The sequence below is a fragment of the Melospiza melodia genome, chromosome 6 (genome assembly GCF_035770615.1).
Source record: "Melospiza melodia melodia isolate bMelMel2 chromosome 6, bMelMel2.pri, whole genome shotgun sequence".
NCBI lineage: Eukaryota > Metazoa > Chordata > Aves > Passeriformes > Passerellidae > Melospiza > Melospiza melodia.
The window spans coordinates 77,216,506-77,286,542 of NC_086199.1; the positions used below are offsets into that span (position 1 = coordinate 77,216,506).

Below are 70,037 nucleotides of genomic sequence, written 5' to 3' on the forward strand. Positions count from 1 at the left end.
ACTACAGCTCCCGGCAGGCCGTGCTGCCGGCGCGGCGTGTGACGCAACGGCTGACGCGGCACATGAGTGGCTGGCGTGCCAGGCGGTCGCGCGGGGCTGTGCGCGGGCAGCTGCCGGCGCCTCTCCCGCGCGGGACAGCGACGCTGGAGGGGCGCAGCCTCCGTCTGGCCGCCCGCCCGGTGCTGAGCAGCGCGGAAGGAGCGTCCGCCCGGTTCCTCGGCCTCCCTCAGCGGTGCCGGGGGCGGAGGGCGAGGCGGTGCTTTGCTGCCGCGGGCCGGGAGCTGCGGGAGCCGCCCCGGGCGAGCGGCGCCGGGCGCTCCCGCGGTCCCGGTGGGGCGGCCGCCCTCGGGCTGGCGGAGGCGCCGGAGGAGCCCCCGAGCTGTAGCCGTCTCCCTCGGGCTGCTGCCGGTGCTGCGGGCGGAGGCGGCTCCGCCCGTGTTGGGCGCTGCGAGCAGGGAGCGCTGCGGTATCGCCGGCATGACGGGGCTGCTGCCTGCGTTAGTGCTCGTGGCTCTTTGTGCCGTGACAGCGGATGGAGCGGCGCTGGGCGGTAAAGCCAGAGATGGCCGGGAGAATGCCCAGCGCAGGGAGCGGCCGGGCTGTGTGCTTCGGATGGCACAGGTGCGAGCTGCAAAGCCACCCCCCCTTCCGCCCCTGCCCTCCCGAGCTCCGGGGAAAATGCTTTCCAGCATTGTCGAGCTTCTGAGAGACAAAACTTGTGATTTGACACTAGCATCCAGAAAAGGTTTCTGTCTAGATTAGCAAATGCCTAAATTGTTCTTGGTTACATCCCATGACCGGTTTTAGGCAGCGACTTTATAATGCTTTTAGGATTTTCTTGTACACTGGTGAGAAAATAGGCGGGTCTGATAGTGGTTTCACTTTTTTTCTACTTCACGTTCCATAAGATTCTTTTATCCAAGCGATTGTTTTAAAATTCTACTGTAGGTGTTTATGGTTCACTTTTGTTTTCTTTGCAGCACCCGTGACTTTTTTTTTCCTCTAAATCGGGAGTAAATATAGCTGAGTTCAGTAATGGTGAGTGTTTCACCTTCTCTTTAATTCCTATGCTGATCTGAATAAGAAAAAAAAACAAAAGCAAGAGAAAAAAAAGGATGGTTTATTATTTTTTACGCTGTTATGTTTGTTTCCTCAGTATTTGCTGCAGCTCTGCTTACCCAAGCTTTGGGTTCCTTCTGTCCCACTGGGAGTTGCCCAATTTGGTTGCATCTGGTGAAATTCACCCTGAGACCTTGCAGAACCAGCTCCAACTACGTGCGAGCCATTTGCAGTTCTCTCCAGACGCCTGGAGAATGGGCGACGTTTCTGAGGATCCGGCGAGCGTGCTTCTGTCAAAACTCAGTCTGTGAAATTCCTGGGGAAAACCCTTCTGTGTTCTGAAGGGTTCAAACTCTGGCGAGGATCCAGTTATCAGGTGCTCACCTGGATGGTTCCAGCTGCCAAAGGTAACACTTGTACTCTTGCCCTGTAGTTTACATCTATTGTATTTTTGTTATTTTGCAGGATTTTTTGTCTTTGCAAAATATTGTGCATTTCACTCTTTGGAACCTCTCAGATGGTTCTTTGGTGCAGCACCACCCCAGGGGACACTTGGCTGCTGTCCTGAAGGGGTTGGTCGCTAGAATTGTGAATCCTGGAGAGTTTATAAGTCTTCTGTCCCCAGGGAGGTGTCACGCTTTGTTTACTTTTGTTCTGTTGGTTAGGCGCTGCTTCTCGTTGCAAGTACGAATTTCAAACTGCCCTGTTCTTATTTTAACTGTTTTCCTGGTTCTCTCCGCCCGGCAGGGAAAGACTCTCGTATCCTTGTCGTCGGGCTCGGTGCTGTCCAAAAAGATACAGAGACTAAAAAAATCATAAGAAGCAAAATATGACTGCAGGGAAAAGAAGCTGGAGAGAACAGAAGGTGATGTTGTTATCCTTACCCTGTATTAGAGACATCCGCTGTGCTTTGATGCTGGCAGCTGCCAGGGGCTTGTTGGCTCTTTGTAGGCAGGTGTAGGTGTTCACTTGTAGTTTTTTTCTCTGTTCAAGTCAATTCAAACTTTGCTAAGCTTATATTTGCAGATTACTCTCTAGCACAGTCCAGCATGACATTTTTGAATGTTGTAAAAATACCATGTTACTTGGAAATTGCTAATGAAGAGAAGCTTTAGGGGAAAATAAGATGTCAGGGTTGGGAGATGTGAGAAGAATTGTGTGGGGATGTTAGACTGAAGTAAAGCACTCTTGAAGCTGGACTGGCACGCTGGCAGGTCCCCTATTAAACAGTAGTGCTGAGATTAGCCTGGGGGTTGCCCATTGTTTCTGTAGAAATCAATGTTTCCTGGTCTTCAGAGGTAAGCTGCTTTGAAAAGCTGGAAGGTGCAGCATGCTGACAATCCCCGTGCTTTGGATTAAAAGTAGATTTCAGAAGGGACCTAAGCTTTTGTCTTTTCCTAGAAGTCGATGTAATCCTATCGAGGAGTTTTTAGTTCTGTGTTGCCATGTCATCCATCAGAGCCCTGTTGTACTAATCATCATACAAGTACAAAACAAAAAATCAGACCCTGTCCCAAGCACTTAGAGCCCAGAACACGATTTCCTCGGGCTGCCATTTGTGTGCCATCGGTACTCACCACGAATTGAGCCCTCTGGCTCTGAGAGAGCCCCCGGATGCTGACGGAAGGGAGCTGGTCACAGACCCTGGAGGTGCCTGTCCCCCAGGGAGGGAGAGGACGAGGCAGTGTGGCCTGCAGGGAGGGTCTCGTCCCCAGAGAGCAGCCGGCGACTCCATGCCTGCCCGGGGCTGCGGGTGCCCCCTCGGGGTGGACGCCTGCCCTCAGGTTTCCCTCTGGGCACCCGGGGAGGGAACCAGGTCCATCCGTGTGGCAGCTGCAGGGCCTGCAGGCTCTGGGCCCTGGAGCCGAGTGAGCCTGAGCTGCTGCATGCTTGCTGTGAGCTTTGGGGTGAGCGTGCATCACTGCAGGCCTGGGATGGATTGAAATGCGCTGAGGAAAGCACAGGGAGTGAGGGAGGGAGGGAAGGAAATGCTCTGTTAACATGTGCCAATTCTTCTGTCAGACTCATCACGGCGGGACAGTGTGAAGACTGAAAGTGTAAGAAGATGTGGAGGGAAAGAGAGAATCTGACAGGAGCATCGGACGCACGAGTGCACGAATTTTGCTTTTTTGCTTGGATGTAAACTCAGGCGTTGAAAGGAATTTGGGAGTGAGAAGGGACATTTCAGAAGGAGAAGAAGCAAAAGAAGTTGTTGTTGTTGTTACAGTCCTGGCAAAATCTTTTGTTCTAGCTAATAAAAGAAGTTAGTTTAAAAAACAAAAAGGAAAAAATGTAGTGTTTTTTTTTTCCTTCACTATGATATGCATTGGTGGTATATGGTGTGTTGTTTTATTTCTTGGTATTATTAACTCTGTGTAAATTGTTTTTTGAGTGAAGCTGACTTTCTGGATGGGTTGGTTTGTATTTGAGGCAGGATTAATTTCAGTAGGGTTCTTTCATAGATTTCTGATGGGTATTACTGGGATTTTGGTTTTGTTTACTGTATGTATAAACCTAGAGCTTTGGTAGGGCCAGCTGGGCTGCTGGAGTTTTGGGTGTGAATTTATTAGATGGCTTTTGTTAAATGCAGTTTTTAATTTTTGAAATGTTTTTCAGTGTAGTGGTTTTAAGGTGGTTTTTAAGAATTCATTGTATTGTTTTATCTTGTTTGTAGTTGGTGTATGATAAGGGATGTGGTGTGACCTTTTGGACATTATGGTTTTGGTGTTCCTAAGTTCTGATTTCTTTCTGGTTGGATAGTTTTTTTTATTTTTATTTTTTGGGACAGGAGCATTTATATGGTGGGTTTTTATAGGCAATATGTTTTTTAATTTAGGTAGTGATATTTTTTAATATTTTAATAGTTTAGGTTTTTTATTTTCATGGTTTTAATTATTTTTTTAATTTTTTCAAATAACTTTGATAGATCATAGGTTATTATTTGTGCATTAGCATAAAGGTAGAGCTTTGGGGACTTTTTTTAGTAATGTTTAGGGTCAGTTGTGCAGTTTTGAGTCTAGTGAGTTGGTTTGATTTAATTTTTATTGGGTGTTTGTTTTTATTAGCAGTTGTGTCATTTTCAAGGTGTGTTTGAGTTTTTTGGGGTTTTTGAGATACTGGTTTAGGAGGAAGTTTATGATGAGCATGTGCGGAGGTTTTGGGCTACTTTATAGTGGGATTTAAAATTTATTTACAGTTAGGTTTATTTGAGTTTTTATTAGGGTTCAATGACGTTGTGGGATGTTTGTTCCATTAGTAACAGAAATAGGTTTTGTTTTGCTGTGCTGCGATGGGATGGGCGTGTGCTGCGTGCCGGTGCTGACAAAGGTACAGTATTGTTGTGGCTCTGGTGTGTCGGGTTAATGAACTGACATGGGTTAATATAGAGATGAAAATAGAAATAAATATAAATTTAAAAGTAAATATAAAATTAGAGTGGTAAACATAAATATAGATAACAGATACATACATAAAACTATAATACATGGTATATAATTGTAACATGTTATCATATAGATAAATGATAGTCTATTATATATAGATATATATACACCAAGATATATAACTATAGATTGTAAATATAAAAATATTTAAATAGAGTTAAAGTAAATTGGGGGGTTTTATTAGGGTATAGGCTGGGGTTTTTAAAAGATAGAAATAAAATATAAATTCAGATATACAAATATATATAGAAATACAAATATCTATACATATTTAATTTAAACAAATATAAGTAAAAAATAAATATATAATACAGAAAATATATATCTATGATTATATTAGAAGGTATTCTCTCTAATATATATAATATCTATGAATAGAATAAATAAAAATATCCATATAAATATCATTATAATTTTGAAAAATAAATTCCTAAATTTTAAATCTGGTTCAAATAAAGGGGTGTCCTTGGTTTTTATTTGGTTAGAGGCAGGAGTTTTATTTTAAATAATATAAGTAATATAGAAATGTGGATCTTAAGATAGAAATATATAATGAATATATAAAGAGAAATTGCTAAACTATGCCTATAAATTTAAATATAAAGATATGTAAGTAATATGAAGAGTTGTAGTATAGAATATAAATAACATTATATGGCAATATAAATTATAAATGGGAATATAAATATAAAAATATGTAAATATAGTTTAAGAGAAAGGGAATGTTTTGGCTTTTATTTAAGTAGAGGCAGGGTTTTTATTTTGAATATTATAAGTGTTCCAGAAGTAAAAATCTTGACGCAGAAATATTTAATCAATATAAAAAACATGAATAAAAATATATGAAAAATATAAATACCTACTCGCATCGGATGTAATATAGAATATAAATTTATTTATAAATTGACATTGGTAAAGATAAATGCATAAGTAAGCAATAGACATTAAAATACATTAATTATATATTATATATATTATATATATATATATAATATATTAATATACAATAATTTATTATATTACATTATATATACATTATATATTATATATATAAATATATATATTATATAAATTAATATACATTATAAATATGAATATAAAAATTGAACATGAGGATAAAATCTATTTAAATATTGTTTAAAACAAAGGTTGGGCTTTTTTATTCTTGTGTTAGAGGCAGGGTTTTTATTTTAAATAATATGAATGTAGATATTATTGTTATATATTTCTAAATATTGAGATATACAATCAAGATATAAATATATAACCGCAAAATATAAATAAATACAAATAATAGGAAGAGATGTAATGAAGAATACAAATAACAGTATACATAAGTATACATTTTAAATGTAAATGTGAATATGAACCTGAAAAATAGAATTTAAAAAATATTTAAGTAGAGTTTTGAAGAAAGGGGTTCTTTTTGGCTTTAATGTGGATGGAGGCAAAGGTTTTATTTTAAATAATCCAAGTGTTACAGAAGTAAAAATCGTAACAGAAATACATACTTACTATGTAAAAATATTTATAAAAATATACAAATAAAGTTTTAGGGATATATGCAATATGGAATAGAAATGTATTTATAAAAAGAAATGTATAAATGGACAGTGTACATCAATATACATTGTAAATAGAAATGTGAATATTAATATGAAAAAATATTTTAAAAAATATTTAATTATTTTTTTAATTTTTTTTTTTTTTGTGTTTTGTTTGGTTTTGTTTTGTCTTTTATCCTATTAGATTAGAGGCAGAAGTTTTTTTTCCCTCTTCCCGGTTGTTTTGGGGCATTTATTTCAGAGCAGTTTTCGGCAGGGGTCGCCCCTGTTCTTTTTTGCCGCCTTCGCTGCCGCAGCCCCGAGGCGCGCTGCGCCCCCGGCTGGGGCGGGCGGCAGTGCTGCCGCCTTGTGGGCAGACGCGGTACTGCAGGCGTGCAGCGAGAGGCGGCCAGCTTGGGAGTGGCGCGTGGGCGATGTCGCGGAGTTTTGGTTGACCTTCTCAACAGGGCGGCAAAAAGGGCGGGGAAGTGGAGGACCGGGTGGGTGTTTAACTGCACTGCCTGCACGGAATACCGACGTCATGGCGGCCCCGACGGATTTTTCTGTGGCGTTTCATGTGTACCCGAGACATGCTGTGGGCTCAGCGGCGCCGCGGGCGGGCGTATTTTGGCGGGTTTGTGAGAGGCATCTGGGTAAACGCCTCGCTGTGCCGGGGTCCTCTCACGTCGGCTTTCCCGCCCTGAGGGAGCCGAGCCGGGCCGAATAGTTCCGAAGAGCCGAAGAGCCGAGTGTGGCCGGAAACAGCCGAGTTTCCCCGAAGACCGAGTGTGGCCGAAAAGAGCCGAGTTTCCCCGAAGAGCCCAGTGTGGCCGCAAACAGCCGACTGGAACCGAAGAGCCCAGTGCGGCCGGAAACAGCCCAGTTTACACCAAGAGCCGATGATAGCCGACTGCAACCGATAGCCGACTGTAGCCGACTTGAGCCGCATTTAGACAATGTGCCGAATACGACCGAGTTTAGCCGAACTGAAACGAGTTTAGACCAAGAGCCGAAGCAAGCCGAATTCAGCCGAGTTTCATTCAACAGAACCGAACGACGCCGCAGCGCTCTGCATGCAGTGCGCCTGTGCAGACGGCAGGGGGCGCTGTGCCTGCAGTGCGCCGGTGCAGACGGCAGGGATTGCTGTGCCTGCAGTGCGCCGGTGCACACGGCAGGGGGCGCTGTATAAAGTATAAAATATCAACTATCGATAAGAAGGGATAAAAGCTCTCTGTCAAGTGCAGCTGTAGAAAATTTCAGGCTCCCAGGGAATAAATCGTTTTCTTTAAATCATTTTCGTTTTGGAGTTTTTTTTACTCCCAGGTAGCCTGAAAGTTACTACTGCTGCTTTTTTATTCTAAAGCTAGAAAGGAAAACCAAGATTAGAAATGCAGGGAAAGAAAGAAAGAAAGTAAGTAAGAAAAAGAAAAAAAGGAAATAAGGAAAGGAAATGAAAGGAAGAAAGAAGGAAGGACAGGAAGGAAGGGAGGAAAGAAGGAAGACAGACAAAAAAACCCCAAAAACCAGGAGGGCAAGGAGAAACCTGGGGAAAAAAAATAAAAAGAAAAGAAAAAAGAAACCAACAAAAAACAAAGCCACAGAAAAAAACCTCGGGATGGGCGAGAAACACCCCCCCTCCCTGAAAAATCCAAGCTGGGCAAGAAACATCCCAGAAATACCACAAAAAAAAAAAAAAAAAACAGGGGAAAAAAAAAAAAAACCTGAAAAAAAAACCAAGGGGGGCAAGGAAAAACCAGAAAAAACACCAAGATGGGCAAGAAGAAACGAAGAAAAAAACCCAAGAAGTGCCAGAAAAAAAAATCAAGACACAAGGCAAGAAAGAGAGGCAATAAAGTCCACAAAAAATTCAAGAAAAAACCCAAGACATGCTAGAAAAAGGTACGAAAATGGTTCTGCCAGGTGCGATCAAGGTGAGCGGGGTCAGATTCAGGTCCAGGAGATGAACAAGTCAGATTAGTTTGGGGCACTGCTGTGCAATGCAGCTGTGACAGGATTTATGTTTAAATATAGTTTAAATAAATTGGGGATTGTTTGGCTTTTATTGGGGTATAGGCTGGAGATTTCATAAAAAATATAAAACTAGAAATCCAAATATATCATCTATATGTCGATATCAATAAATATTTAATATATATAAATATCAGTAAAAGAAATCTATTGTGTCAAAAGAATATACCTATTATTATATAAAAAGGTATTCTCTCCAATATACATAATATCTATAAATATAACAAATGAAAATTACAAATATAGATGTGAATAGAATTATGACAAACAAAATTATTTTAAAAATTTTAAATGTGTTTTAAATAAAGGGGTGTCTTTGCTTTTTATTTCGTTAGAGGCAGGGGTTTTAATTCTAAATAATATAAGTACTATAGAAATGTAAATCGACATACAGAAATATATAATAAATATATAGAGATACAAAGATATAATGCCAAACTATGAATAGAAATCTATGTAAGTAACATGAAGAGATGCAATATATAATACAATTTTTATTATACAGTAATTTAAATTCTAAATATAAATGCGAATATAATTGTGAAAAATATATGATGGGGGCTCGGAGCAGCCCAGGTGTGAGTGTGAGGATGATGAGGGCTCAGATCAGCACCAGGTGTGAGCTGTGAGGATGATGGGGGCTCGGAGCAGCCCAGGTGTGAGTGTGAGGATGATGAGGGGCCGGCTCCTGCCGGGGCGAGGCTGTTTTAGGGGGAGGCTTTGCCTCAGCTCCCTTTTGCATGGAGCTGCTGAGTGGAGGGGTTTATGGGGCGCTCCCGGCGCTGTCTCATGGAAGGACTGCGGGAGCTTCCCACAGGGTCGGGGAGAACGCCTGGATCTGTGCTTGGGTACGTGGAGCATCGCTTAAAGGAGGTGCCGAGGGACGAATCTTTGTGCCCGGGAGCAGCAGCCGAACAGGTGAGCCCGTGTGGGTTTGGAGCGGGGAATTTTCTCCTTCCCCCTTGCAATTTCATCTTGCCAGTCCCTCCCCGGGTCCCCAGGAACAAAAATGGAGCTTGTGAGGACAAAAGGGATTAAGGAGAAGGAAGCAGCTCCTCTTCTTTTATTGTCTGCGTTTGACCTGAGGGGATCCCTCTTGACTTGTGGTTTTAAGGGTGTTGATTGCAGGAAAAGCTGCCTTTTCCAGGCTGTTAGGGGTATCCCGGGGGTGACAGGGAATCCCTGCGTTCTATTCTAAGGGGAATGGGAAAAGTATTCTTGTGGTATTATGGGTTTGATTTGAAGGCAGCCACCCCATTTGCACCACCCTCGGGTTTAAATGGAGGGGGCAGCCCTGGTGTCCCTCCTTTTGAAGGGTTTGCATGGAGGTCGAAATCGCCCTTTCTCATCAGTCAAAGGCTTTCATTTGGGGAGGGCCCCTTCTTTTCTGCTCTCCTAGGGGGTGAAATTGGAGGGGAGAAGGCATTTCTTTGCCCTTTTTGAAGTGAGGTGCGCCCCGTCTGCGGTTTCGGGGCTGGCTTGCGGGAAGCCGCAGCTCCGGCAGCGTTTGCAGGGCTGCAATGGGGCTGTGCCGCTGCATTGGAGGGCGCTGCCCGTGCCCGCGGCCCGGCCCGGAACGTTCCCGCTTGGGAGCGCTGCTGGCACGGCCCGGGCAGCTGCCGGGGCGCACGGGGGATTCGGCGCGGCCGGGCCGGCCGAGGGCGGCAGTGGCGGAGCCGCGCCGGTGCGAGCCGTGCGGAGCCGAGCGGAGCCGGGCCGGGCCGGCCAAGGGCGGCAGAGGCGGCGCGGGCGCTGCTGCGCCGGCCCGGGCGGTGCCGGCCGCTCCGTCCGCTCCGGGCGCGGGGCTCGGGCGCCGCCGGTAGCCCCGGGCCCGGTGCCGGCCCCGCCGGGCAGGGGCAGCGGGCGGGGCTCCCCGGGACGGCGCCGGCCCCGCGTGCCGGAGCAGCCGCCACAGGAGCCGCTTTCCTGCCGGGAGCCGCGCTCCGTCCGGGGCCGGCAGCGAGCGCGGGGTTCGGCCGCTCAAAGTTCGGCGGTGCCGTGGCTCGGAGGCGCTTTGGAGGCGTTGATGGCATCGCTGGGTTCGGTTTGCAGCGGCTGTCCGCTAAGGGATATGGGGTTCTTCCTGAGTGGGCACGGTTCTCGGTGCCGGTAGGGATGATAAAGGTTCGTTTCGGATTGGGTTTTGTAGTCGGATTTTTTTTTTCCCCGGGGTGTTATGTTTAGAAGGGTGCGCAATGGATTTTACGGGTCGTAGCGTGAAGCAGCGGTTCGGATTTTAATTCTGTTGCGGTGGCTTTTATTAGCGTGAGTGTGTAGTGTTTGTTTTGGGCGGCTTGGGGTAGCGTTGTGTCGTTCATAGCAGCGGGTTTTTAATCTCGATAATTGCATGTGTGTTTATCGTCTTCCAGGGCTTTTATTTGTTTGGTTTGTTTGATTGTAGTGTATGTTTTATGGTTACGGGTAATTTGGGGGACATTGTTTATGGTTACGTTTGTTTTTAGTCTTTGTGTTTGTTTCTAGGTGGTATTTTTATTTTGATAGCTTGAGGCACTATGGGTTTATTCAGTTGGGAATTATTTTTTTGTTGCAGATTTAAGTTTATCTGTTTTTTGGTATTATTCTCGTTGTTGGTTTCTTTATTTTCTTTTTTTTTTTGTTATTGTTGTTGTTGTCTTTTAATGTATTTGAGTATTGTTTATCAGGGTTTTTTTTGGGAACATGGGTATTTATATGGTGGGTTTTTAAAGTATTTATTAATTTTGGGTAGTTAATTTCTTAGTTTTTAGTGGTTGAGATGTTTTTCCATTTTGTTAATTAGTTCAGGTTTTAAAGTTATTTTTACAGAGGATTGTTTATTCTTTGAGTTAGTGTAGAGGTAGAATTTTGTTTTTTTTTTTTTTTTTGTTTGTTTTTAGTAACGTCGTTCAGGGTGAGTGGCACTGGCTTGAGTTTAGTAGATTGGTTTGACATTTTTTTAGTACTTTTTGTAATTTGCTGTGTTTGTTTCTATAGGATTTTCTTTTATTTTGGTTCCATTTTTCTGTCGTGATGAGAATTGTTATTGAAAAGAGTGTTCTTTGTTTTTTCGCTGACACTTGTTTGGGTGTTGGAGGTATCTTGATGTTTTTGGAAGATATTGGGGGGAATTTGATGCTGTTTGTTCTGTCATTTCATTTAGGAATTGGATTTTAAATATGCAATTATGACCCTAACTATATTGTAACGAAAGAAATAGATGTGTAGCAATGGGAATGAGCCAATTTTATTTTTATATATTCGGTCAATTTTTAAAATTTAACATGTAACATAAGTCATTATATGTTACAATAAGTTACTCTAATTTTAATAGAGTATTGTGTATGTTTATAGATATATGAATAGAGAATATAAATGTAAATACAACCCAAAAAAATACAAATATATAAATGTATTGCAACTATATGGAGATCTATAAAAAATTAATAATAAATTGTAAATGTAAAATAACATAAATTGATACAATATATAATACACGTAATACTGCATATATTTTATGAAAAATATTAGAGGAAATGGATATAAAATAGATATAAATACGGATGTGATATACCTATCTATTTATATCTATCATTTGTTGTATATTATGATAAATATAAATATAAAAAAAAATTAGGTAGTTTAAAATAATGGATGGTTTTGGTTTTTTTTTGCCAAAGCAGGGGTTTTAGTGTAAAAATTACAAATACAAATAATATAAAGGTAGAAATATAAGTATAGAAATATATCATAAACACATTAAAGATTTATATAAAATTTAGAAATATAAGGAAAAATAAGTTGTAGCAGTAGATATGGTAAATAATTTAAAAAACAATTCCCGTATATTTTTTGAATAAGGTGCATATTATATATAGTTATTAATATAATGCATCAATATAAACTATAAATATATATAAAATATCAACAATCTATAAGAAGGAATAAAAGCTCTTTGTCACGTGCAGCAGTAGAAAATTTCAGGCTCCCAGGGAATAAATCGTTTTCTTTAAATCATTTTCGTTTTGGATTTTTTTTTTTTTACTCCCGGGTAGCCTGAAAGTTTCTACTGCTGCTTTTTTATTCTAAAGGTGGAAAGGTAAACCAAGATTAGAAATACAAGAAAGGCGAAGGGAAGGAAAGGGAAAGGAAAGGAATGGAAGCAGGAGAGGAAGAGGGAAGGGAAGTGGTGAAAAACAGAGTGAAAAAAGTAAAAAGAGTTGGAGGGAAAAAGAGAGGGCATCCGGGAGGAGCGGTGCTGCCTCAGGTGCTTCCCCGCCCTGGGGCGAAGGACCCGTTTGATGCCCAGGAGGGACTGCAGCTGCCGGTGGCGGGGGACGGAGCCGTGGCTGCCAGCCCGAGACTACAACTCCCGGCAGGCCCTGCTGCTGGCGCGGCGTGTGACGCAACGGCCGACGCGGCACACGAGTGGCTGGCGTGCCAGGCGGCGGCGCGGGGCTGTGCGCGGGCAGCTGCCGGCGCCTCTCCCGCGCGGGACGGCGACGCTGGAGGGGCGCAGCCTCCGTCTGGCCGCCCGCCCGGTGCTGAGCAGCGCGGAATGAGCGTCCGCCCGGTTCCTCGGCCTCCCTCAGCGGTGCCGGGGGCGGGGGCGCTGCCGCCCGCCGATGGCGGAGGGCGAGGCGGTGCTTTGCTGCCGCGGGCCGGGAGCTGCGGGAGCCGCCCCGGGCGAGCGGCGCCGGGCGCTCCCGCGGTCCCGGTGGGGCGGCCGCCCTCGGGCTGGCGGAGGCGCCGGAGGAGCCCCCGAGCTGCAGCCGTCTCCCTCGGGCTGCTGCCGGTGCTGCGGGCGGAGGCGGCTCCGCCCGTGTTGGGCGCTGCGAGCAGGGAGCGCTGCGGTATCGCCGGCATGACGGGGCTGCTGCCTGCGTTAGTGCTCGTGGCTCTTTGTGCCGTGACAGCGGATGGAGCGGCGCTGGGCGGTAAAGCCAGAGATGGCCGGGAGAATGCCCAGCGCAGGGAGCAGGCGGGCTGTATGCTTCGGATGGCACAGGTGCGAGCTGCAAAGTCACCCCCCCTTCCGCCCCTGCCCTCCCGAGCCCCGGGGAAAATGCTTTCCAGCATTGTCGAGCTTCTGAGAGACAAAACTTGTGATTTGACACTAGCATCCAGAAAAGGTTTCTGTCTCGATTAGCAAATGCCTAAATTGTTCTTGGTTACATCCCATGACCGGTTTTAGGCAGTGACTTCATACTGCTTTTAGGATTTTCTTGTACACTGGTGAGAAAATAGGCAGGTCTGATAGTGGTTTCACTTTTTTTCTACTTCACGTTCCATAAGATTCTTTTATCCAAGCGATTGTTTTAAAATTCTACTGTAAGCGTTTGTGGTTCACTTTTTTTTTCTTTGCAGCACCCGGGCCTTTTTTTTTTTTCTCTAAATCGGGAGTAAATATAGCTGAGTAAAATTTCCTTGGTTATCTTCCTTCTTTTTAAACTTAATTGTTTTTATTAATAATTCTATTTGAATATGCAGAAAAAGTGGGTATGTCCTGTAATCTATGCCAGCTTTTTCTCGTTTACAGGGTACTCACAAAATATGTCTCCCTTAGTGTCCCACAGAAACATTCTGGGTGAAATCTGAATTAAGGTATGTGTTTTCAAATAAGTAATCAGTTTAGATATTTGCCTGTGTACCTTTTCCTGTAATTCAGAGCTTGTGTTCTGTGGGTTTTATGATAAACCTGTAAAACATGTAAGAATGGTTTTGCAAGTCTGAATCGTTGAAGGCAGCAATAAGTGGATTTAAAGCCTGTTCTTGAGCAGACAAAGGGGAAAAGTGTGACTCTGATGCTGAACTTGTCATTTTTCATTTGACTTGCCTTTAATTATTGAAGAAGAGAGAGAACTAGGAAAAGAAATAGAATTGATTATTGAGCACTCCTAAAAAGCTCACCATGATTCTGTGTAGAGCCAAAGTGAAGGATGATGGAACAGAGCTCTGTGCATTAGAAGGAAATAAACCTGATGTCCACACAGAGTCTTACTAATTTCTGTTTTTAAAATGCAAAATAAGTTTAGGAAGTGTTGGAAGTTAGTATTTTGGGAAAGAAATGGCAGTTCCACAAAACATTCCATTCCATTTAAGAGAGGCCCTTGGACTGATTCATGTTGTAACTGCTGTCACTGCAATCAGTTGGTGGTTCAGCCTTGAAACGTGCACTTGGCCTTCTATAAAGCACTGTTTTGTTTGCCTTTCAGTGCTATGAGTCTTGATAAATTGGAGAAGTGCCCAAGAGAAATTCATCATCCTGAGATACAAAAGGTAGGAAGTGACTTTTTTTGGTTTGGTTCTTTTTCTTTATTGTTTTCCGGAAATAGAAGTAATTAAGTATAGATACTACTGGTTTGTTTCTTCCAGTAGCTGATAATACTAATACCAACAATAATAATAATAAGAGTAAAGTAATACTACTTCAACTGTCTTTATTTATCCATTGGACTGGCCATTTTAAATCTAAACTTCTAAACACAAATCAAACCATCATCCTTGTAGAATCTTTAATAGGAGTGGGCTAAAGATCCTGGTTTTGCTTACAGGATTTATTGGTTCATGAAGAGCAAGAGGTAAGTACAAGCCTAACTACCCTCTAGCTCACAGACCTGCCCGGTGAATAGAGCTTTGTTTTTTTGATGGGCTTGTGATGACTTTGAAATCAATTGCTCATTCATTACAGTAAAAAAAAAAAAATTGTTTTGAACATGACAGCAAAAATAACTTTAAGCACAACTTAATAATAATAGATCACCAATTTTAGTTAATAATTTTATGCTGTACTCTTGGGTGAGGGAAGACTCGGACACTCAATATGAGATCAGCAAGCTATGTTTATTGCAGAGAGTATCAGACACTTATATAGCACATAATAAGCTTATGAATATTCTGTAAGCCAAGCGATCTATTGGTTAAACTATACCATCAACTCTTCCTCATTCCTTTGGGCCTACATTCCCTATTTCCCACGTCTCTCTGTCTACTTGTTATCCTACCCAGCTAGGCCCAGGCACACGCTATCTTGCAGGTGCAAAACTCAAAAATACCTGTGTTCGGTACTTTCCCAGCTCCTGGTCGACTAACGAGCGAATGTCTGCGTGACCTCTGTCATGGAGCCATTTCTCCACACTATACTATCAAAGTTTAAAGGTAAATTATTATATATTAGGAGATGGTATAAAGTGTATGTTGTAATGTGTAGGATATATACAAAGATACATACTTGAAAGTCCGTAGAGGAAACAAATTTTTATGCCTTCTGTTTGACTGTTTGTCATATATTTGGTTTTATTTCCCAGGGATCAGTGAATTTTAACTCTGGAGTCCTCTATGCTAAGGATGCTCAGCTTACAGATGATGAAATGTTCAGTAATGGTGAGTTTTTCACCTTCTCCTTCATTGTTTTGCTCATCTGAATAAAAAAAAAAAGGCAAGATTAAAGAAAAAGCAATAGTTTTATTATTTTTACCCTGTTATGTCTGTTTCCTCAGTATTTGCTGGAGCTGTGCTTACCCAAGGTTTGGGTAAAACAAGCTTTGGGTTCCTTCTGTCTCACTGGGAGTTGCCCAATTCAGTTGCATCTGGTGAAATTCACCCTGAGACCTTATAGAACCAGCTCCAACTACGTGAGAGCCATTTGCAGTTCTCTCCAGACGCCTGGAGAATGGGCGACGTTTCTGAGGATCCGGCGAGCGTGCTTCTGTCAAAACTCAGTTTGTGAAATTTCTGGGGAAAACCCTTCTGTGTCCTGAAGGGTTCAAACTCTGGTGAGGATCCAGTTATCAGGTGCTCACCTGGATGGTTCCAGCTGCCAAAGGTAACACTTGTACTCTTGCCCTGTAGTTTACATCTATTGTATTTTTGTTATTTTGCAGGATTTTTTGTCTTTGCAAAATATTGTGCATTTCACTCTTTGGAACCTCTCAGATGGTTCTTTGGTGCAGCACCACCCCAGGGGACACTTGGCTGCTGTCCTGAAGGGGTTGGTCGCTAGAATTGTAAATCCTGGAGAGTTTGTAAGTCTTCTGTCCCCAGGGAGGTATCATGCTTTGTTTACTTTTGTTCTGTTGGTTAGGCGCTGCCTCTCGTTGCAAGTATGAATTTCAAACTGCCCTGTTCTTATTTTAACTTTTTTCCTGGTTCTCTCCGTCCGGCAGGGAAAGACTCTCGTATCCTTGTCGTCGGGCTCGGTGCTGTCCAAGAAGATACAGAGACTAAAAAAATCATAAGAAGCAAAATATGACTGCAGGGAAAAGAAGCTGGAGAGAACAGAAGGTGATATTGTTATCCTTACCCTGTATTAGAGACATCCGCTGTGCTTTGATGCTGGCAGCTGCCAGGGGCTTGTTAGCTCTTTGTAGGCAGGTGTAGGTGTTCACTTGTAGTTTTTATCTCTGTTCAAGTCAATTCAAACTTTGCTAAGCTTACATTTGAAAATTACTCTCTAGAACAGTCCAGCATGACATGCTGGATGTCGTCTCCCAGAGGGACCCAAAACTGCCATAAATTTCACAGGGAGGGATGGGTGTAGAATACTAAAATCGTTCAAGGTTTTCATTTTTATAGGTATTGGCAAAGAAAATGAATTTATCTCTAAATTCATTTGGAAAGAAACCCTCTCTCTATCCACTTGTTTGTATACAGGAATGTAGGAAACTCTGACTAGAGATGGGTAATAGCTTTGAAAATAAAGACATAAGTTTTATCTAGGAATGAACCAATCAAGTGCCCTGAAAGCATGAGAACAGCTGCAGGGGCTGAAGGGAACAGAAAGGGTTCTATCTCATGAACAGAGGTACCTTTTCCTTACAGGTGCTTGTGCTGTAGTTTGGGTTCTGCTTCCTAACATTTCTAGTGTGACGGTTTACCATAGAGACAATCTGCCAGGAGGTAGCGCTTTGGGGGGTATGGCAGTCCTGGGTGTGTATTCTGAACTCCTTCAGAATGTTAGGTTTGGAGTATTTCTTATCTCAGGAAAACAGCAGTCTTTTGCATCTGCATATCAGCTGTTGAAATTTTGGGTTCAATTTCTTGAATCACAAATGTCATAGGATTCCTCCCAGATGGCAGCTGTCATGAAGTATGGCTCTTCTTGGTCTTGGGTTTCAGGGGCTGTTTCCAAAGTGACCTACAGACATTGGAATGAAATCATTATTTACTGTGTAAAAGAATCACTCTCCAAAGCATCAGCCAAGGTCTAAATGTGCCATTCTGCCTTTTAAAAGTACCAACATCACAGGATTTTTCTCAGATTAAAGCTTCCATGGAGTCGGATCACTCAAGCCTGGCCCTTGAGAATTGTGGGCCTCCTGTGAACTGGTCTTGCCAGAAGGGCTTGCTGAGTTTTCCATTGTGTGGAAAAGAGATCCCATTTGCAGCCTGAAGCCTCATGTTTCCTGTAGGATTTCTACTCCTAGAATTGCACACTTTGAAGGATTTCTTATAGCAGAAGTTTTTTGGGAACTAGGACTCTGGTTGGATTTGGGTCTCTGGACTCTCAGGTGAAGTGACCTTGAGACACTAGGGCATGCAGATTTCCTTGCTGTTGAAAAGAGCTATTGTTCGCACCCAGGAGCCATGGTCTGAATGGGGGTGTCACCTCTTAAATTTGCAAATGTCACAGGATTTCTTCTAAATGAATGGTGCTAAGAACATAAGGTCTGGCTGGCTTTCGACTTAGAGGTGCCTCCTCTAAATTGGTCTTCAGACGCTAGGTTGGAAAGTGTTCCTACATATGCCAAATAGCCCTTGCTATGCAATTAATAAGCTTCAAATTACCATGGAGTTGCTGCCCCTGCAAAGATTTTGGCAGAGCCTGGTTGTGGTGCCCCACTCCACTCCACCACCCTTAGCAGGTCCTTATGGTTGCATGGGGAATCATCGTGGAGCATGCCAACCCAGCTCCATCCTGGGAACAGCACCTGTATTTTACCCTAAAATTTCTGTCCCATTATAGCTCCTGTTAGGATACAAATGTAACTTCTCGGTTTCCACTGATTTTACCCCCAGTCATCTTTCCATACAGACATTGCTCCACTCCCCAGAGGATTATTGTGAGCAGATGTGAGTTCTGCTGTCCCTTTGGACTGACAAAGACAGAGGTTTTGTCCCAAGTTGCTTTTGAACCTGTCCTGCACCTGTTACGAGTCCTCAGTCTCCTGCAATTTTGTGGGTCAGTCACATGTAAAACAGCACAGCTGGCTGGCATGCTTTGCTCATGAGGGGAGACAAGAGAAGAATCCCTCTGCTCACACCAGACCTGCAGCTGCCAAACCTCACCAAAGCACCTGAGGAGCCCCCAGGGACTGATGGTACAGAAGGGAGGTGATGGAGGACAGCACAGCAGGCAGCCTGCCCTCCATCTGGGTGTGAAGAAGGCAGGGCTGGGAACTGTAAGCAACATCCCAGCAGGTCTGGCTGATGGTGCCACCCTGAGGGCTTCCCCTGCCTTTGGGCAGTCCCAGCTGCTGCAGCTCACTTGACAGACTCATTGTCTATACTGTGCTTGGCTGCACTGGAGATGATGAAGCCGAGGACAGCAATGGTTGCCTTCACATCCCCTGACTGCAGATGGGAAGGAGGGCGAGCTCTGTCACCTTGGGAAGGCGTCTGCAGAGTCACTGCTGCCCGTCTCTGGAGCGTGGCTCCATTGGGGGACCGTGGTAAGGACAGCAGTGCTCACTTAACTGTGCACCTGAGGACAGCTTCAGGATCTTGTCATACTGTGGGAGAGCAGAGCTTCACAGTAAACACCAGCTAACACACTGACTGCCAGTGTTAACACTAACAGTTCTTACCTAAATATTAATACTAGTAACACTTACTATGCGTATTATTAATCCTAGTAGAGGCTGGTAGCGTTCTTTAGGCTGAGGCTTGCATGAAGAATACAAAATTAATTAACGTTGCTGATTATGCTATTGTGTTGAAATACTTGGCCTCCACTGCGGTAGCCCCACGCTTACCTCGATGGCCTGCCCCAGCAGGTCCCAAAACACCTGGATGCAGATCAGCTTAAGCTTCACTGATGTGATAAACAGAGTTCACTCTTTATAATTTTTAAAATTTTAATAAAGGATAAAAGGACAAAATAATCCAGCACTGGGATGCTTTTAGCACACAGCCAAAGAGCACAGAGGTAGCTTAAAAACATGTTCACTATATACTGTTACATTGCTGAGGTTACAGGCATATTCATTAACTTACACATTATTCAAACATTCCTTTGACTTTTTGATGTTCCAGGAACTCTCTTGTTTGGTTTTAACCTCTGACTTGTCTGCAGAACGTTCTGTAAATTAGGTCTACATATTTTATTTCTTCCTGTAGTTTTATCCTGTTGCTTCACACTCCCTGATAACACTGGTAAGAGTCGATAAATCCTTCCTGGATGCTTAAGCTCTTTTTGTGTCACTATTATCTTATCACTTGGTAGGGGCAGTCTGCAGTTATAAGAAGCAGAATAATTGCTTTACACCATTTTCTGAGTTAGTTACATAGAAGTATTTTAGTTTCTATTTTAACATTTTGCTAAAGCCTACCATATATTTATCATGCTACTATTCATATGAAATATACAGTGCATACATAAACTGGCATATTACACTATACAAAGCAGTTCAAAGTAAGAATAAGTTTTACCACATCAAAATACTTGTAATGCAAAAAGCTAATCTATGAATGTGAAAGCCAGTATTGTTTTATCATCTATAACATCCGACGACGAGGGTGAGCAGCGGGCCCGCAGCAGGCGGAGGGCGGGCAGGGGGACGCGGGCACTTAACTTTGGCCAGGGTGCTGATCTCGGCCAGTCGGGGCAGGCCAAGTCCCCGCAGAAGCGCTGCACGCCCTCCCCGCTCCCGAGCCCTCTCCTCACCAAATCGCCGCCGCTCCCTAGTCCGCCCTGCTGTCGCAAAGACGACCCGGAACCCCTCCCGGGCTACACTCCTCTCCGCCTCCTGCCCCGAGTGCCGTTGGGGCGCTCCGGTAGGGGCTCTGCGGGGGTCCTTTCGCCGGGACCTGGGCACGAGAGAAGGCCGGAGAAGGGGACGGGGGTTGCCGCCGCCGCCGCCGCCGCCGCCGCCGCCGCCTGCGAGCCCTTCGGGCAGCCCGAGCTCCGCCCCACGCTCCCACGGGCCGCAGCCTGACGGCTCCTAAGCGTGCCAATCACGGCCCGCCTTTCTCCGTCCGCCCTGTCCAATCACAGCCGCCCTTTCAAACCGGAGGCGGTCCCGCCAATCTCAGCCCGCTCAGTCGCGGCTCGCCGCCTCAGACTGGCCCCGCTCGCCCGTACGCCTGAGGCGCCGCTCCCGCCACCGCCGCTTTGGGAGCCGGCGGAGCAGCGTCCCCGCTGCCGCTGCCTCGGCAGGCGCTGTTGCGGACGGGAAGGGCGGCCGGGAGCTTCCAGTTCAGGTCCTGGTCGAGATCAGGTTCTGGTCCAGGGAAGCGGGCAGGCGGCGGGGAGCGGGCGGACGCGGCCACAGCAATGGCGGCGGCGGGAGCAGCGCTTGAGGGGACCGCGGGGAGTCGCGGATCCGAGCGCGGCGGGAATGGGCGGGCTGGGATTGGTGGAGCCGGCAGGCGCTGCTTCGGGTTGTGATTGGCTGGCTGTCCGCCCGTGGGGCATAAATAGCGGGCGTTGGGGCAGCAGCGGCGTCAGTTCGGCGGTGAAGCTGGGAGCGACGGGAGCTGCGGATGCGCGGTCCGAGGAGCGGCGCTGCGCCAGGACGGGACCCCCGCGGCAGCTGATCCAGGGAGCGCCGGTGAGCACGGGCGCGACGCCTGCGGCAGTATCTGGGGCCGGCCGTGTCCAGTTCTTTCTGCCGCGCCCTGCGTGGCTCGGGTAGCCGGCGGCTGGTGTGGGGCCTGGAGTGGCGCGGTGGGGGGGGGGGCGCCGCCTGCTGTCACTGGGGGCTGGGAAGTAGCTGCTTTGCGGTTTCTGGATTTAAAGAAATGTTCAGAATACGAGGAATAAAGCTTGCTTTTTGTATTTTTATTACTTTATTTTCTTTTTACTTGTAATGTTTTTTTTCTTAATTGTGTTATTTTAGTATTGCCCGTTTTAATACATCTTTTTGGTTTGATTTGTTTTCTTTACTAGCTATCTCATGTTAATTCGGTAAGGGTTGTGGGACTGGGGCTGAAACACCAGTTGTGAGAGCAGTGGGGACATGAAACCCCAGGGTGTGGAATAATGATTTTGGCATGAGTCAGGCCCAAAACAATGTGGAGGGGTGGAAATGCTGAGGCTAGATAAATGCCATGGGAGGAAGGCATGGAGCTGCAGCACAGGGCCTGCAGGTTATGCCTGGGGGTTCCCAGCCCCTGCCCTATGGTACCAACGAGGGGCTGAGGGTGTGGGGACTCAGAGGGTTCTAGGGCTCAAGAACCAGCCCAAGAGTGCCTTTTGGGATGGGGGGGCAGGAGTCCAGTGGCTGTTCCCAGCCCCCAGAGCTGCCTGAGGGGAGGTGAGGGGGCCTTTGTGCAGGTGCTGGGCTGAGAGCCAGGGTGAGGGGGAGGGTGGATGTTGAGCTTCAGGCTTCCAGTGTCCCCAGAGTTGGGATGCCACTTAGGGTTGCCACTTAGGGCTGGGTGGGTGGATGGGACAGCTTCTAGAGATACTGAAATTGTAATGATGGCAGTAACTGATTTGTGGCCTTATCAACAGCCCCAAGGTGCAGTGAGAAGCATGAGCAGCTTTTAGCTGCAGCCAGTAGGAAGCTGAGGAGCTGGAGCTGAGGCAGCAGAGCTGGAGGAGACAGAAATATGGTAGGGTTTGATGTAAAACCTCTGTGGGGCTGGGATAGGGATTGTGGAGTGGGGAGGTGAACTGCATGGTTGGAATTGAAATTGCTGTGAGGGCTGTGATCTGAGCTCAAGAACTAGAGCTAAAACAAAGATCCTGTCCTGAGAAGCACAAGTAGTATCGTGTGGCACTACTGTGAAGATGTTGAGCAGGAAGTGCAAGAGAAGAGCTGGCAGTTAAATAAAGCTTGTGGGACTGGAGTTGAAATCACTGGGGACGGGGTGGGGACTGCAGTGCTGCAGAAACAGTCATTGCTACAAGGGATACACACTGTGGATCTCAGGACTAAACGTGGAATGGGATACAGAGCTGGAAGAAGAGAGCTGGCAGTAAAATAAAGCTTGTGGGTCAAGAACTGAAAGGGCTGGAATCACTGGGTCTGGTCTTATCATTGTGGGACTGGGATCGGGTCTGCACACAACACGGGAACTATAGGGCTGGCACAAAGAAGATAAAATAAAGCTTGTGGGTCAAGAGCTGAAATCACTGGGCCTGGTCTTAATCACTGTGGGACTGGCATTGCAGCTTAACACATGACAGCAACCTTAGGGCTGGTAAAGGCAGTGTATTGTTCTTGCGCCGAGGTCACTGTAGGCCTGTGACATGGAGGCAGGGGCTGGGTATTGCCGCTAATAGTAGAACAGGATGTGTGGAGTGGGGAAAGGGGGCGGCAAGCTCGCGCCTGAAAACCCCGTCGATGCTAGAATATTGCCTGCGCCTGTGATGGCACCTCTTGGGGTGCGGCTGAAATCTCCGTGGGGCTGGGAAGTGGACCGCGGGGCTGGCAATTTGAATGAAAATGGCAAAGGCACTAGACCTGTGAACGGGGCCGTGGGCATCCAGGACGACTTATGCAGGGGTGTGCAAAGTGACTGGGGACTGCTCGGTGGGAGCTAAAATCACTGCAGGGCTAGCATATGGATGGTGGGGTGGGCTTCCAGAGGCTCGTGCCAGAGCTGAATTGTTGCCCAGCTGGAGCCAAGAGCCAGATGCTGCCATTTGAAGCTGGAGAAACACAGAGCTGGAGCTGGAAGAAGAGAGCTGGCAGTAAAATAAAGCTTGTGGGTCAAGAGCTGAAATCACTGGGCCTGGTCTTAATCACTGTGGGACTGGCATTGCAGCTTAACACATGACAGCAACCTTAGGACTGGTAAAGGCAGTGTATTGTTCTTGCGCCGAGGTCACTGTAGGCCTGTGACGTGGAGGCAGGGGCTGGGTATTGCCGCTAATAGTAGAACAGGATGTGTGGAGTGGGGAAAGGGGGCGGCAAGCTCGCGCCTGAAAACCCCGTCGATGCTAGAATATTGCCTGCGCCTGTGATGGCACCTCTTGGGGTGCGGCTGAAATCTCCGTGGGGCTGGGAAGTGGACCGCGGGGCTGGCAATTTGAATGAAAATGGCAAAGGCACTAGACCTGTGAACGGGGCCGTGGGCATCCAGGACGACTTATGCAGGGGTGTGCAAAGTGACTGGGGACTGCTCGGTGGGAGCTAAAATCACTGCAGGGCTAGCATATGGATGGTGGGGTGGGCTTCCAGAGGCTCGTGCCAGAGCTGAATTGTTGCCCAGCTGGAGCCAAGAGCCAGATGCTGCCATTTGAAGCTGGAGAAACACAGAGCTGGAGCTGGAAGAAGAGAGCTGGCAGTAAAATAAAGCTTGTGGGTCAAGAGCTGAAATCACTGGGCCTGGTCTTAATCACTGTGGGACTGGCATTGCAGCTTAACACATGACAGCAACCTTAGGGCTGGTAAAGGCAGTGTATTGTTCTTGCGCCGAGGTCACTGTAGGCCTGTGACGTGGAGGCAGGGGCTGGGTATTGCCGCTAATAGTAGAACAGGATGTGTGGAGTGGGGAAAGGGGGCGGCAAGCTCGCGCCTGAAAACCCCGTCGATGCTAGAATATTGCCTGCGCCTGTGATGGCACCTCTTGGGGTGCGGCTGAAATCTCCGTGGGGCTGGGAAGTGGACCGCGGGGCTGGCAATTTGAATGAAAATGGCAAAGGCACTAGACCTGTGAACGGGGCCGTGGGCATCCAGGACGACTTATGCAGGGGTGTGCAAAGTGGCTGGGGACTGCTCGGTGGGAGCTAAAATCACTGCAGGGCTAGCATATGGATGGTGGGGTGGGCTTCCAGAGGCTCGTGCCAGAGCTGAATTGTTGCCCAGCTGGAGCCAAGAGCCAGATGCTGCCATTTGAAGCTGGAGAAACACAGAGCTGGAGCTGGAAGAAGAGAGCTGGCAGTAAAATAAAGCTTGTGGGTCAAGAGCTGAAATCACTGGGCCTGGTCTTAATCACTGTGGGACTGGCATTGCAGCTTAACACATGACAGCAACCTTAGGGCTGGTAAAGGCAGTGTATTGTTCTTGCGCCGAGGTCACTGTAGGCCTGTGACATGGAGGCAGGGGCTGGGTATTGCCGCTAATAGTAGAACAGGATGTGTGGAGTGGGGAAAGGGGGCGGCAAGCTCGCGCCTGAAAACCCCGTCGATGCTAGAATATTGCCTGCGCCTGTGATGGCACCTCTTGGGGTGCGGCTGAAATCTCCGTGGGGCTGGGAAGTGGACCGCGGGGCTGGCAATTTGAATGAAAATGGCAAAGGCACTAGACCTGTGAACGGGGCCGTGGGCATCCAGGACGACTTATGCAGGGGTGTGCAAAGTGACTGGGGACTGCTCGGTGGGAGCTAAAATCACTGCAGGGCTAGCATATGGATGGTGGGGTGGGCTTCCAGAGGCTCGTGCCAGAGCTGAATTGTTGCCCAGCTGGAGCCAAGAGCCAGATGCTGCCATTTGAAGCTGGAGAAACACAGAGCTGGAGCTGGAAGAAGAGAGCTGGCAGTAAAATAAAGCTTGTGGGTCAAGAGCTGAAATCACTGGGCCTGGTCTTAATCACTGTGGGACTGGCATTGCAGCTTAACACATGACAGCAACCTTAGGGCTGGTAAAGGCAGTGTATTGTTCTTGCGCCGAGGTCACTGTAGGCCTGTGACATGGATGCAGGGGCTGGGTATTGCCGCTAATAGTAGAACAGGATGTGTGGAGTGGGGAAAGGGGGCGGCAAGCTCGCGCCTGAAAACCCCGTCGATGCTAGAATATTGCCTGCGCCTGTGATGGCACCTCTTGGGGTGCGGCTGAAATCTCCGTGGGGCTGGGAAGTGGACCGCGGGGCTGGCAATTTGAATGAAAATGGCAAAGGCACTAGACCTGTGAACGGGGCCGTGGGCATCCAGGACGACTTATGCAGGGGTGTGCAAAGTGACTGGGGACTGCTCGGTGGGAGCTAAAATCACTGCAGGGCTAGCATATGGATGGTGGGGTGGGCTTCCAGAGGCTCGTGCCAGAGCTGAATTGTTGCCCAGCTGGAGCCAAGAGCCAGATGCTGCCATTTGAAGCTGGAGAAACACAGAGCTGGAGCTGGAAGAGGAGAGCTGGCAGTAAAATAAAGCTTGTGGGTCAAGAGCTGAAATCACTGGGCCTGGTCTTAATCACTGTGGGACTGGCATTGCAGCTTAACACATGACAGCAACCTTAGGGCTGGTAAAGGCAGTGTATTGTTCTTGCGCCGAGGTCACTGTAGGCCTGTGACATGGATGCAGGGGCTGGGTATTGCCGCTAATAGTAGAACAGGATGTGTGGAGTAAGGAAAGGGGGCGGCAAGCTCGCGCCTGAAAACCCCGTCGATGCTAGAATATTGCCTGCGCCTGTGATGGCACCTCTTGGGGTGCGGCTGAAATCTCCGTGGGGCTGGGAAGTGGACCGCGGGGCTGGCAATTTGAATGAAAATGGCAAAGGCACTAGACCTGTGAACGGGGCCGTGGGCATCCAGGACGACTTATGCAGGGGTGTGCAAAGTGACTGGGGACTGCTCGGTGGGAGCTAAAATCACTGCAGGGCTAGCATATGGATGGTGGGGTGGGCTTCCAGAGGCTCGTGCCAGAGCTGAATTGTTGCCCAGCTGGAGCCAAGAGCCAGATGCTGCCATTTGAAGCTGGAGAAACACAGAGCTGGAGCTGGAAGAGGAGAGCTGGCAGTAAAATAAAGCTTGTGGGTCAAGAGCTGAAATCACTGGGCCTGGTCTTAATCACTGTGGGACTGGCATTGCAGCTTAACACATGACAGCAACCTTAGGGCTGGTAAAGGCAGTGTATTGTTCTTGCGCCGAGGTCACTGTAGGCCTGTGACATGGATGCAGGGGCTGGGTATTGCCGCTAATAGTAGAACAGGATGTGTGGAGTAAGGAAAGGGGGCGGCAAGCTCGCGCCTGAAAACCCCGTCGATGCTAGAATATTGCCTGCGCCTGTGATGGCACCTCTTGGGGTGCGGCTGAAATCTCCGTGGGGCTGGGAAGTGGACCGCGGGGCTGGCAATTTGAATGAAAATGGCAAAGGCATTTGATGGGGTTGTCAGAGCAGCACCAGGTGTGAGTGTGGGGATGATGGGGGCTCGGAGCAGCCCAGGTGTGAGTGTGAGGATGGCGGGGTCTCGGAGCAGCCCAGGTGTGAGTGTGAGGATGATGAGGGGCCGGCTCCTGCCGGGGCGAGGCTGTTTTAGGGGGAGGCTTTGCCTCAGCTCCCTTTTGCATGGAGCTGCTGAGTGGAGGGGTTTATGGGCCGCTCCCGGCGCTGTCTCATGGAAGGACTGCGAGAGCTTCTCACAGGGTCGGGGAGAACGCCTGGATCTGTGCTTGGGTACGTGGAGCATCGCTTAAAGGAGGTGCCGAGGGACGAATCTTTGTGCCCAGGAGCAGCAGCCGAACAGGTGAGCCTGTATGGGTTTGGGGCGGGGAATTTTGCCTTTCCCCTTTCCAATTTCATCTTGCCAGTCCCTCCCCGGATCCCCAGGAACAAAAATGGAGCTGATGAGCACAAAAGGAATTACGGAGAAGGAAGCAGCTCCTCTTCTTTTATTGTCTGCGTTTGACCTGAGGGGATCCCTCTTGACTTGTGGTTTTAAGGGTGTTGATTGCAGGAAAAGCTGCCTTTTCCAGGCTGTTAGGGGTATCCCGGGGGTGACAGGGAATCCCTGCGTTCTATTCTAAGGGGAATGGGAAAAGTATTCTTGTGGTATTATGGGTTTGATTTGAAGGCAGCCACCCCATTTGCACCACCCTCGGGTTTAAATGGAGGGGGCAGCCCTGGTGTCCCTCCTTTTCAAGGGTTTGCATGGAGGTCAAAATCGCCCTTTCCCATCAGTCGAAGGCTTTCATTTGGGGAGCGCCCCTTCTTTTCTGCTCTCCTAGGGGGTGAAATTGGAGGGGAGAAGGCATTTCTTTGCCCTTGTTGAAGTGAGGTGAGCCCCGCCTGCGGCATCAGTTTCGGGGTTGGGTAGGGGGAAGCCGCAGCTCTGGCAGCGTTTGCAGGGCTGCAATGGGGCTGTGCCGCTGCATTGGAGGGCGCTCCTCGTGGCCGCGGCCCGGCCCGGAACGTTCCCGGTCCGGAACGTTCCCGCTCAGGAGCGCTGCTGGCACGGCCCGGGCAGCTGCCGGGGCGCACGGGGGATTCGGCGCGGCCGGGCCAGCCGAGGGCGGCAGTGGCGGAGCCGCGCCGGTGCGAGCCGTGCGGAGCCGAGCGGAGCCGGGCCGGGCCGGCCAAGGGCGGCAGAGGCGGCGCGGGCGCTGCTGCGCCGGCCCGGGCGGTGCCGGCCGCTCCGTCCGCTCCGGGCGCGGGGCTCGGGCGCCGCCGGTAGCCCCGGGCCCGGTGCCGGCCCCGCCGGGCAGGGGCAGCGGGCGGGGCTCCCCGGGACGGCGCCGGCCCCGCGTGCCGGAGCAGCCGCCGCAGGAGCCGCTTTCCTGCCGGGAGCCGCGCTCCGTCCGGGGCCGGCAGCGAGCGTGGGGTTCGGCCGCTCCACGTTCGGCGGTGCCGTGGCTCGGAGGCGCTTTGGAGGCGTTGATGGCATCGCTGGGTTCGGTTTGCAGCGGCTGTCCGCTAAGGGGTATGGTGTTCTTCCTGAGCGGCACGGTTCTCGGTGCCGGTAGGGATGATAAAGGTTCGTTTTGGATTGGGTTTTGTAGTAGGATATATATTTTTTTGGCGGGGTGTTATGTTTAGAAGGGCGCACAATGGTTTTTACGGGTCGTAGTGCGAAGCAGCGGTTTGCATTTTAATTCTGTTGCGGTGGCTTTTATTAGCGTGAGTGTGTAGTGTTTGTTTTGGGCGGCTTGGGGAAGCGTCCTGTCGTTCATAGCAGCGGGTTTTTAATCTCGATAATTGCATGTGTGTTTATCATCTTCCAGGGCTTTTATTTGTTTGGTTTGTTTGATTGTAGTGTATGTTTTATGGTTACGGGTAATTTGGGGGACATTGTTTATGGTTACGTTTGTCTTTAGTCTTTGTGTTTGTTTCTAGGTGGTATTTTTATTTTGATAGCTTGAGGCACTATGGGTTTATTCAGTGGGGAATAATTTTTTTGTTGCAGATTTATCTGGTTTTTGGTATTATTCTTGTTGTTGGTTTCTTTATTTTCCTTTTTTGTTGTTGTTGTTGTCTTTTAATGTATTTGAGTATTGTTTATCAGGGTTTTTTTTGGGAACATGGGTATTTATATGGTGGGTTTTTAAGGTATTTATTTATTTGGGTAGGTAATTTCTTAGTTTTTAGTGGTTGAGATGTTTTCCCATTTTGTTAATTAGTTCAGGTTTTAAAATTATTTTTACAGAGGATTGTTTATTCTTTGAGTTAGTGTAGAAGTAGAATTTTGGTTTTTTTTTTTGTTTGTTTTTAGTAACGTTGTTCAGGGTGAGTGGCACTGGCTTGAGTTTAGTAGATTGGTTTGACATTTTTTTAGTACTTTTTGTAATTTGCTGTGTGTGTTTCTAGAGGATTTTCTTTTATTTTGGTTCCATTTTTCTGTCGTGATGAGAATTGTTATTGAAAAGAGTGTTCTTTGTTTTTTTGCTGACACTTGTTTGGCTGTTGGAGGTCTCTTGATGTTTTTGGAAGATATTGGGGGGAATTTGATGCTGTTTGTTCTGTCATTTCATTTAGGAATTGGATTTTAAATATGCAATTATGACTCTAACTATATTGAAACAAAAGAAATAGATGTGTAGCAATGGGAATGGGCCAATTTTATTTTTATATATTCGGTCAATTTTTGAAATTTAACATGTAACATAAGTCATTATATGTTACAATAAGTTACTCTAATTTTAATAGAGTATTGTGTATGTTTATAGATATATGAATAGAGAATATAAATGTAAATACAACCCAAACAAAAATACAAATATATAAATGTATTGCAACTATATGCAGATATATAAAAAATTAATAATAAATTGTAAATGTAAAATAACATGAATTGTAAAGTATATAATACACGTAATACTGCATATATTTTATTAAATATATTATAGGAAATGGATATAAAATAGATATAAATATGGATGTGATATATGTATCTATCTATCTATATCTATCATGTGTTGTATATTATGATAAATATAAATATAAAAAAAATTTAGGTAGTTTAAAATAATGGATGGTTTTGTTTTTTCTTTGCCAAAGCAGGGGTTTTCGTGTAAAAATTACAAATACAAATAATATAAAGGTAGAAATACAAGCATAGAAATATATCATAAACACATTAAAGATTTATATAAAAATTAGAAATATAAGGAAAAATAAGTTGTAGCAGTAGATATGGTAAATAATTTTAAAAATAATTCCCGTATATTTTTTGAACAAGGTGCATAATATATATAGTTATTAATATAATGCATCAATATAAACTATAAATTTATATAAAATATCAACTATCTATAAGAAGGAATAAAAGCTCTGTGTCACGTGCAGCAGTAGAAAATTTCAGGCTCCCAGGGAATAAATAGTTTTCTTTAAATCATTTTCGTTTTGGAGTTTTTTTTTTTACTCCCGGGTAGCCTGAAAGTTTCTACTGCTGTACGTGACACAGAACTGCTGCTTTTTTATTCTAAAGGTGGAAAGGTAAACCAAGATTAGAAATACAAGAAAGGGGAAGTGGAAGTGGAAGTGGAAGTGGAAGTGGAAGGGGAAGGGGAAGGGGAAAGGAAAGGAAAGGAAAGGAAAGGAAAGGAAAGGAAAGGAAAGGAAAGGAAAGGAAAGGAAAGGAATGGAAAGGAAAGGAAAGGAAAGGAAAGGAAAGGAAAGGAAAGGAAAGGAAAGGAAAGGAAGCAGGAGAGCAAGAGGGAAGGGAAGTGGTGAAAAAAAAAACCGAGTGAAAAAAGTAAAAAGAGTTGGAGGGAAAAAGAGCGGGCATTGGGGAGGAGCGGTGCTGCCTCAGGTGCTTCCCCGCCCTGGGGCGAAGGACCCGTTTGATGCCCAGGAGGGACTGCAGCTGCCGGTGGCTCCCCGGGGACGGAGCTGTGGCTGTCAGCCCGAGACTACAACTCCCGGCAGGCCCTGCTGCTGGCGCGGCGTGTGACGCAACGGCCGACGCGGCACATGAGTGGCTGGCGTGCCAGGCGGCCGCGCGGGGCTGTGTGCGGGCAGCTGCGCAGCGCGGAAGGAGCGTCCGCCCGGTTCCTCGGCCGCACTCAGCGGTGCCGGGGGCGCTGCCGCCCGCCGATGGCGGAGGGCGAGGCGGTGCTTTGCTGCCGCGGGCCGGGAGCTGCGGGAGCCGCCCCGGGCGAGCGGCGCCGGGCGCTCCCGCGGTCCCGGTGGGGCGGCCGCCCTCGGGCTGGCGGAGGCGCCGGAGGAGCCCCCGAGCTGCAGCCGTCTCCCTCGGGCTGCTGCCGGTGCTGCGGGCGGAGGCGGCTCCGCCCGTGTTGGACGCTGCGAGCAGGGAGCGCTGCGGTATCGCCGGCATGACGGGGCTGCTGCCTGCGTTAGTGCTCGTGGCTCTTTGTGCCGTGACAGCGGACGGAGCGGCGCTGGGCGGTAAAGCCAGAGATGGCCGGGAGAATGCCCAGCGCAGGGAGCGGCCGGGCTGTATGCTTCGGATGGCACAGGTGCGAGCTGCAAAGTCACCCCCCCTTCCGCCCCTGCCCTCCCGAGCCCCGGGGAAAATGCTTTCCAGCATTGTCGAGCTTCTGAGAGACAAAACTTGTGATTTGACACTAGCATCCAGAAAAGGTTTCTGTCTAGATTAGCAAATGTCTAAATTGTTCTTGGTTACATCCCATGACCGGTTTTAGGCAGTGACTTCATACTGCTTTTAGGATTTTCTTGTACACTGGTGAGAAAATAGGCAGGTCTGATAGTGGTTTCACTTTTTTTCTACTTCACGTTCCATAAGATTCTTTTATCCAAGCGATTGTTTTAAAATTCTACTGTAAGCGTTTGTGGTTCACTTTTTTTTTCTTTGCAGCACCCGGGCCTTTTTTTTTTTCTCTAAATCGGGAGTAAATATAGCTGAGTAAAATTACCTTGGTTATCTTCCTTCTTTTTAAACTTAATTGTTTTTATTAATAATTCTATTTGAATATGCAGAAAAAGTGGGTATGTCCTGTAATCTATGCTAGCTTTTCTCGTTTACAGGGTACTCACAAAATATGTCTCCCTTAGTGTCCCACAGAAACATTCTGGGTGAAATCTGAATTAAGGTATGTGTTTTCAAATAAGTAATCAGTTTAGATATTTGCCTGTGTACCTTTTCCTGTAATTCAGAGCTTGTGTTCTGTGGGTTTTATGATAAACCTGTAAAACATGTAAGAATGGTTTTGCAAGTCTGAATCGTTGAAGGCAGCAATAAGTGGATTTAAAGCCTGTTCTTGAGCAGACAAAGGGGAAAAGTGTGACTCTGATGCTGAACTTGTCATTTTTCATTTGACTTGCCTTTAATTATTGAAGAAGAGAGAGAACTAGGAAAAGAAATAGAATTGATTATTGAGCACTCCTAAAAAGCTCACCATGATTCTGTGTAGAGCCAAAGTGAAGGATGATGGAACAGAGCTCTGTGCATTAGAAGGAAATAAACCTGATGTCCACACAGAGTCTTACTAATTTCTGTTTTTAAAATGCAAAATAAGTTTAGGAAGTGTTGGAAGTTAGTATTTTGGGAAAGAAATGGCAGTTCCACAAAACATTCCATTCCATTTAAGAGAGGCCCTTGGACTGATTCATGTTGTAACTGCTGTCACTGCAATCAGTTGGTGGTTCAGCCTTGAAACGTGCACTTGGCCTTCTATAAAGCACTGTTTTGTTTGCCTTTCAGTGCTATGAGTCTTGATAAATTGGAGAAGTGCCCAAGAGAAATTCATCATCCTGAGATACAAAAGGTAGGAAGTGACTTTTTTTGGTTTGGTTCTTTTTCTTTATTTTTTTCTGGAAATAGAAGTAATTAAGTATAGATACTACTGGTTTGTTTCTTCCAGTAGCTGATAATACTAATACCAATAATAATAATAATAAGAGTAAAGTAATACTACTTCAACTGTCTTTATTTATCCATTGAACTGGCCATTTTAAATCTAAACTTCTAAACACAAATCAAACCATCATCCTTGTAGAATCTTTAATAGGAGTGGGCTAAAGATCCTGGTTTTGTTGACAGGATTTATTGGTTCATGAAGAGCAAGAGGTAAGTACAAGCCTAACTACCCTCTAGCTCACAGACCTGCCCAGTGAATAGAGCTTTGTTTTTTTGATGGGCTTGTGATGACTTTGAGATCAATTGCTCATTCATTACAGTAAAAAAAAAAAAAATTGTTTTGAACATGACAGCAAAAATAACTTTAAGCACAACTTAATAATAATAGATCACCAATTTTAGTTAATAATTTTATGCTGTACTCTTGGGTGAGGGAAGACTCGGACACCCAATATGAGATCAGCAAGCTATGTTTATTGCAGAGAGTATCAGACACTTATACAGCACATAATAAGCTTATGAATATTCTGTAAGCCAAGCGATCTATTGGTTAAACTATACCATCAACTCTTCCTCATTCCTTTGGGCCTACATTCCCTATTTCCCACGTCTCTCTGTCTACTTGTTATCCTACCCAGCTAGGCCCAGGCACACGCTATCTTGCAGGTGCAAAACTCAAAAATACCTGTGTTCGGTACTTTCCCAGCTCCTGGTCGGCTAACGAGCGAATGTCTGCGTGACCTCTGTCATGGAGCCATTTCTCCACACTATACTATCAAAGTTTAAAGGTAAATTATTATATATTAGGAGATGGTGTAAAGTGTATGTTGTAATGTGTAGGATATATACAAAGATACGTACTTGAAAGTCCGTAGAGGAAACAAATTTTTACGCCTTCTGTTTGACTGTTTGTCATATATTTGGTTTTATTTCCCAGGGATCAGTGAATTTTAACTCTAGAGTCCTCTATGCTAAGGATGCTCAGCTTACAGATGATGAAATGTTCAGTAATGGTGAGTTTTTCACCTTCTCCTTCATTGTTTTGCTCATCTGAATAAAAAAAAAAAAGGCAAGATTAAAGAAAAAGCAATAGTTTTATTATTTTTACCCTGTTATGTCTGTTTCCTCAGTATTTGCTGGAGCTGTGCTTACCCAAGGTTTGGGTAAAACAAGCTTTGGGTTCCCTCTGTCTCACTGGGAGTTGCCCAATTCAGTTGCATCTGGTGAAATTCACCCTGAGACCTTACAGAACCAGCTCCAACTACGTGAGAGCCATTTGCAGTTCTCTCCAGACGCCTGGAGAATGGGCGACGTTTCTGAGGATCCGGCGAGCGTGCTTCTATCAAAACTCAGTCTGTGAAATTTCTGGGGAAAACCCTTCTGTGTCCTGAAGGGTTCAAACTCTGGTGAGGATCCAGTTATCAGGTGCTCACCTGGATGGTTCCAGCTGCCAAAGGTAACACTTGTACTCTTGCCCTGTAGTTTACATCTATTGTATTTTTGTTATTTTGCAGGATTTTTTGTCTTTGCAAAATATTGTGCATTTCACTCTTTGGAACCTCTCAGATGGTTCTTTGGTGCAGCACCACCCCATGGGACACTTGGCTGCTGTCCTGAAGGGGTTGGTCGCTAGAATTGTGAATCCTGGAGAGTTTATAAGTCTTCTGTCCCCAGGGAGGTATCATGCTTTGTTTACTTTTGTTCTGTTGGTTAGGTGCTGCTTCTCGTTGCAAGTACGAATTTCAAACTGCCCTGTTCTTATTTTAACTGTTTTCCTGGTTCTCTCCGTCCGGCAGGGAAAGACTCTCGTATCCTTGTCGTCGGGCTCGGTGCTGTCCAAGAAGATACAGAGACTAAAAAAATCATAAGAAGCAAAATATGACTGCAGGGAAAAGAAGCTGGAGAGAACAGAAGGTGATATTGTTATCCTTACCCTGTATTAGAGACATCCGCTGTGCTTTGATGCTGGCAGCTGCCAGGGGCTTGTTAGCTCTTTGTAGGCAGGTGTAGGTGTTCACTTGTAGGTTTTTTCTCTGGACAAGTCAATTCAAACTTTGCTAAGCTTATATTTGCAGATTACTCTCTAGCACAGTCCAGCATGACATTTTTGAATGTTGTAAAAATACCATGTTACTTGGAAATTGCTAATGAAGAGAAGCTTTAGGGGAAAATAAGATTTCAGGGTTGGAAGATGTGAGAAGAATTGTGTGGGGATGTTAGACTGAAGTAAAGCACACTTGAAGCTGGACTGGCACGCTGGCAGGTCCCCTATTAAACAGTAGTGCTGAGATTAGCCTGGGGGTTGCCCATTGTTTCTGTAGAAATCAATGTTTCCTGGTCTTCAGAGGGAAGCTGCTTTGAAAAGCTGGAAGGTGCAGCATGCTGACAATCCCCGTGCTTTGGATTAAAAGTAGATTTCAGAAGGGTCCTAAGCTTTTGTCTTTTCCTAGAAGTCGATGTAATCCTGTCGAGGAGTTTTTAATTCTGTGTTGCCATGTCATCCATCAGAGCCCTGTTGTACTAATCATCATACAAGTACAAAACAAAAAATCAGACCCTGTCCCAAGCACTTAGAGCCCAGAACACGATTTCCTCGGGCTGCCATTTGTGTGCCATCGGTACTCACCACGAATTGAGCCCTCTGGCTCTGAGAGAGCCCCTGGATGCTGACGGAAGGGGGCTGGTCACAGACCCTGGAGGTGCCTGTCCCCCAGGGAGGGAGAGGACGAGGCAGTGTGGCCTGCAGGGAGGGTCTCGTCCCCAGAGAGCAGCCGGCGACTCCATGCCTGCCCGGGGCTGCGGGTGCCCCCTCGGGGTGGACGCCTGCCCTCAGGTTTCCCTCTGGGCACCCGGGGAGGGAACCACGTCCATCCGTGTGGCAGCTGCAGGGCCTGCAGGCTCTGGGCCCTGGAGCCGAGTGAGCCTGAGCTGCTGCATGCTTGCTGTGAGCTTTGGGGTGAGCGTGCATCACTGCAGGCCTGGGATGGATTGAAATGCGCTGAGGAAAGCACAGGGAGTGAGGGAGGGAGGGAAGGAAATGCTCTGTTAACATGTGCCAATTCTTCTGTCAGACTCATCACGGCGGGACAGCGTGAGGACTGAAAGTGTAAGAAGATGCGGAGGGAAAGAGAGAATCTGACAGGAGCAGCGAACGCACGAGTGCACGAATTTTGCTTTTTGCTTGGATGTAAACTCAGGAGTTGAAAGGAATTTGGGAGTGAGAAGGGACATTTCAGAAGGAGAAGAAGAAAAAGAAGTTGTTGTTGTTGCTACAGTCCTGGCAAAAGCTTTTGTTCTAGCTAATAAAAGAAGTTAGTTTAAAAAACAAAAAGGAAAAAATGTAGTGTGTTTTTTTTTTCCTTCACTATGATATGCATTGGTGGTATATGGTGTGTTTTTTTATTTCTTGGTATTATTAACTCTGTGTAAATTGTTTTTTGAGTGAAGCTGACTTTCTGGATGGGTTGGTTTGTATTTGAGGCAGGATTAATTTCAGTAGGGTTCTTTCATAGATTTCTGATGGGTATTACTGGGATTTTGGTTTTGTTTACTGTATGTATAAACCTAGAGCTTTGGTAGGGCCAGCTGGGCTGCTGGAGTTTTGGGTGTGAATTTATTAGATGGCTTTTGTTAGATGCAGTTTTTAATTTTTGAAATGTTTTTCAGTGTAGTGGTTTTAAGGTGGTTTTTAAGAATTCATTGTATTGTTTTATCTTGTTTGTAGTTGGTGTATGATAAGGGATGTGGTGTGACCTTTTGGACATTATGGTTTTGGTGTTCCTAAGTTCTGATTTCTTTCTGGTTGGATAGTTTTTTTTATTTTTATTTTTTGGGACAGGAGCATTTATATGGTGGGTTTTTATAGGCAATATGTTTTTTAATTTAGGTAGTGATATTTTTTAGTATTTTAATAGTTTAGGTTTTTTATTTTCATGGTTTTAATTATTTTTTTTAATTTTTTCAAATAACTTTGATAGATCATAGGTTATTATTTGTGCATTAGCATAAAGGTAGAGCTTTGGGGACTTTTTTTAGTAATGTTTAGGGTCAGTTGTGCAGTTTTGAGTCTAGTGAGTTGGTTTGATTTAATTTTTATTGGGTGTTACTTTATATTAGCAGTTGTGTCATTTTCAAGGTGTGTTTGAGTTTTTTGGGGTTTTTGAGATATCATTTTAGGAGGAAGTTTATGATGAGCATGTGCGGAGGTTTTGGGCCACTTTATAGTGGGATTTAAAATTTATTTACAGTTAGGTTTATTTGAGTTTTTATTAGGGTTCAATGACGTTGTGGGATGTTTGTTCCGTTAGTAATAGAAATAGGTTTTGTTTTGCTGTGCTGCGATGGGATGGGCGTGTGCTGCGTGCCGGTGCTGACAAAGGTACAGTATTGTTGTGGCTCTGGTGTGTCGGGTTAATGAACTGACATGGTTTAATATAGAGATGAAAACAGAAATAAATATACATTTAAAAATAAATATAACATTAGAGTGGTAAACATAAATATAGATAACAGATACATACATAAAACTAAAATACATAGTATATAATTGTAACATATTATCATATAGATAAATGATAGTCTATTTTATATATATATATACACAAAGATAAATAAATATAGATTGTAGATATAAAAATATTTAAATAGAGTTAAAGTAAATTGGGGTTTTTTTTTTAGGTTATAGGCTGGGAATTTTAAATAAAGGATAGAAAAAAAATATAAATTCAGATATAGAAATATGTATAGAAATACAAATATCTATACATATTTAATTTAAATAAATAGAAGTAAAAATATATATAATACGGAAAATATATATCTATGATTATATTAGAAGATATTCTCTCTAATATATATAATATCTATGAATAAAATAAATAAAAATATCCATATAAATATCATTATAATTTTGAAAAATAAATTTACTTCCTAAATTTTAAATCTGGTTCAAATAAAGGGGTGTCCTTGGTTTTTATTTGGTTAGAGGCAGGAGTTTTATTTTAAATAATATAAGTAATATAGAAATGTGGATCTTAAGATAGAAATATATAGTAAATATATAAAGAGAAATTGCTAAACTATGACTATAAATTTAAATATAAATATATGTAAGTAATATGAAGAGTTGTAGTATAGAATATAAATAACATTATATGGCAATATAAATTATAAATGGGAATATGAATATAAAAATATGTAAATATAGTTTAAGAGAAAGGGAATGTTTTGGCTTTTATTTAAGTAGAGGCAGGGTTTTTATTTTGAATAAGTGTTCCAGAAGTAAAAATCTTGACGCAGAAATATTAAATCAATATAAAAAATATGAATAAAAATAAATAAAAAATATAAATACCTACTCGCATCGGATGTAATATAGAATATAAATTTATTTATAACTTGACATTGGTAAAGATAAATGTATAAGTAAGCAATAGACATTAATATACATTATAAATACAAATATGAATATAAAAATTGAACATGAGGATAAAATCTATTTAAATATTGTTTAAAACAAAGGGTTGGGTTTTTTTTTATTCTTCTTGTGTTAGAGGCAGGGTTTTTATTTTAAATAATATGAATGTAGATATTATTGTTATATATTTCTAAATATTGAGATATACAATCAAGATATAAATATATATATAAACACAAAATATAAATAAATACAAATAATAGGAAGAGATGTAATGAAGAATACAAATAACAGTATACATAAGTATACATTTTAAATGTAAATGTGAATATGAACCTGAAAAATAGAATTTAAAAAAATATTTAAATAGAGTTTTGAAGAAAGTGGTTCTTTTTGGCTTTAATGTGGATGGAGGCAAAGGTTTTATTTTAAATAATCCAAGTGTTACAGAAGTAAAAATCGTAACAGAAATATATACTTACTATGTAAAAATATTTATAAAAATATACAAATAAATTTAAGTTGTAGGGATATATGCAATATCGAATAGAAATGTATTTATAAAAAGAAATGTGTAAATGGACAGTGTACATCAATATACATTGTAAATAGAAATGTGAATATCAATATGAAAAAATATTTTTAAAATATTTAAATATTTTTTTAAAGAAATTGTTGTTTTTTTTTTTTTCTTTGTTTTTTTTTGGTTTTTTTTTTTGTGTTGTGTTTTGTTTTGTTTTGTTTTGTCTTTTATCCTATTAGGCTAGAGGCAGAAGTTTTTTTCCCCTCTTCCCGGTTTTGGGGCATTTATTTCAGAGCAGTTTTCGGCGGGGGTCGCCCCTGTTCTTTTTTGCCGCCTTCGCTGCCGCAGCCCCGAGGCGCGCTGCGCCCCCGGCTGGGGCGGGCGGCAGTGCTGCCGCCTTGTGGGCAGAGCGCGGTACTGCAGCCCTGCACCGAGAGGCCGCCACCTTGGGAGTGGCGCGTGGCCGATGTCGCGGAGTTTTGGTTGACCTTCTCAGCATGGCGGCGAAAAGGGCGGGGAAGTGGAGGACCGGGTGGGTGTAACTGGACTGCCTGCACGGAATACCGACGTCATGGCGGCCCCGACGGATTTTTCTGTGGCGTTTCATGTGTACTCGAGACATGCTGTGGGCTCAGGGGCGCCGCGGGCGGGCGTATTTCGGCGGGTTTGTGACAGGCATCTGGGTAAACGCCTCGCTGTGCCGGGGTCCTCTCACGTCCGCTTTCCCGCCCTGAGGGAGCCGAGCCGGGCCGAATAGTTCCGAAGAGCCGAAGAGCCGAGTGTGGGCGAAAACAGCCGAGTTTCCCCGAAGAGCCGAGTGTGGCCGAAAACAGCCGAGTTTCCCCGAAGAGCCGACTGCGGCCGGGAACAGCCGAGTTTCCCCGAAGAGCCGACTGCGGCCGAAAACAGCCGACTTGAACCGAAGAGCCCAGTGCGGCCGAAAACAGCCGAGTTTACACCAAGAGCCGATGATAGCCGACTGGAACCGATAGCCGAGTGTAGCCGACTTGAGCCGCATTTAGACAACGTGCCGAATACGACCGAGTTTAGCCGAAGAGCCGAACTGAAACGAGTTTAGACCAAGAGCCGAACCAAGCCGAATTCAGCCGAGTTTCATTAAACAGAACCGAACGACGCCGCAGCGCTCTGCATGCAGTGCGCCTGTGCAGACGGCAGGGGGCGCTGTATAAAGTATAAAATATCGACTATCTATAAGAGGGAATAAAAGCTCTATGTCATGTGCAGCAGTAGAAAATTTCAGGCTCCCAGGGAATAAATCGTTTTCTTTAAATCATTTTCGTTTTGGAGTTTTTTTTACTCCCAGGTAGCCTGAAAGTTACTACTGCTGCTTTTTTATTCTAAAGCTAGAAAGGAAAACCAAGATTAGAAATGCAGGGAAAGAAAGAAAGAAAAAGAAAAAAAGAAAATAAGGAAAGGAAATGAAAGGAAGAAAGAAGGAAGGACAGGAAGGAAGGAAGGAAGACAGACAAAAAACCCAAAAACCAGGAGGGCAAGGAGAAACCTACGGGAAAAAAAAAAACCAACCAAAAAAAAAAAAAAAAAAACACCAACAAAAAAACAAACCCACATAAAAAAAAAAAACCTCGGGATGGGTGAGAAACCCCCCTCCACGAAAAATCCAAGATGAGCAAGAAAAATCCCAGAAATACGACAGAAATAAAAACAGGAATAAAACAAAATAAAGACAAAAAAAAAAAAAAAAAAAAAAAAAAAAAAAAAAAAAACGAAAAACAAGAACAAGATGGGCAAGAAAAAAACGCAGAAGAAAACCCCAAGATGGGCATGAAAAAGCCTAGAATAAACCCCCAAGATGGGCGAGAAAAATCCCAGAAAAAAAAATAAACCAGAAAAAACCGTAAGAAAGGCAGAGAAAAAAAAAAAAAAAAAAAACAAAACAAAACAGAAAAGTACCCAAGATGGGCAAGAAAAATCCCTGAAAACAGACCAGAGAAAAACCCCAAAATGGGCAAGAAATAAAATCAGAACTAAAAACCAAGATGGGGAAGAAAAAATCCAGAAAAGAAAAAAAAGAAGGCCAAGAAAATCCAAGGAAAAAAAAAAAAAAAAAAAACAAAACACCTGAAAAAAAAACCCCAAGGGGGGCAAGGAAAAACCAAAGAAACCCAACAAGATGGACAAGAAGAAACAAAGAAAAAACCCCAAGAAGTGCCAGAAAAAAATCAAGGAAAAAGGGAGTAAAAGCCCCAAAAAACAAGGCAAGAAAGAGAGGCAATAAAGGCCACAAAAACTCAAGACAAAAAAAAACAAAAACAAGACATGCCAGAAAAAGGTACGAAAATGGTTCTGCCAGGTGCGATCAAGGTGAGCGGGTTCAGATTCAGGTCCAGGAGATGAACAAGTGTCAGATTAGCTTGGGGCACTGCTGTGCAATGCAGCTGTGACACGATTTATGTTTAAATATAGTTTAAATAAATTGGGGATAGTTTGGCTTTTATTGGGGTATAGGCTGGAGATTTCATAAAAAATATAAAACTAGAAATCCAAATATATCATATATATATGTCAATATCAATAAATATTTAATACATATAAATATAAGTAAAAGAAATCTATTGTGTCAAAAGAATATATCTATTATTATATAAAAAGGTATTCTCTCCAATATATATAATATCTATAAAGATAACAAATGAAAATTACAAATATAGATGTGAATAAAATTATGACAAACAAAATTATTTTTAAAATTTTAAATGTGTTTTAAAGAAAGGGTTGTCTTTGCTTTTTATTTCGTTAGAGGCAGAGGTTTTATTTTAAATAATATAAGTACTATAGAAATGTAAATCGACATACAGAAATATATAATAAATATATAGAGATATAAAGATATAATACCAAACAATGAATAGAAATAGAAACCTATGTAAGTAACATGAAGAGATGCAATATATAATATAATTTTTATTATACAGTAATATAAATTCTAAATATACATGCGACTATAAATATGAAAAATATATGATGGGGGCTCGGAGCACCCCAGGTGTGAGTGTGACGGTGATGGGGGCTCGGAGCAGCCCAGGTGTGAGTGTGAGGATGATGAGGGCTCAGATCAGCACCAGGTGTGAGCTGTGAGGATGATGAGGGCTCGGAGCAGCCCAGGTGTGAGTGTGAGGATGATGAGGGGCCGGCTCCTGCCGGGGCGAGGCTGTTTTAGGGGGAGGCTTTGCCTCAGCTCCCTTTTGCATGGAGCTGCTGAGTGGAGGGGTTTATGGGGCGCTCCCGGCGCTGTCTCATGGAAGGACTGCGGGAGCTTCCCACAGGGTCGGGGGGACACCTGGATCCGCGCTTGGGTACGTGGAGCATCGCTTAAAGGAGGCGCCGAGGGACGAATCTTTGTGCCCGGGAGCAGCGGCCGAACAGGTGAGCCCGTGTGGGTTCGGAGCGGGGAATTTTCTCCTTCCCCTTTGCAATTTCATCTTGCCAGTCCCTCCCCGGGTCCCCAGGAACAAAAATGGAGCTTGTGAGGACAAAAGGGATTAAGGAGAAGGAAGCAGCTCCTCTTCTTTTATTGTCTGCGTTTGACCTGAGGGGATCCCTCTTGACTTGTGGTTTTAAGGGTGTTGATTGCAGGAAAAGCTGCCTTTTCCAGGCTGTTAGGGGTATCCCGGGGGTGACAGGGAATCCCTGCGTTCTATTCTAAGGGGAATGGGAAAAGTATTCTTGTGGTATTATGGGTTTGATTTGAAGGCAGCCACCCCATTTGCACCACCCTCGGGTTTAAATGGAGGGGGCAGCCCTGGTGTCCCTCCTTTTCAAGGGTTTGCATGGAGGTCGAAATCGCCCTTTCCCATCAGTCGAAGGCTTTCATTTGGGGAGCGCCCCTTCTTTTCTGCTCTCCTAGGGGGTGAAATTGGAGGGGAGAAGGCATTTCTTTGCCCTTGTTGAAGTGAGGTGCGCCCCGTCTGCGGTTTCGGGGCTGGCTTGCGGGAAGCCGCAGCTCCGGCAGCGTTTGCAGGGCTGCAATGGGGCTGTGCCGCTGCATTGGAGGGCGCTGCCCGTGCCCGCGGCCCGGCCCGGAACGTTCCCGCTTGGGAGCGCTGCTGGCACGGCCCGGGCAGCTGCCGGGGCGCACGGGGGATTCGGCGCGGCCGGGCCGGCCGAGGGCGGCAGTGGCGGAGCCGCGCCGGTGCGAGCCGTGCGGAGCCGAGTGGAGCCGGGCCGGGCCGGCCAAGGGCGGCAGAGGCGGCGCGGGCGCTGCCGCGCCGGCCCGGGCGGTGCCGGCCGCTCCGTCCGCTCCGGGCGCGGGGCTCGGGCGCCGCCGGTAGTCCCGGGCCCGGTGCCGGCCCCGCCGGGCAGGGGCAGCGGGCGGGGCTCCCCGGGACGGCGCCGGCCCCGCGTGCCGGAGCAGCCGCCGCAGGAGCCGCTTTCCTGCCGGGAGCCGCGCTCCGTCCGGGGCCGGCAGCGAGCGCGGGGTTCGGCCGCTCCAAGTTCGGCGGTGCCGTGGCTCGGAGGCGCTTTGGAGGCGTTGATGGCATCGCTGGGTTCGGTTTGCAGCGGCTGTCCGCTAAGGGATATGGGGTTCTTCCTGAGTGGGCACGGTTCTCGGTGCCGGTAGGGATGATAATGGTTTGTTTTGGATTGGGTTTTGTAGTCGGATTTTTTTTTCCCCCGGGGTGTTATGTTTAGAAGGGTGCGCAATGGATTTTACGGGTCGTAGCGTGAAGCAGCGGTTCGGATTTTAATTCTGTTGCGGTGGCTTTTATTAGCGTGAGTGTGTAGTGTTTGTTTTGGGCGGCTTGGGGTAGCGTTGTGTCGTTCATAGCAGCGGGTTTTTAATCTCGATAATTGCATGTGTGTTTATCGTCTTCCAGGGCTTTTATTTGTTTGGTTTGTTTGATTGTAGTGTATGTTTTATGGTTACGGGTAATTTGGGGGACATTGTTTATGGTTACGTTTGTTTTTAGTCTTTGTGTTTGTTTCTAGGTGGTATTTTTATTTTGATAGCTTGAGGCACTATGGGTTTATTCAGTTGGGAATTATTTTTTTGTTGCAGATTTAAGTTTATCTGTTTTTTGGTATTATTCTCGTTGTTGGTTTCTTTATTTTCTTTTTTTTTTTTTTGTTATTGTTGTTGTTGTCTTTTAATGTATTTGAGTATTGTTTATCAGGGTTTTTTTTGGGAACATGGGTATTTATATGGTGGGTTTTTAAAGTATTTATTAATTTTGGGTAGTTAATTTCTTAGTTTTTAGTGGTTGAGATGTTTTTCCATTTTGTTAATTAGTTCAGGTTTTAAAGTTATTTTTACAGAGGATTGTTTATTCTTTGAGTTAGTGTAGAGGTAGAATTTTGGTTTTTTTTTTTTTGTTTGTTTTTAGTAACGTCGTTCAGGGTGAGTGGCACTGGCTTGAGTTTAGTAGATTGGTTTGACATTTTTTTAGTACTTTTTGTAATTTGCTGTGTGTGTTTCTAGAGGATTTTCTTTTATTTTGGTTCCATTTTTCTGTCGTGATGAGAATTGTTATTGAAAAGAGTGTTCTTTGTTTTTTTGCTGACACTTGTTTGGCTGTTGGAGGTATCTTGATGTTTTTGGAAGATATTGGGGGGAATTTGATGCTGTTTGTTCTGTCATTTCATTTAGGAATTGGATTTTAAATATGCAATTATGACTCTAACTATATTGTAACGAAAGAAATAGATGTGTAGCAATGGGAATGAGCCAATTTTATTTTTATATATTCGGTCAATTTTTAAAATTTAACATGTAACATAAGTCATTATATGTTACAATAAGTTACTCTAATTTTAATAGAGTATTGTGTATGTTTATAGATATATGAATAGAGAATATAAATGTAAATACAACCCAAAAAAATACAAATATATAAATGTATTGCAACTATATGGAGATCTATAAAAAATTAATAATAAATTGTAAATGTAAAATAACATAAATTGATACAATATATAATACACGTAATACTGCATATATTTTATGAAAAATATTAGAGGAAATGGATATAAAATAGATATAAATACGGATGTGATATACCTATCTATTTATATCTATCATTTGTTGTATATTATGATAAATATAAATATAAAAAAAATTAGGTAGTTTAAAATAATGGATGGTTTTGGGTTTTTTTTGCCAAAGCAGGGGTTTTAGTGTAAAAATTACAAATACAAATAATATAAAGGTAGAAATATAAGTATAGAAATATATCATAAACACATTAAAGATTTATATAAAATTTAGAAATATAAGGAAAAATAAGTTGTAGCAGTAGATATGGTAAATAATTTAAAAAATAATTCCCGTATATTTTTGAATAAGGTGCATATTAAATATAGTTATTAATATAATGCATCAATATAAACTATAAATATATATAAAATATCAACAATCTATAAGAAGGAATAAAAGCTCTTTGTCACGTGCAGCAGTAGAAAATTTCAGGCTCCCAGGGAATAAATCGTTTTCTTTAAATCATTTTCGTTTTGGATTTTTTTTTTTTTACTCCCGGGTAGCCTGAAAGTTTCTACTGCTGCTTTTTTATTCTAAAGGTGGAAAGGTAAACCAAGATTAGAAATACAAGAAAGGCGAAGGGAAGGAAAGGGAAAGGAAAGGAATGGAAGCAGGAGAGGAAGAGGGAAGGGAAGTGGTGAAAAACAGAGTGAAAAAAGTAAAAAGAGTTGGAGGGAAAAAGAGAGGGCATCCGGGAGGAGCGGTGCTGCCTCAGGTGCTTCCCCGCCGTGGGGCGAAGGACCCGTTTGATGCCCAGGAGGGACTGCAGCTGCCGGTGGCGGGGGACGGAGCCGTGGCTGCCAGCCCGAGACTACAACTCCCGGCAGGCCCTGCTGCTGGCGCGGCGTGTGACGCAACGGCCGACGCGGCACACGAGTGGCTGGCGTGCCAGGCGGCGGCGCGGGGCTGTGCGCGGGCAGCTGCCGGCGCCTCTCCCGCGCGGGACGGCGACGCTGGAGGGGCGCAGCCTCCGTCTGGCCGCCCGCCCGGAGCTGAGCAGCGCGGAATGAGCGTCCGCCCGGTTCCTCGGCCTCCCTCAGCGGTGCCGGGGGCGGGGGCGCTGCCGCCCGCCGATGGCGGAGGGCGAGGCGGTGCTTTGCTGCCGCGGGCCGGGAGCTGCGGGAGCCGCCCCGGGCGAGCGGCGCCGGGCGCTCCCGCGGTCCCGGTGGGGCGGCCGCCCTCGGGCTGGCGGAGGCGCCGGAGGAGCCCCCGAGCTGCAGCCGTCTCCCTCGGGCTGCTGCCGGTGCTGCGGGCGGAGGCGGCTCCGCCCGTGTTGGGCGCTGCGAGCAGGGAGCGCTGCGGTATCGCCGGCATGACGGGGCTGCTGCCTGCGTTAGTGCTCGTGGCTCTTTGTGCCGTGACAGCGGATGGAGCGGCGCTGGGCGGTAAAGCCAGAGATGGCCGGGAGAATGCCCAGCGCAGGGAGCAGGCGGGCTGTATGCTTCGGATGGCACAGGTGCGAGCTGCAAAGTCACCCCCCCTTCCGCCCCTGCCCTCCCGAGCCCCAGGGAAAATGCTTTCCAGCATTGTCGAGCTTCTGAGAGACAAAACTTGTGATTTGACACTAGCATCCAGAAAAGGTTTCTGTCTCGATTAGCAAATGCCTAAATTGTTCTTGGTTACATCCCATGACCGGTTTTAGGCAGTGACTTCATACTGCTTTTAGGATTTTCTTGTACACTGGTGAGAAAATAGGCAGGTCTGATAGTGGTTTCACTTTTTTTCTACTTCACGTTCCATAAGATTCTTTTATCCAAGCGATTGTTTTAAAATTCTACTGTAAGCGTTTGTGGTTCACTTTTTTTTTCTTTGCAGCACCCGGGCCTTTTTTTTTTTTCTCTAAATCGGGAGTAAATATAGCTGAGTAAAATTTCCTTGGTTATCTTCCTTCTTTTTAAACTTAATTGTTTTTATTAATAATTCTATTTGAATATGCAGAAAAAGTGGGTATGTCCTGTAATCTATGCCAGCTTTTTCTCGTTTACAGGGTACTCACAAAATATGTCTCCCTTAGTGTCCCACAGAAACATTCTGGGTGAAATCTGAATTAAGGTATGTGTTTTCAAATAAGTAATCAGTTTAGATATTTGCCTGTGTACCTTTTCCTGTAATTCAGAGCTTGTGTTCTGTGGGTTTTATGATAAACCTGTAAAACATGTAAGAATGGTTTTGCAAGTCTGAATCGTTGAAGGCAGCAATAAGTGGATTTAAAGCCTGTTCTTGAGCAGACAAAGGGGAAAAGTGTGACTCTGATGCTGAACTTGTCATTTTTCATTTGACTTGCCTTTAATTATTGAAGAAGAGAGAGAACTAGGAAAAGAAATAGAATTGATTATTGAGCACTCCTAAAAAGCTCACCATGATTCTGTGTAGAGCCAAAGTGAAGGATGATGGAACAGAGCTCTGTGCATTAGAAGGAAATAAACCTGATGTCCACACAGAGTCTTACTAATTTCTGTTTTTAAAATGCAAAATAAGTTTAGGAAGTGTTGGAAGTTAGTATTTTGGGAAAGAAATGGCAGTTCCACAAAACATTCCATTCCATTTAAGAGAGGCCCTTGGACTGATTCATGTTGTAACTGCTGTCACTGCAATCAGTTGGTGGTTCAGCCTTGAAACGTGCACTTGGCCTTCTATAAAGCACTGTTTTGTTTGCCTTTCAGTGCTATGAGTCTTGATAAATTGGAGAAGTGCCCAAGAGAAATTCATCATCCTGAGATACAAAAGGTAGGAAGTGACTTTTTTTGGTTTGGTTCTTTTTCTTTATTGTTTTCCGGAAATAGAAGTAATTAAGTATAGATACTACTGGTTTGTTTCTTCCAGTAGCTGATAATACTAATACCAACAATAATAATAATAAGAGTAAAGTAATACTACTTCAACTGTCTTTATTTATCCATTGGACTGGCCATTTTAAATCTAAACTTCTAAACACAAATCAAACCATCATCCTTGTAGAATCTTTAATAGGAGTGGGCTAAAGATCCTGGTTTTGCTTACAGGATTTATTGGTTCATGAAGAGCAAGAGGTAAGTACAAGCCTAACTACCCTCTAGCTCACAGACCTGCCCGGTGAATAGAGCTTTGTTTTTTTGATGGGCTTGTGATGACTTTGAAATCAATTGCTCATTCATTACAGTAAAAAAAAAAAAATTGTTTTGAACATGACAGCAAAAATAACTTTAAGCACAACTTAATAATAATAGATCACCAATTTTAGTTAATAATTTTATGCTGTACTCTTGGGTGAGGGAAGACTCGGACACTCAATATGAGATCAGCAAGCTATGTTTATTGCAGAGAGTATCAGACACTTATATAGCACATAATAAGCTTATGAATATTCTGTAAGCCAAGCGATCTATTGGTTAAACTATACCATCAACTCTTCCTCATTCCTTTGGGCCTACATTCCCTATTTCCCACGTCTCTCTGTCTACTTGTTATCCTACCCAGCTAGGCCCAGGCACACGCTATCTTGCAGGTGCAAAACTCAAAAATACCTGTGTTCGGTACTTTCCCAGCTCCTGGTCGACTAACGAGCGAATGTCTGCGTGACCTCTGTCATGGAGCCATTTCTCCACACTATACTATCAAAGTTTAAAGGTAAATTATTATATATTAGGAGATGGTATAAAGTGTATGTTGTAATGTGTAGGATATATACAAAGATACATACTTGAAAGTCCGTAGAGGAAACAAATTTTTATGCCTTCTGTTTGACTGTTTGTCATATATTTGGTTTTATTTCCCAGGGATCAGTGAATTTTAACTCTGGAGTCCTCTATGCTAAGGATGCTCAGCTTACAGATGATGAAATGTTCAGTAATGGTGAGTTTTTCACCTTCTCCTTCATTGTTTTGCTCATCTGAATAAAAAAAAAAAAGGCAAGATTAAAGAAAAAGCAATAGTTTTATTATTTTTACCCTGTTATGTCTGTTTCCTCAGTATTTGCTGGAGCTGTGCTTACCCAAGGTTTGGGTAAAACAAGCTTTGGGTTCCTTCTGTCTCACTGGGAGTTGCCCAATTCAGTTGCATCTGGTGAAATTCACCCTGAGACCTTATAGAACCAGCTCCAACTACGTGAGAGCCATTTGCAGTTCTCTCCAGACACCTGGAGAATGGGTGACGTTTCTGAGGATCCGGCGAGCGTGCTTCTGTCAAAACTCAGTTTGTGAAATTTCTGGGGAAAACCCTTCTGTGTCCTGAAGGGTTCAAACTCTGGTGAGGATCCAGTTATCAGGTGCTCACCTGGATGGTTCCAGCTGCCAAAGGTAACACTTGTACTCTTGCCCTGTAGTTTACATCTATTGTATTTTTGTTATTTTGCAGGATTTTTTGTCTTTGCAAAATATTGTGCATTTCACTCTTTGGAACCTCTCAGATGGTTCTTTGGTGCAGCACCACCCCATGGGACACTTGGCTGCTGTCCTGAAGGGGTTGGTCGCTAGAATTGTAAATCCTGGAGAGTTTGTAAGTCTTCTGTCCCCAGGGAGGTATCATGCTTCGTTTACTTTTGTTCTGTTGGTTAGGCGCTGCCTCTCGTTGCAAGTATGAATTTCAAACTGCCCTGTTCTTATTTTAACTTTTTTCCTGGTTCTCTCCGTCCGGCAGGGAAAGACTCTCGTATCCTTGTCCTCGAGCTCGGTGCTGTCCAAGAAGATACAGAGACTAAAAAAATCATATGAAGCAAAATATGACTGCAGGGAAAAGAAGCTGGAGAGAACAGAAGGTGATATTGTTATCCTTACCCTGTATTAGAGACATCCGCTGTGCTTTGATGCTGGCAGCTGCCAGGGGCTTGTTAGCTCTTTGTAGGCAGGTGTAGGTGTTCACTTGTAGTTTTTATCTCTGTTCAAGTCAATTCAAACTTTGCTAAGCTTACATTTGAAAATTACTCTCTAGAACAGTCCAGCATGACATGCTGGATGTCGTCTCCCAGAGGGACCCAAAACTGCCATAAATTTCACAGGGAGGGATGGGTGTAGAATACTAAAATCGTTCAAGGTTTTCATTTTTATAGGTATTGGCAAAGAAAATGAATTTATCTCTAAATTCATTTGGAAAGAAACCCTCTCTCTCTCCACTTATTTGTATACAGGAATGTAGGAAACTCTGACTAGAGATGGGTAATAGCTTTGAAAATAAAGACATAAGTTTTATCTAGGAATGAACCAATCAAGTGCCCTGAAAGCATGAGAACAGCTGCAGGGGCTGAAGGGAACAGAAAGGGTTCTATCTCATGAACAGAGGTACCTTTTCCTTACAGGTGCTTGTGCTGTAGTTTGGGTTCTGCTTCCTAACATTTCTAGTGTGACAGGGTTTACCATAGAGACAATCTGCCAGGAGGTAGCGCTTTGGGGGGTATGGCAGTCCTGGGTGTGTATTCTGAACTCCTTCAGAATGTTAGGTTTGGAGTATTTCTTATCTCAGGAAAACAGCAGTCTTTTGCATCTGCATATCAGCTGTTGAAATTTTGGGTTCAATTTCTTGAATCACAAATGTCATAGGATTCCTCCCAGATGGCAGCTGTCATGAAGTATGGCTCTTCTTGGTCTTGGGTTTCAGGGGCTGTTTCCAAAGTGACCTACAGACATTGGAATGAAATCATTATTTACTGTGTAAAAGAATCACTCTCCAAAGCATCAGCCAAGGTCTAAATGTGCCATTCTGCCTTTTAAAAGTACCAACATCACAGGATTTTTCTCAGATTAAAGCTTCCATGGAGTCGGACACCACAACATCGGATCTCTCAAGCCTGGCCCTTGAGAATTGTGGGCCTCCTGTGAACTGGTCTTGCCAGAAGGGCTTGCTGAGTTTTCCATTGTGTGGAAAAGAGATCCCATTTGCAGCCTGAAGCCTCATGTTTCCTGTAGGATTTCTACTCCTAGAATTGCACACTTTGAAGGATTTCTTATAGCAGAAGTTTTTTGGGAACTAGGACTCTGGTTGGATTTGGGTCTCTGGACTCTCAGGTGAAGTGACCTTGAGACACTAGGGCATGCAGATTTCCTTGCTGTTGAAAAGAGCTATTGTTCGCACCCAGGAGCCATGGTCTGAATGGGGGTGTCACCTCTTAAATTTGCAAATGTCACAGGATTTCTTCTAAATGAATGGTGCTAAGAACATAAGGTCTGGCTGGCTTTCGACTTAGAGGTGCCTCCTCTAAATTGGTCTTCAGACGCTAGGTTGGAAAGTGTTCCTACATATGCCAAATAGCCCTTGCTATGCAATTAATAAGCTTCAAATTACCATGGAGTTGCTGCCCCTGCAAAGATTTTGGCAGAGCCTGGTTGTGGTGCCCCACTCCACTCCACCACCCTTAGCAGGTCCTTATGGTTGCATGGGGAATCATCGTGGAGCATGCCAACCCAGCTCCATCCTGGGAACAGCACCTGTATTTTACCCTAAAATTTCTGTCCCATTATAGCTCCTGTTAGGATACAAATGTAACTTCTCGGTTTCCACTGATTTTACCCCCAGTCATCTTTCCATACAGACATTGCTCCACTCCCCAGAGGATTATTGTGAGCAGATGTGAGTTCTGCTGTCCCTTTGGACTGACAAAGACAGAGGTTTTGTCCCAAGTTGCTTTTGAACCTGTCCTGCACCTGTTACGAGTCCTCAGTCTCCTGCAATTTTGTGGGTCAGTCACATGTAAAACAGCACAGCTGGCTGGCATGCTTTGCTCATGAGGGGAGACAAGAGAAGAATCCCTCTGCTCACACCAGACCTGCAGCTGCCAAACCTCACCAAAGCACCTGAGGAGCCCCCAGGGACTGATGGTACAGAAGGGAGGTGATGGAGGACAGCACAGCAGGCAGCCTGCCCTCCATCTGGGTGTGAAGAAGGCAGGGCTGGGAACTGTAAGCAACATCCCAGCAGGTCTGGCTGATGGTGCCACCCTGAGGGCTTCCCCTGCCTTTGGGCAGTCCCAGCTGCTGCAGCTCACTTGACAGACTCATTGTCTATACTGTGCTTGGCTGCACTGGAGATGATGAAGCCGAGGACAGCAATGGTTGCCTTCACATCCCCTGACTGCAGATGGGAAGGAGGGCGAGCTCTGTCACCTTGGGAAGGCGTCTGCAGAGTCACTGCTGCCCGTCTCTGGAGCGTGGCTCCATTGGGGGACCGTGGTAAGGACAGCAGTGCTCACTTAACTGTGCACCTGAGGACAGCTTCAGGATCTTGTCATACTGTGGGAGAGCAGAGCTTCACAGTAAACACCAGCTAACACACTGACTGCCAGTGTTAACACTAACAGTTCTTACCTAAATATTAATACTAGTAACACTTACTATGCGTATTATTAATCCTAGTAGAGGCTGGTAGCGTTCTTTAGGCTGAGGCTTGCATGAAGAATACAAAATTAATTAACGTTGCTGATTATGCTATTGTGTTGAAATACTTGGCCTCCACTGCGGTAGCCCCACGCTTACCTCGATGGCCTGCCCCAGCAGGTCCCAAAACACCTGGATGCAGATCAGCTTAAGCTTCACTGATGTGATAAACAGAGTTCACTCTTTATAATTTTTAAAATTTTAATAAAGGATAAAAGGACAAAATAATCCAGCACTGGGATGCTTTTAGCACACAGCCAAAGAGCACAGAGGTAGCTTAAAAACATGTTCACTATATACTGTTACATTGCTGAGGTTACAGGCATATTCATTAACTTACACATTATTCAAACATTCCTTTGACTTTTTGATGTTCCAGGAACTCTCTTGTTTGGTTTTAACCTCTGACTTGTCTGCAGAACGTTCTGTAAATTAGGTCTACATATTTTATTTCTTCCTGTAGTTTTATCCTGTTGCTTCACACTCCCTGATAACACTGGTAAGAGTCGATAAATCCTTCCTGGATGCTTAAGCTCTTTTTGTGTCACTATTATCTTATCACTTGGTAGGGGCAGTCTGCAGTTATAAGAAGCAGAATAATTGCTTTACACCATTTTCTGAGTAAGTTACATAGAAGTATTTTAGTTTCTATTTTAACATTTTGCTAAAGCCTACCATATATTTATCATGCTACTATTCATATGAAATATACAGTGCATACATAAACTGGCATATTACACTATACAAAGCAGTTCAAAGTAAGAATAAGTTTTACCACATCAAAATACTTGTAATGCAAAAAGCTAATCTATGAATGTGAAAGCCAGTATTGTTTTATCATCTATAACATCCGACGACGAGGGTGAGCAGCGGGCCCGCAGCAGGCGGAGGGCGGGCAGGGGGACGCGGGCACTTAACTTTGGCCAGGGTGCTGATCTCGGCCAGTCGGGGCAGGCCAAGTCCCCGCAGAAGCGCTGCACGCCCTCCCCGCTCCCGAGCCCTCTCCTCACCAAATCGCCGCCGCTCCCTAGTCCGCCCTGCTGTCGCAAAGACGACCCGGAACCCCTCCCGGGCTACACTCCTCTCCGCCTCCTGCCCCGAGTGCCGTTGGGGCGCTCCGGTAGGGGCTCTGCGGGGGTCCTTTCGCCGGGACCTGGGCACGAGAGAAGGCCGGAGAAGGGGACGGGGGTTGCCGCCGCCGCCGCCGCCGCCGCCGCCGCCGCCTGCGAGCCCTTCGGGCAGCCCGAGCTCCGCCCCACGCTCCCACGGGCCGCAGCCTGACGGCTCCTAAGCGTGCCAATCACGGCCCGCCTTTCTCCGTCCGCCCTGTCCAATCACAGCCGCCCTTTCAAACCGGAGGCGGTCCCGCCAATCTCAGCCCGCTCAGTCGCGGCTCGCCGCCTCAGACTGGCCCCGCTCGCCCGTACGCCTGAGGCGCCGCTCCCGCCACCGCCGCTTTGGGAGCCGGCGGAGCAGCGTCCCCGCTGCCGCTGCCTCGGCAGGCGCTGTTGCGGACGGGAAGGGCGGCCGGGAGCTTCCAGTTCAGGTCCTGGTCGAGATCAGGTTCTGGTCCAGGGAAGCGGGCAGGCGGCGGGGAGCGGGCGGACGCGGCCACAGCAATGGCGGCGGCGGGAGCAGCGCTTGAGGGGACCGCGGGGAGTCGCGGATCCGAGCGCGGCGGGAATGGGCGGGCTGGGATTGGTGGAGCCGGCAGGCGCTGCTTCGGGTTGTGATTGGCTGGCTGTCCGCCCGTGGGGCATAAATAGCGGGCGTTGGGGCAGCAGCGGCGTCAGTTCGGCGGTGAAGCTGGGAGCGACGGGGGCTGCGGATGCGCGGTCCGAGGAGCGGCGCTGCGCCAGGACGGGACCCCCGCGGCAGCTGATCCAGGGAGCGCCGGTGAGCACGGGCGCGACGCCTGCGGCAGTATCTGGGGCCGGCCGTGTCCAGTTCTTTCTGCCGCGCCCTGCGTGGCTCGGGTAGCCGGCGGCTGGTGTGGGGCCTGGAGTGGCGCGGTGGGGGGGGGGCGCCGCCTGCTGTCACTGGGGGCTGGGAAGTAGCTGCTTTGCGGTTTCTGGATTTAAAGAAATGTTCAGAATACGAGGAATAAAGCTTGCTTTTTGTATTTTTATTACTTTATTTTCTTTTTACTTGTAATGTTTTTTTTCTTAATTGTGTTATTTTAGTATTGCCCGTTTTAATACATCTTTTTGGTTTGATTTGTTTTCTTTACTAGCTATCTCATGTTAATTCGGTAAGGGTTGTGGGACTGGGGCTGAAACACCAGTTGTGAGAGCAGTGGGGACATGAAACCCCAGGGTGTGGAATAATGATTTTGGCATGAGTCAGGCCCAAAACAATGTGGAGGGGTGGAAATGCTGAGGCTAGATAAATGCCATGGGAGGAAGGCATGGAGCTGCAGCACAGGGCCTGCAGGTTATGCCTGGGGGTTCCCAGCCCCTGCCCTATGGTACCAACGAGGGGCTGAGGGTGTGGGGACTCAGAGGGTTCTAGGGCTCAAGAACCAGCCCAAGAGTGCCTTTTGGGATGGGGGGGCAGGAGTCCAGTGGCTGTTCCCAGCCCCCGGAGCTGCCTGAGGGGAGGTGAGGGGGCCTTTGTGCAGGTGCTGGGCTGAGAGCCAGGGTGAGGGGGAGGGTGGATGTTGAGCTTCAGGCTTCCAGTGTCCCCAGAGTTGGGATGCCACTTAGGGTTGCCACTTAGGGCTGGGTGGGTGGATGGGACAGCTTCTAGAGATACTGAAATTGTAATGATGGCAGTAACTGATTTGTGGCCTTATCAACAGCCCCAAGGTGCAGTGAGAAGCATGAGCAGCTTTTAGCTGCAGCCAGTAGGAAGCTGAGGAGCTGGAGCTGAGGCAGCAGAGCTGGAGGAGACAGAAATATGGTAGGGTTTGATGTAAAACCTCTGTGGGGCTGGGATAGGGATTGTGGAGTGGGGAGGTGAACTGCATGGTTGGAATTGAAATTGCTGTGAGGGCTGTGATCTGAGCTCAAGAACTAGAGCTAAAACAAAGATCCTGTCCTGAGAAGCACAAGTAGTATCGTGTGGCACTACTGTGAAGATGTTGAGCAGGAAGTGCAAGAGAAGAGCTGGCAGTTAAATAAAGCTTGTGGGACTGGAGTTGAAATCACTGGGGACGGGGTGGGGACTGCAGTGCTGCAGAAACAGTCATTGCTACAAGGGATACACACTGTGGATCTCAGGACTAAACGTGGAATGGGATACAGAGCTGGAAGAAGAGAGCTGGCAGTAAAATAAAGCTTGTGGGTCAAGAACTGAAAGGGCTGGAATCACTGGGTCTGGTCTTATCATTGTGGGACTGGGATCGGGTCTGCACACAACACGGGAACTATAGGGCTGGCACAAAGAAGATAAAATAAAGCTTGTGGGTCAAGAGCTGAAATCACTGGGCCTGGTCTTAATCACTGTGGGACTGGCATTGCAGCTTAACACATGACAGCAACCTTAGGACTGGTAAAGGCAGTGTATTGTTCTTGCGCCGAGGTCACTGTAGGCCTTTGACATGGAGGCAGGGGCTGGGTATTGCCGCTAATAGTAGAACAGGATGTGTGGAGTGGGGAAAGGGGGCGGCAAGCTCGCGCCTGAAAACCCCGTCGATGCTAGAATATTGCCTGCGCCTGTGATGGCACCTCTTGGGGTGCGGCTGAAATCTCCGTGGGGCTGGGAAGTGGACCGCGGGGCTGGCAATTTGAATGAAAATGGCAAAGGCACTAGACCTGTGAACGGGGCCGTGGGCATCCAGGACGACTTATGCAGGGGTGTGCAAAGTGGCTGGGGACTGCTCGGTGGGAGCTAAAATCACTGCAGGGCTAGCATATGGATGGTGGGGTGGGCTTCCAGAGGCTCGTGCCAGAGCTGAATTGTTGCCCAGCTGGAGCCAAGAGCCAGATGCTGCCATTTGAAGCTGGAGAAACACAGAGCTGGAGCTGGAAGAAGAGAGCTGGCAGTAAAATAAAGCTTGTGGGTCAAGAGCTGAAATCACTGGGCCTGGTCTTAATCACTGTGGGACTGGCATTGCAGCTTAACACATGACAGCAACCTTAGGGCTGGTAAAGGCAGTGTATTGTTCTTGCGCCGAGGTCACTGTAGGCCTGTGACATGGAGGCAGGGGCTGGGTATTGCCGCTAATAGTAGAACAGGATGTGTGGAGTGGGGAAAGGGGGCGGCAAGCTCGCGCCTGAAAACCCCGTCGATGCTAGAATATTGCCTGCGCCTGTGATGGCACCTCTTGGGGTGCGGCTGAAATCTCCGTGGGGCTGGGAAGTGGACCCGCGGGGCTGGCAATTTGAATGAAAATGGCAAAGGCACTAGACCTGTGAACGGGGCCGTGGGCATCCAGGACGACTTATGCAGGGGTGTGCAAAGTGACTGGGGACTGCTCGGTGGGAGCTAAAATCACTGCAGGGCTAGCATATGGATGGTGGGGTGGGCTTCCAGAGGCTCGTGCCAGAGCTGAATTGTTGCCCAGCTGGAGCCAAGAGCCAGATGCTGCCATTTGAAGCTGGAGAAACACAGAGCTGGAGCTGGAAGAAGAGAGCTGGCAGTAAAATAAAACTTGTGGGTCAAGAGCTGAAATCACTGGGCCTGGTCTTAATCACTGTGGGACTGGCATTGCAGCTTAACACATGACAGCAACCTTAGGACTGGTAAAGGCAGTGTATTGTTCTTGCGCCGAGGTCACTGTAGGCCTGTGACATGGAGGCAGGGGCTGGGTATTGCCGCTAATAGTAGAACAGGATGTGTGGAGTGGGGAAAGGGGGCGGCAAGCTCGCGCCTGAAAACCCCGTCGATGCTAGAATATTGCCTGCGCCTGTGATGGCACCTCTTGGGGTGCGGCTGAAATCTCCGTGGGGCTGGGAAGTGGACCGCGGGGCTGGCAATTTGAATGAAAATGGCAAAGGCACTAGACCTGTGAACGGGGCCGTGGGCATCCAGGACGACTTATGCAGGGGTGTGCACAGTGGCTGGGGACTGCTCGGTGGGAGCTAAAATCACTGCAGGGCTAGCATATGGATGGTGGGGTGGGCTTCCAGAGGCTCGTGCCAGAGCTGAATTGTTGCCCAGCTGGAGCCAAGAGCCAGATGCTGCCATTTGAAGCTGGAGAAACACAGAGCTGGAGCTGGAAGAAGAGAGCTGGCAGTAAAATAAAGCTTGTGGGTCAAGAGCTGAAATCACTGGGCCTGGTCTTAATCACTGTGGGACTGGCATTGCAGCTTAACACATGACAGCAACCTTAGGGCTGGTAAAGGCAGTGTATTGTTCTTGCGCCGAGGTCACTGTAGGCCTGTGACATGGAGGCAGGGGCTGGGTATTGCCGCTAATAGTAGAACAGGATGTGTGGAGTGGGGAAAGGGGGCGGCGAGCTCGCGCCTGAAAACCCCGTCGATGCTAGAATATTGCCTGCGCCTGTGATGGCACCTCTTGGGGTGCGGCTGAAATCTCCGTGGGGCTGGGAAGTGGACCCGCGGGGCTGGCAATTTGAATGAAAATGGCAAAGGCACTAGACCTGTGAACGGGGCCGTGGGCATCCAGGACGACTTATGCAGGGGTGTGCAAAGTGACTGGGGACTGCTCGGTGGGAGCTAAAATCACTGCAGGGCTAGCATATGGATGGTGGGGTGGGCTTCCAGAGGCTCGTGCCAGAGCTGAATTGTTGCCCAGCTGGAGCCAAGAGCCAGATGCTGCCATTTGAAGCTGGAGAAACACAGAGCTGGAGCTGGAAGAAGAGAGCTGGCAGTAAAATAAAGCTTGTGGGTCAAGAGCTGAAATCACTGGGCCTGGTCTTAATCACTGTGGGACTGGCATTGCAGCTTAACACATGACAGCAACCTTAGGGCTGGTAAAGGCAGTGTATTGTTCTTGCGCCGAGGTCACTGTAGGCCTGTGACATGGAGGCAGGGGCTGGGTATTGCCGCTAATAGTAGAACAGGATGTGTGGAGTGGGGAAAGGGGGCGGCAAGCTCGCGCCTGAAAACCCCGTCGATGCTAGAATATTGCCTGCGCCTGTGATGGCACCTCTTGGGGTGCGGCTGAAATCTCCGTGGGGCTGGGAAGTGGACCCGCGGGGCTGGCAATTTGAATGAAAATGGCAAAGGCACTAGACCTGTGAACGGGGCCGTGGGCATCCAGGACGACTTATGCAGGGGTGTGCAAAGTGACTGGGGACTGCTCGGTGGGAGCTAAAATCACTGCAGGGCTAGCATATGGATGGTGGGGTGGGCTTCCAGAGGCTCGTGCCAGAGCTGAATTGTTGCCCAGCTGGAGCCAAGAGCCAGATGCTGCCATTTGAAGCTGGAGAAACACAGAGCTGGAGCTGGAAGAAGAGAGCTGGCAGTAAAATAAAGCTTGTGGGTCAAGAGCTGAAATCACTGGGCCTGGTCTTAATCACTGTGGGACTGGCATTGCAGCTTAACACATGACAGCAACCTTAGGGCTGGTAAAGGCAGTGTATTGTTCTTGCGCCGAGGTCACTGTAGGCCTGTGACGTGGAGGCAGGGGCTGGGTATTGCCGCTAATAGTAGAACAGGATGTGTGGAGTGGGGAAAGGGGGCGGCAAGCTCGCGCCTGAAAACCCCGTCGATGCTAGAATATTGCCTGCGCCTGTGATGGCACCTCTTGGGGTGCGGCTGAAATCTCCGTGGGGCTGGGAAGTGGACCGCGGGGCTGGCAATTTGAATGAAAATGGCAAAGGCACTAGACCTGTGAACGGGGCCGTGGGCATCCAGGACGACTTATGCAGGGGTGTGCAAAGTGACTGGGGACTGCTCGGTGGGAGCTAAAATCACTGCAGGGCTAGCATATGGATGGTGGGGTGGGCTTCCAGAGGCTCGTGCCAGAGCTGAATTGTTGCCCAGCTGGAGCCAAGAGCCAGATGCTGCCATTTGAAGCTGGAGAAACACAGAGCTGGAGCTGGAAGAAGAGAGCTGGCAGTAAAATAAAGCTTGTGGGTCAAGAGCTGAAATCACTGGGCCTGGTCTTAATCACTGTGGGACTGGCATTGCAGCTTAACACATGACAGCAACCTTAGGGCTGGTAAAGGCAGTGTATTGTTCTTGCGCCGAGGTCACTGTAGGCCTGTGACATGGAGGCAGGGGCTGGGTATTGCCGCTAATAGTAGAACAGGATGTGTGGAGTGGGGAAAGGGGGCGGCAAGCTCGCGCCTGAAAACCCCGTCGATGCTAGAATATTGCCTGCGCCTGTGATGGCACCTCTTGGGGTGCGGCTGAAATCTCCGTGGGGCTGGGAAGTGGACCGCGGGGCTGGCAATTTGAATGAAAATGGCAAAGGCACTAGACCTGTGAACGGGGCCGTGGGCATCCAGGACGACTTATGCAGGGGTGTGCAAAGTGACTGGGGACTGCTCGGTGGGAGCTAAAATCACTGCAGGGCTAGCATATGGATGGTGGGGTGGGCTTCCAGAGGCTCGTGCCAGAGCTGAATTGTTGCCCAGCTGGAGCCAAGAGCCAGATGCTGCCATTTGAAGCTGGAGAAACACAGAGCTGGAGCTGGAAGAAGAGAGCTGGCAGTAAAATAAAGCTTGTGGGTCAAGAGCTGAAATCACTGGGCCTGGTCTTAATCACTGTGGGACTGGCATTGCAGCTTAACACATGACAGCAACCTTAGGGCTGGTAAAGGCAGTGTATTGTTCTTGCGCCGAGGTCACTGTAGGCCTGTGACATGGAGGCAGGGGCTGGGTATTGCCGCTAATAGTAGAACAGGATGTGTGGAGTGGGGAAAGGGGGCGGCAAGCTCGCGCCTGAAAACCCCGTCGATGCTAGAATATTGCCTGCGCCTGTGATGGCACCTCTTGGGGTGCGGCTGAAATCTCCGTGGGGCTGGGAAGTGGACCCGCGGGGCTGGCAATTTGAATGAAAATGGCAAAGGCACTAGACCTGTGAACGGGGCCGTGGGCATCCAGGACGACTTATGCAGGGGTGTGCAAAGTGACTGGGGACTGCTCGGTGGGAGCTAAAATCACTGCAGGGCTAGCATATGGATGGTGGGGTGGGCTTCCAGAGGCTCGTGCCAGAGCTGAATTGTTGCCCAGCTGGAGCCAAGAGCCAGATGCTGCCATTTGAAGCTGGAGAAACACAGAGCTGGAGCTGGAAGAAGAGAGCTGGCAGTAAAATAAAGCTTGTGGGTCAAGAGCTGAAATCACTGGGCCTGGTCTTAATCACTGTGGGACTGGCATTGCAGCTTAACACATGACAGCAACCTTAGGGCTGGTAAAGGCAGTGTATTGTTCTTGCGCCGAGGTCACTGTAGGCCTGTGACATGGAGGCAGGGGCTGGGTATTGCCGCTAATAGTAGAACAGGATGTGTGGAGTGGGGAAAGGGGGCGGCAAGCTCGCGCCTGAAAACCCCGTCGATGCTAGAATATTGCCTGCGCCTGTGATGGCACCTCTTGGGGTGCGGCTGAAATCTCCGTGGGGCTGGGAAGTGGACCCGCGGGGCTGGCAATTTGAATGAAAATGGCAAAGGCACTAGACCTGTGAACGGGGCCGTGGGCATCCAGGACGACTTATGCAGGGGTGTGCAAAGTGACTGGGGACTGCTCGGTGGGAGCTAAAATCACTGCAGGGCTAGCATATGGATGGTGGGGTGGGCTTCCAGAGGCTCGTGCCAGAGCTGAATTGTTGCCCAGCTGGAGCCAAGAGCCAGATGCTGCCATTTGAAGCTGGAGAAACACAGAGCTGGAGCTGGAAGAAGAGAGCTGGCAGTAAAATAAAGCTTGTGGGTCAAGAGCTGAAATCACTGGGCCTGGTCTTAATCACTGTGGGACTGGCATTGCAGCTTAACACATGACAGCAACCTTAGGGCTGGTAAAGGCAGTGTATTGTTCTTGCGCCGAGGTCACTGTAGGCCTGTGACGTGGAGGCAGGGGCTGGGTATTGCCGCTAATAGTAGAACAGGATGTGTGGAGTGGGGAAAGGGGGCGGCAAGCTCGCGCCTGAAAACCCCGTCGATGCTAGAATATTGCCTGCGCCTGTGATGGCACCTCTTGGGGTGCGGCTGAAATCTCCGTGGGGCTGGGAAGTGGACCGCGGGGCTGGCAATTTGAATGAAAATGGCAAAGGCACTAGACCTGTGAACGGGGCCGTGGGCATCCAGGACGACTTATGCAGGGGTGTGCAAAGTGACTGGGGACTGCTCGGTGGGAGCTAAAATCACTGCAGGGCTAGCATATGGATGGTGGGGTGGGCTTCCAGAGGCTCGTGCCAGAGCTGAATTGTTGCCCAGCTGGAGCCAAGAGCCAGATGCTGCCATTTGAAGCTGGAGAAACACAGAGCTGGAGCTGGAAGAAGAGAGCTGGCAGTAAAATAAAGCTTGTGGGTCAAGAGCTGAAATCACTGGGCCTGGTCTTAATCACTGTGGGACTGGCATTGCAGCTTAACACATGACAGCAACCTTAGGGCTGGTAAAGGCAGTGTATTGTTCTTGCGCCGAGGTCACTGTAGGCCTGTGACATGGAGGCAGGGGCTGGGTATTGCCGCTAATAGTAGAACAGGATGTGTGGAGTGGGGAAAGGGGGCGGCAAGCTCGCGCCTGAAAACCCCGTCGATGCTAGAATATTGCCTGCGCCTGTGATGGCACCTCTTGGGGTGCGGCTGAAATCTCCGTGGGGCTGGGAAGTGGACCGCGGGGCTGGCAATTTGAATGAAAATGGCAAAGGCACTAGACCTGTGAACGGGGCCGTGGGCATCCAGGACGACTTATGCAGGGGTGTGCAAAGTGACTGGGGACTGCTCGGTGGGAGCTAAAATCACTGCAGGGCTAGCATATGGATGGTGGGGTGGGCTTCCAGAGGCTCGTGCCAGAGCTGAATTGTTGCCCAGCTGGAGCCAAGAGCCAGATGCTGCCATTTGAAGCTGGAGAAACACAGAGCTGGAGCTGGAAGAAGAGAGCTGGCAGTAAAATAAAGCTTGTGGGTCAAGAGCTGAAATCACTGGGCCTGGTCTTAATCACTGTGGGACTGGCATTGCAGCTTAACACATGACAGCAACCTTAGGGCTGGTAAAGGCAGTGTATTGTTCTTGCGCCGAGGTCACTGTAGGCCTGTGACATGGAGGCAGGGGCTGGGTATTGCCGCTAATAGTAGAACAGGATGTGTGGAGTGGGGAAAGGGGGCGGCAAGCTCGCGCCTGAAAACCCCGTCGATGCTAGAATATTGCCTGCGCCTGTGATGGCACCTCTTGGGGTGCGGCTGAAATCTCCGTGGGGCTGGGAAGTGGACCGCGGGGCTGGCAATTTGAATGAAAATGGCAAAGGCACTAGACCTGTGAACGGGGCCGTGGGCATCCAGGACGACTTATGCAGGGGTGTGCAAAGTGACTGGGGACTGCTCGGTGGGAGCTAAAATCACTGCAGGGCTAGCATATGGATGGTGGGGTGGGCTTCCAGAGGCTCGTGCCAGAGCTGAATTGTTGCCCAGCTGGAGCCAAGAGCCAGATGCTGCCATTTGAAGCTGGAGAAACACAGAGCTGGAGCTGGAAGAAGAGAGCTGGCAGTAAAATAAAGCTTGTGGGTCAAGAGCTGAAATCACTGGGCCTGGTCTTAATCACTGTGGGACTGGCATTGCAGCTTAACACATGACAGCAACCTTAGGGCTGGTAAAGGCAGTGTATTGTTCTTGCGCCGAGGTCACTGTAGGCCTGTGACGTGGAGGCAGGGGCTGGGTATTGCCGCTAATAGTAGAACAGGATGTGTGGAGTGGGGAAAGGGGGCGGCAAGCTCGCGCCTGAAAACCCCGTCGATGCTAGAATATTGCCTGCGCCTGTGATGGCACCTCTTGGGGTGCGGCTGAAATCTCCGTGGGGCTGGGAAGTGGACCGCGGGGCTGGCAATTTGAATGAAAATGGCAAAGGCACTAGACCTGTGAACGGGGCCGTGGGCATCCAGGACGACTTATGCAGGGGTGTGCAAAGTGACTGGGGACTGCTCGGTGGGAGCTAAAATCACTGCAGGGCTAGCATATGGATGGTGGGGTGGGCTTCCAGAGGCTCGTGCCAGAGCTGAATTGTTGCCCAGCTGGAGCCAAGAGCCAGATGCTGCCATTTGAAGCTGGAGAAACACAGAGCTGGAGCTGGAAGAAGAGAGCTGGCAGTAAAATAAAGCTTGTGGGTCAAGAGCTGAAATCACTGGGCCTGGTCTTAATCACTGTGGGACTGGCATTGCAGCTTAACACATGACAGCAACCTTAGGGCTGGTAAAGGCAGTGTATTGTTCTTGCGCCGAGGTCACTGTAGGCCTGTGACGTGGAGGCAGGGGCTGGGTATTGCCGCTAATAGTAGAACAGGATGTGTGGAGTGGGGAAAGGGGGCGGCAAGCTCGCGCCTGAAAACCCCGTCGATGCTAGAATATTGCCTGCGCCTGTGATGGCACCTCTTGGGGTGCGGCTGAAATCTCCGTGGGGCTGGGAAGTGGACCGCGGGGCTGGCAATTTGAATGAAAATGGCAAAGGCACTAGACCTGTGAACGGGGCCGTGGGCATCCAGGACGACTTATGCAGGGGTGTGCAAAGTGACTGGGGACTGCTCGGTGGGAGCTAAAATCACTGCAGGGCTAGCATATGGATGGTGGGGTGGGCTTCCAGAGGCTCGTGCCAGAGCTGAATTGTTGCCCAGCTGGAGCCAAGAGCCAGATGCTGCCATTTGAAGCTGGAGAAACACAGAGCTGGAGCTGGAAGAAGAGAGCTGGCAGTAAAATAAAGCTTGTGGGTCAAGAGCTGAAATCACTGGGCCTGGTCTTAATCACTGTGGGACTGGCATTGCAGCTTAACACATGACAGCAACCTTAGGGCTGGTAAAGGCAGTGTATTGTTCTTGCGCCGAGGTCACTGTAGGCCTGTGACATGGAGGCAGGGGCTGGGTATTGCCGCTAATAGTAGAACAGGATGTGTGGAGTGGGGAAAGGGGGCGGCAAGCTTGCGCCTGAAAACCCCGTCGATGCTAGAATATTGCCTGCGCCTGTGATGGCACCTCTTGGGGTGCGGCTGAAATCTCCGTGGGGCTGGGAAGTGGACCGCGGGGCTGGCAATTTGAATGAAAATGGCAAAGGCACTAGACCTGTGAACGGGGCCGTGGGCATCCAGGACGACTTATGCAGGGGTGTGCAAAGTGACTGGGGACTGCTCGGTGGGAGCTAAAATCACTGCAGGGCTAGCATATGGATGGTGGGGTGGGCTTCCAGAGGCTCGTGCCAGAGCTGAATTGTTGCCCAGCTGGAGCCAAGAGCCAGATGCTGCCATTTGAAGCTGGAGAAACACAGAGCTGGAGCTGGAAGAAGAGAGCTGGCAGTAAAATAAAGCTTGTGGGTCAAGAGCTGAAATCACTGGGCCTGGTCTTAATCACTGTGGGACTGGCATTGCAGCTTAACACATGACAGCAACCTTAGGACTGGTAAAGGCAGTGTATTGTTCTTGCGCCGAGGTCACTGTAGGCCTGTGACGTGGAGGCAGGGGCTGGGTATTGCCGCTAATAGTAGAACAGGATGTGTGGAGTGGGGAAAGGGGGCGGCAAGCTCGCGCCTGAAAACCCCGTCGATGCTAGAATATTGCCTGCGCCTGTGATGGCACCTCTTGGGGTGCGGCTGAAATCTCCGTGGGGCTGGGAAGTGGACCGCGGGGCTGGCAATTTGAATGAAAATGGCAAAGGCACTAGACCTGTGAACGGGGCCGTGGGCATCCAGGACGACTTATGCAGGGGTGTGCAAAGTGACTGGGGACTGCTCGGTGGGAGCTAAAATCACTGCAGGGCTAGCATATGGATGGTGGGGTGGGCTTCCAGAGGCTCGTGCCAGAGCTGAATTGTTGCCCAGCTGGAGCCAAGAGCCAGATGCTGCCATTTGAAGCTGGAGAAACACAGAGCTGGAGCTGGAAGAAGAGAGCTGGCAGTAAAATAAAGCTTGTGGGTCAAGAGCTGAAATCACTGGGCCTGGTCTTAATCACTGTGGGACTGGCATTGCAGCTTAACACATGACAGCAACCTTAGGGCTGGTAAAGGCAGTGTATTGTTCTTGCGCCGAGGTCACTGTAGGCCTGTGACGTGGAGGCAGGGGCTGGGTATTGCCGCTAATAGTAGAACAGGATGTGTGGAGTGGGGAAAGGGGGCGGCAAGCTCGCGCCTGAAAACCCCGTCGATGCTAGAATATTGCCTGCGCCTGTGATGGCACCTCTTGGGGTGCGGCTGAAATCTCCGTGGGGCTGGGAAGTGGACCGCGGGGCTGGCAATTTGAATGAAAATGGCAAAGGCACTAGACCTGTGAACGGGGCCGTGGGCATCCAGGACGACTTATGCAGGGGTGTGCAAAGTGACTGGGGACTGCTCGGTGGGAGCTAAAATCACTGCAGGGCTAGCATATGGATGGTGGGGTGGGCTTCCAGAGGCTCGTGCCAGAGCTGAATTGTTGCCCAGCTGGAGCCAAGAGCCAGATGCTGCCATTTGAAGCTGGAGAAACACAGAGCTGGAGCTGGAAGAAGAGAGCTGGCAGTAAAATAAAGCTTGTGGGTCAAGAGCTGAAATCACTGGGCCTGGTCTTAATCACTGTGGGACTGGCATTGCAGCTTAACACATGACAGCAACCTTAGGGCTGGTAAAGGCAGTGTATTGTTCTTGCGCCGAGGTCACTGTAGGCCTGTGACGTGGAGGCAGGGGCTGGGTATTGCCGCTAATAGTAGAACAGGATGTGTGGAGTGGGGAAAGGGGGCGGCAAGCTCGCGCCTGAAAACCCCGTCGATGCTAGAATATTGCCTGCGCCTGTGATGGCACCTCTTGGGGTGCGGCTGAAATCTCCGTGGGGCTGGGAAGTGGACCGCGGGGCTGGCAATTTGAATGAAAATGGCAAAGGCACTAGACCTGTGAACGGGGCCGTGGGCATCCAGGACGACTTATGCAGGGGTGTGCAAAGTGACTGGGGACTGCTCGGTGGGAGCTAAAATCACTGCAGGGCTAGCATATGGATGGTGGGGTGGGCTTCCAGAGGCTCGTGCCAGAGCTGAATTGTTGCCCAGCTGGAGCCAAGAGCCAGATGCTGCCATTTGAAGCTGGAGAAACACAGAGCTGGAGCTGGAAGAAGAGAGCTGGCAGTAAAATAAAGCTTGTGGGTCAAGAGCTGAAATCACTGGGCCTGGTCTTAATCACTGTGGGACTGGCATTGCAGCTTAACACATGACAGCAACCTTAGGGCTGGTAAAGGCAGTGTATTGTTCTTGCGCCGAGGTCACTGTAGGCCTGTGACGTGGAGGCAGGGGCTGGGTATTGCCGCTAATAGTAGAACAGGATGTGTGGAGTGGGGAAAGGGGGCGGCAAGCTCGCGCCTGAAAACCCCGTCGATGCTAGAATATTGCCTGCGCCTGTGATGGCACCTCTTGGGGTGCGGCTGAAATCTCCGTGGGGCTGGGAAGTGGACCGCGGGGCTGGCAATTTGAATGAAAATGGCAAAGGCACTAGACCTGTGAACGGGGCCGTGGGCATCCAGGACGACTTATGCAGGGGTGTGCAAAGTGACTGGGGACTGCTCGGTGGGAGCTAAAATCACTGCAGGGCTAGCATATGGATGGTGGGGTGGGCTTCCAGAGGCTCGTGCCAGAGCTGAATTGTTGCCCAGCTGGAGCCAAGAGCCAGATGCTGCCATTTGAAGCTGGAGAAACACAGAGCTGGAGCTGGAAGAAGAGAGCTGGCAGTAAAATAAAGCTTGTGGGTCAAGAGCTGAAATCACTGGGCCTGGTCTTAATCACTGTGGGACTGGCATTGCAGCTTAACACATGACAGCAACCTTAGGGCTGGTAAAGGCAGTGTATTGTTCTTGCGCCGAGGTCACTGTAGGCCTGTGACGTGGAGGCAGGGGCTGGGTATTGCCGCTAATAGTAGAACAGGATGTGTGGAGTGGGGAAAGGGGGCGGCAAGCTCGCGCCTGAAAACCCCGTCGATGCTAGAATATTGCCTGCGCCTGTGATGGCACCTCTTGGGGTGCGGCTGAAATCTCCGTGGGGCTGGGAAGTGGACCGCGGGGCTGGCAATTTGAATGAAAATGGCAAAGGCACTAGACCTGTGAACGGGGCCGTGGGCATCCAGGACGACTTATGCAGGGGTGTGCACAGTGGCTGGGGACTGCTCGGTGGGAGCTAAAATCACTGCAGGGCTAGCATATGGATGGTGGGGTGGGCTTCCAGAGGCTCGTGCCAGAGCTGAATTGTTGCCCAGCTGGAGCCAAGAGCCAGATGCTGCCATTTGAAGCTGGAGAAACACAGAGCTGGAGCTGGAAGAAGAGAGCTGGCAGTAAAATAAAGCTTGTGGGTCAAGAGCTGAAATCACTGGGCCTGGTCTTAATCACTGTGGGACTGGCATTGCAGCTTAACACATGACAGCAACCTTAGGGCTGGTAAAGGCAGTGTATTGTTCTTGCGCCGAGGTCACTGTAGGCCTGTGACATGGAGGCAGGGGCTGGGTATTGCCGCTAATAGTAGAACAGGATGTGTGGAGTGGGGAAAGGGGGCGGCAAGCTCGCGCCTGAAAACCCCGTCGATGCTAGAATATTGCCTGCGCCTGTGATGGCACCTCTTGGGGTGCGGCTGAAATCTCCGTGGGGCTGGGAAGTGGACCGCGGGGCTGGCAATTTGAATGAAAATGGCAAAGGCACTAGACCTGTGAACGGGGCCGTGGGCATCCAGGACGACTTATGCAGGGGTGTGCAAAGTGACTGGGGACTGCTCGGTGGGAGCTAAAATCACTGCAGGGCTAGCATATGGATGGTGGGGTGGGCTTCCAGAGGCTCGTGCCAGAGCTGAATTGTTGCCCAGCTGGAGCCAAGAGCCAGATGCTGCCATTTGAAGCTGGAGAAACACAGAGCTGGAGCTGGAAGAAGAGAGCTGGCAGTAAAATAAAGCTTGTGGGTCAAGAGCTGAAATCACTGGGCCTGGTCTTAATCACTGTGGGACTGGCATTGCAGCTTAACACATGACAGCAACCTTAGGGCTGGTAAAGGCAGTGTATTGTTCTTGCGCCGAGGTCACTGTAGGCCTGTGACGTGGAGGCAGGGGCTGGGTATTGCCGCTAATAGTAGAACAGGATGTGTGGAGTGGGGAAAGGGGGCGGCAAGCTCGCGCCTGAAAACCCCGTCGATGCTAGAATATTGCCTGCGCCTGTGATGGCACCTCTTGGGGTGCGGCTGAAATCTCCGTGGGGCTGGGAAGTGGACCGCGGGGCTGGCAATTTGAATGAAAATGGCAAAGGCACTAGACCTGTGAACGGGGCCGTGGGCATCCAGGACGACTTATGCAGGGGTGTGCAAAGTGACTGGGGACTGCTCGGTGGGAGCTAAAATCACTGCAGGGCTAGCATATGGATGGTGGGGTGGGCTTCCAGAGGCTCGTGCCAGAGCTGAATTGTTGCCCAGCTGGAGCCAAGAGCCAGATGCTGCCATTTGAAGCTGGAGAAACACAGAGCTGGAGCTGGAAGAAGAGAGCTGGCAGTAAAATAAAGCTTGTGGGTCAAGAGCTGAAATCACTGGGCCTGGTCTTAATCACTGTGGGACTGGCATTGCAGCTTAACACATGACAGCAACCTTAGGGCTGGTAAAGGCAGTGTATTGTTCTTGCGCCGAGGTCACTGTAGGCCTGTGACGTGGAGGCAGGGGCTGGGTATTGCCGCTAATAGTAGAACAGGATGTGTGGAGTGGGGAAAGGGGGCGGCAAGCTCGCGCCTGAAAACCCCGTCGATGCTAGAATATTGCCTGCGCCTGTGATGGCACCTCTTGGGGTGCGGCTGAAATCTCCGTGGGGCTGGGAAGTGGACCGCGGGGCTGGCAATTTGAATGAAAATGGCAAAGGCACTAGACCTGTGAACGGGGCCGTGGGCATCCAGGACGACTTATGCAGGGGTGTGCAAAGTGACTGGGGACTGCTCGGTGGGAGCTAAAATCACTGCAGGGCTAGCATATGGATGGTGGGGTGGGCTTCCAGAGGCTCGTGCCAGAGCTGAATTGTTGCCCAGCTGGAGCCAAGAGCCAGATGCTGCCATTTGAAGCTGGAGAAACACAGAGCTGGAGCTGGAAGAAGAGAGCTGGCAGTAAAATAAAGCTTGTGGGTCAAGAGCTGAAATCACTGGGCCTGGTCTTAATCACTGTGGGACTGGCATTGCAGCTTAACACATGACAGCAACCTTAGGGCTGGTAAAGGCAGTGTATTGTTCTTGCGCCGAGGTCACTGTAGGCCTGTGACGTGGAGGCAGGGGCTGGGTATTGCCGCTAATAGTAGAACAGGATGTGTGGAGTGGGGAAAGGGGGCGGCAAGCTCGCGCCTGAAAACCCCGTCGATGCTAGAATATTGCCTGCGCCTGTGATGGCACCTCTTGGGGTGCGGCTGAAATCTCCGTGGGGCTGGGAAGTGGACCGCGGGGCTGGCAATTTGAATGAAAATGGCAAAGGCACTAGACCTGTGAACGGGGCCGTGGGCATCCAGGACGACTTATGCAGGGGTGTGCAAAGTGACTGGGGACTGCTCGGTGGGAGCTAAAATCACTGCAGGGCTAGCATATGGATGGTGGGGTGGGCTTCCAGAGGCTCGTGCCAGAGCTGAATTGTTGCCCAGCTGGAGCCAAGAGCCAGATGCTGCCATTTGAAGCTGGAGAAACACAGAGCTGGAGCTGGAAGAAGAGAGCTGGCAGTAAAATAAAGCTTGTGGGTCAAGAGCTGAAATCACTGGGCCTGGTCTTAATCACTGTGGGACTGGCATTGCAGCTTAACACATGACAGCAACCTTAGGGCTGGTAAAGGCAGTGTATTGTTCTTGCGCCGAGGTCACTGTAGGCCTGTGACATGGAGGCAGGGGCTGGGTATTGCCGCTAATAGTAGAACAGGATGTGTGGAGTGGGGAAAGGGGGCGGCAAGCTCGCGCCTGAAAACCCCGTCGATGCTAGAATATTGCCTGCGCCTGTGATGGCACCTCTTGGGGTGCGGCTGAAATCTCCGTGGGGCTGGGAAGTGGACCCGCGGGGCTGGCAATTTGAATGAAAATGGCAAAGGCACTAGACCTGTGAACGGGGCCGTGGGCATCCAGGACGACTTATGCAGGGGTGTGCAAAGTGACTGGGGACTGCTCGGTGGGAGCTAAAATCACTGCAGGGCTAGCATATGGATGGTGGGGTGGGCTTCCAGAGGCTCGTGCCAGAGCTGAATTGTTGCCCAGCTGGAGCCAAGAGCCAGATGCTGCCATTTGAAGCTGGAGAAACACAGAGCTGGAGCTGGAAGAAGAGAGCTGGCAGTAAAATAAAGCTTGTGGGTCAAGAGCTGAAATCACTGGGCCTGGTCTTAATCACTGTGGGACTGGCATTGCAGCTTAACACATGACAGCAACCTTAGGGCTGGTAAAGGCAGTGTATTGTTCTTGCGCCGAGGTCACTGTAGGCCTGTGACATGGAGGCAGGGGCTGGGTATTGCCGCTAATAGTAGAACAGGATGTGTGGAGTGGGGAAAGGGGGCGGCAAGCTCGCGCCTGAAAACCCCGTCGATGCTAGAATATTGCCTGCGCCTGTGATGGCACCTCTTGGGGTGCGGCTGAAATCTC

At 47.7% G+C, this 70,037-nt stretch overlaps 5 long non-coding RNA genes across 11 annotated transcripts; 3 read left to right on the top strand and 2 right to left on the bottom strand.

Annotated features, from left to right (window-relative positions):
* The first annotated feature begins 398 nt into the window (after positions 1 to 398).
* Positions 399 to 3,358, top strand: LOC134419705 (uncharacterized). The gene is made up of 5 exons (XR_010028105.1): positions 399 to 621; positions 981 to 1,038; positions 1,157 to 1,466; positions 1,807 to 1,924; positions 3,082 to 3,358. It is a non-coding gene; the product is annotated as an uncharacterized LOC134419705 (long non-coding RNA).
* Positions 3,359 to 8,956: 5,598 nt separating this feature from the next.
* Positions 8,957 to 19,456, top strand: LOC134419706 (uncharacterized). Of its 6 annotated transcripts, none has more exons than XR_010028110.1 (6): positions 12,772 to 13,058; positions 13,590 to 13,654; positions 14,266 to 15,433; positions 15,550 to 15,875; positions 16,216 to 16,333; positions 17,168 to 19,456. It is a non-coding gene; the product is annotated as an uncharacterized LOC134419706 (long non-coding RNA). The 6 variants fall into 6 exon arrangements; XR_010028111.1 differs by having other exon boundaries at positions 12,773 to 13,654; positions 14,266 to 14,329; positions 14,605 to 15,433; XR_010028109.1 differs by lacking the exon at positions 12,772 to 13,058 and adding an exon at positions 8,957 to 8,992 and having other exon boundaries at positions 13,590 to 15,433.
* LOC134419707 (uncharacterized) lies at positions 14,875 to 20,284 on the bottom strand. The gene is made up of 3 exons (XR_010028112.1): positions 19,935 to 20,284; positions 16,353 to 17,186; positions 14,875 to 16,272 (listed from the first exon to the last, which is right to left on the bottom strand). It is a non-coding gene; the product is annotated as an uncharacterized LOC134419707 (long non-coding RNA).
* A 7,373-nt stretch (positions 20,285 to 27,657) lies between these two features.
* On the top strand, positions 27,658 to 35,503 carry LOC134419708 (uncharacterized). The gene is made up of 7 exons (XR_010028113.1): positions 27,658 to 27,791; positions 31,316 to 31,380; positions 31,992 to 32,935; positions 33,085 to 33,160; positions 33,278 to 33,603; positions 33,944 to 34,061; positions 35,219 to 35,503. It is a non-coding gene; the product is annotated as an uncharacterized LOC134419708 (long non-coding RNA).
* An 11,868-nt stretch (positions 35,504 to 47,371) lies between these two features.
* LOC134419709 (uncharacterized) lies at positions 47,372 to 52,643 on the bottom strand. 2 transcript variants are annotated; one of them, XR_010028115.1, is made up of 3 exons: positions 52,450 to 52,639; positions 48,851 to 49,686; positions 47,372 to 48,770 (listed from the first exon to the last, which is right to left on the bottom strand). It is a non-coding gene; the product is annotated as an uncharacterized LOC134419709 (long non-coding RNA). The 2 variants fall into 2 exon arrangements; XR_010028114.1 differs by having other exon boundaries at positions 47,372 to 49,686; positions 52,450 to 52,643.
* Between the last annotated feature and the right edge of the window lie 17,394 nt (positions 52,644 to 70,037).